The sequence below is a fragment of the Melospiza melodia genome, unplaced genomic scaffold, assembly GCF_035770615.1.
Source record: "Melospiza melodia melodia isolate bMelMel2 unplaced genomic scaffold, bMelMel2.pri scaffold_18, whole genome shotgun sequence".
Lineage (NCBI taxonomy): Eukaryota > Metazoa > Chordata > Aves > Passeriformes > Passerellidae > Melospiza > Melospiza melodia.
In genome coordinates, this window is record NW_026948525.1 from 12,674,211 (window position 1) to 12,745,819 (window position 71,609).

The following is a 71,609-nucleotide window of genomic DNA, read 5'->3' on the forward strand; positions in this document are numbered from 1 at the left end:
TACACTGGGCGCATCGCAGTAGATCGGCCGGCCCACAAATTGTTTAATTCGGAGTTTAAATTATCTCTAAAAAAGGTTCAAAGCAGGGAGCCACTAGATGCCATGACAGTTTTCACGGACGCGTCTGGAGCATCCCACAAGTCAGTAATGACTTGGAAGGATCCTCAGACTCAGCAGTGGGAGGCTGATGTTGCTATTGTGGAGGGTTCTCCACAGATTGCTGAGTTGGACGCAGTCGTCAGGGCATTTCAGAGATTCCCTGAACCCTTTAATCTGGTCACAGATTCTGCGTATGTTGCGGGTGTAAGTGTCTCGGGCTGAACAAGCAGTTCTTCAAGAGGTGTCCAACAAGAGATTGTTTGAATTACTTAATAAGCTCGTGGAATTGGTCTCCCAACACGAGCATCCCTTTTATGTTATGCATGTTAGGTCGCATACTGATCTGCCTGGGTTCATAGCGGAGGGCAACCGTTGAGCCGATTCCTTGGCCGCGGCTGCTGTGACGCAGGGCCCTCTCCCAGACATGTTCGGTCAGGCTAAGATCAGCCACCAACTGTTCCACCAGAATGCGCCTGGCCTGGTTCGGCAATTCAATCTTACGCAGGACCAGGCTAAGGCGATAGTGGCCACATGTCCCCAGTGGCAAAAAGACCAAATGCCTACTGTGACCTCGGGGGCTAACCCCCGAGATTTGGCAAGCTGCGAGGTGTGGCAGATGGACGTAACACATGTCCCATCTTTTGGTCGACTGTGTTACGTCCATGTCTCAGTGGACACTTTCTCCGGGGCTATCTATGCCTCTGCCCACACAGGAGAGAAGGCAGTGGATGTCCAGAAGCATCTGCTTCAGGCATTCGCTGTCTTGGGCATCCCTAGGGCCCTAAAAACAGACAATGGCCCTGCGTATACTTCCAAGGAGCTGCGGAGCTTCCTATAGCAATGGGGAATAGTGCACAAAACCGGCATCCCCTATTCCCCGACAGGCCAAGTCATGGTGGAAAGGGCCCACCAGAGCCTTAAGAAGATCCTATCCCGACAACAACCGGCGATGAAGGTGGAAACCCCCCACGTCCGACTGGCAAGAGCTTTATATACACTTAATTTTTTGAACTGCTCTTTTGACAGCCAGAATCCTCCGGTGGTCCGGCACTTCGGCAGTCACCAGCAGCTGCAGCCGAAAGCCAGGCCCCCGGTTCTTGTAAAAGATCCGGAGACCTGGCGGACGGAGGGCCCTTTTGACCTGGTGACCTGGGGGAGGGGATATGCTTGTGTGTCCACTCCCTCAGGCCCCAAGTGGGTACCATCCAAATGGGTCAGGCCCTTTGTCCCGAAGCAGAGGACAAAGCAGGAGGCGGTACCACAGGTCCGGCAGGCATATTGGCGTCGGCGGAGGAAGTCACGCAATCATCCTTTGTCTTTCTCTCCTGGTCTCCTCCCAGTGACTGAGGAGCCCTCCCCTCCTTCTTCACCTCCACCCCTGGATCTCTTATGTTATGTTGCCTCCTATTCACCCCCGGCTCCAGTTATGACCCCTCGCACGTTTTATCTAAATTGGCTATTTGGTGAGGAACCATTTTTGTGATTTTGTGATACTTTTACTTGTCTCTTTCGTTTTAGTTACATCTCCTCAATGGCCTTGGTGTCAACATCGCTGACTCCCAACCCTTGTCTACTGATGATGCTCATGGCGACCTGCGGACTCCTGTTGTCACCTTCGGAGCCGTGGGTCATCCCCCAGCCAAAGGTCAACGTCTGGCGTGCCTTGGCACAATCGCTAGGACAGAACAGTATATGCCTAGACACCGGCGCAGCAGAGGACCCGATGTCGTCTTGCCTTGTGGGGATCCCATTCTCTCCAGGCGAGTTCCCTGTTACGTTCCAACGTGCCTTTTCCCCAATCCTATCCCAGAGTCTCACCATTCTCCCCAATTTTGATTCATCCAATGCCTGGAGAGACGGAGTGGTCAGGCTGGATCCTGCACCCTCCGAGCCCACCGAATTACATCTCCTCGGGTCAGCCAACGCCTCCATTTGTTTTCAGTTTGATTACGGCATTACCCCCGTTGAGAAGGGTAGTGAGGTGGTCCGCCAGTCCAAGAAAGAGTACCAAGCCAGGCAGTGGTGCCAGGCCGTTCTCAAAATCCTCGGCCCCACCACTACTGGACGGACCCCTTACTCCCTTCCAAGAGGCGTGTTTTTAATTTGTGGTGACCGAGCGTGGGCAGGCATCCCCTCTGGCCTGGTCGGAGGGCCGTGCACTTTTGGCCGGCTGACGCTGTTTACTCCCAACATTACCCAAATTATTAATTGGAAGAGAACAAACATCACAGCTGAATTGGGCAGAGCCAAAAGAGATCTGAAGGATCTCACGGAAGACTGTGATGATGAAATTACGCATTGGTCACACTCAAAATCCGTTGCCTTTACCATTCTGTTGCCTTGGGTATCGGTAGCGAAGGCTCTAGGTGAATTGGGCCGCCTAGAGTGTTGGGTAGCTAAACAAGCGAATCTTACATCAGCTGCGCTTTACGACCTCCTCACAGACCAGGAAATAACAAGGAAGGCGACACTCCAAAATAGAGCAGCAATAGATTTTCTATTGCTGCTCCATCACCATCGTTGTGAGGAGTTTGAGGGCCTCTGCTGTCTGAACCTGTCCTCTCGAGCTTAGGACGCCAGACATTCCATCAGAAGACTTCAAGACCTTTTACACCAGGTTAAACAAGAAACATCCGACTGGCTGGGGGACGTCTTTAAGGGTTGGGGCCTCAGCGGGTGGGCCAGTTCTATTTTAGAGTCGGTTGCTAAAGTTGTGTTGAGCTTAATTGTCATTTCAGTTGTGATTGTGTTGATCCGCTGGCTGGTCCAAAAACTGATAGCCAAGGCCATCTCGCCAGCTGTGAACCATGTCACTATTCCATCGGAAGTGCCCTTCGAGCTGGAAGACCTCACCCCAGAGACCGAAGAGGACGCAGACGAGGAGAGGTCAACCGGGCAGCCACAGGAACATCTAGACACTGACGAACTCCAGCTCGAAGGAGGCGAGAAAAAGCTGAGCCAGCCACTGATTCCCAAACCGTGGATTTTTATGGACATTCCAGCTTCATTTTATTTTTATTTGTTAAGAAACGGGGAGATGTTGTGTTGTGTTTTTAAATTCCCCAGTTTTCTCCCTTATTTATGTATGCTCCCCCTTTGTTCTGTGTTAAATGGTTCCTCCCTACTCAGTTTTCCCGCCACTGTGCCCCCGACAGTTAAGTTACCATGGATACCCCTTCCCCCTCCACTGTCAATCTCTTATGTTATGTAATTTCCCCTCCCAGGCTTTGCCTTATAAGTAAGTCTTCTCTCCTCCCTGGGCCCAGTCAATCATCCCCCACTCCTCCCAAGCTTCGAGAAACTTCTTCTCTCTGGGGGTTGTGGTTGGCTGGTGTCCCGGGGCCCCTCCTCTGCTTTACGTTTATTGGCTATATCCTCATGCCAGTTATGTTGTGTGCCTCCCTACCTATTCATAGATTGGTTTGCCGGGTTTCCCTCCCTTCTCCACCCCCTCCCTTTAAAACCTTGTTGCTCCGCCTGTTCGTTGCCATTTGCCGGGGGTTCTACTATCTGTTGGTTGCCCTCTGCTGTGGGACCTTCCAATAAACCGACCTGTTACCCCTAGCAAGTGGTCGCCTCCTCATTCGTCCTCTCAAGTGCAAATAGTCCAATTCCGAGATCCAGCCCAGCCCGAGGCCAAGACGCCAAGGGGGGCTGGCCTCCGATGCGTAGGGGCGTCGGCCATTCTCACCCCTTCAGCTAGCCGGACTTAGGGCCGCGAACGCCCTAGCGCACACCAGGGCAGCGGGGCAGGGCCACGACAGCAGCACTGGCAACACCAAGTGCTGCTGCTGCTGGGCACAGCTGCTGTGCCAGCCCTGATCTGCCTCCAGCTCTGCACACAGACATTGCTGCTGCAGCTCCACAGAAGGCAGCAAAAGGGGAATCTCTACAAATAACTTTGCTGAGACATCCTTTATTCTGTCTAAAGCCTCTGAGAGAGCCCAGCTCCGCATCAACAAATCTGGGGCCAAAGTGAATGTGGAGCGAAAAAAAGTGGGAAATGGCAGAATCAATGACCTTGCTTTTGGACAGTCTTAAAAATAGAAAACAAGGAAAAAGAACCCTCAAAATAAAAGGAACAACATATATCAATGATTACTTTTATTACAGGTGATTTTACTGTTTCTGAAATTTTCTGGTCATAAGTGTCCGCACTGCAGCCTTGAGCTCCTTGTTCCTCAGGCTGTTGATGAGGGGTTCAGGGTTGGAGGCACCACCGAGTACAGAATTGACAGGGCCAGATCCAGGGATGGGGACGAGATGGAGGGGGGCTTCAGGTGGGCAAAAAAGCCAGTGCTGAGAAACAGGAAAACCATGGCCAGGTGAGGGAGGCAGGTGGAAAAGGCTTTGTGCCGTCCCTGCTCAGAGCGGATCCCCAGCACAGCCCTGAAGATCTGCACATAGGAGAAAACCATGAACACAAAACAGCCAAAACCTAAAGAGATGGAAGACATAAGAAGTCCAAGTTCCCCATGATAGGATTTGGAGCAGGAGAGCTTGAGAATCTGGGGCACCTCATAGAAGAACTGGCCCAGGGCATTGCCTTGGCACAGGGGCGGGGAAAATGTATTGGCTGTGTGCAGCAGAGCATTGAGAAAGCCACTGGCCCAGGCAGCTTCTGCCAAGTGGGCACAAGCTCTGCTGCCCAGGAGTGTCCCGTAGTGCAGGGGTTTGCAGATGGACATGTAGCGGTCGTAGCACATGATGGTCAGGAGAAAATTCTGCTGACATGAAAAATACATACAGAAATAGCTGTGCAGCACATCTTTTGTAGGAGATGGTGCTGGTGTCCCAGAGGGAATTGTGCATGGCTTTGGGGACAGAGCCAGATGTCTTCTTCTTCTCTTCCACCCATTCCTGCTGGGAAAGTAGCCCCTGCATGCCTTGTTCCTGTGCTGAAAGTTGACAGGTACAGTAAAAATTGAATTCACCCTTTTGGTATCAGCCCCAGGCTTTGTGTGGGCAGGCAGAGGCAGGCAGGAGGCAGAGCTGTCAGCAAAGGAAGGGCCCAGCCAGGTGGGGCACCCGGGGGATGCCGACAGCCTGCAGGGACAGAGGCGCAGGGCAGGGACACCGTGGGACAGCCTGGGCTGCACAGGGCACAGGGATGGGCAGCAGCTGCAAGACAGCCCTGCCAGAGCCAACTTGGGCAGCACTTTGGCCATGGCTGCTGGGCCTGGGCCTGAGGCAGGAGCAGGAGACAAGTGACCCTTGCAGGGCTGGGGCCTCATTGCCTCCTTGTCCCTGCTCAGCAGCCTGGCAGGGGCCGCCTCATGCTCCTGCCCTTGGCATTGCACAGCCCCACATGCCAGTGCCCATCCCGGGAAGAGCCCTGAGCAAGGAGGGAGAGACAGGATCTGCCTGGCCAGGGACTGGGGCTCAGGCCTTGGCCCTGTGCATTCCTCAAACACATCCAGCTTTGCTCAGCACCAGAGACACCTTTGCCTTGCTTGTCCCCAGCTGTCATCACTGCCTCCAGTGTTCTGCTCTAACTGGAACCTGGGGACACTTTCCCAGTGGTGCCCCTCAGTGGGAGCCATTAAAACTTCAAGAAAATTTGGAGTTTAATTTAAACTTTGTGTTACTGACTCTCAAAGACTGAGTCTGATGTAAACAGCAGCAAAGCCCTGAGAGGGACATAAAGTTTTCCTAGTCCACTTATGGAGAAAGATTTCAAAGAGCAGTAATAAAATATACATTCCTATTTTAAAGGGTGTCTTTGATTACATTTCTCTTTAGAGCAGAGGTGATTGCAGCATTCTGTGATTGATATTGATCCAGGGTCTCTCCTCAGCAGCTCTGGCCTGCTCACAGAAGCTGTGCCTGGAGCTCTGACCCAGTGTGGACAACCTTGCTCCACATTGCCCAGCCCCATCCTGTCTGTCCTCACTCCCCTGGGACCTGCTGTGCTTGCAGAGCTGGCTGCACTCAGCCTAAGAGGGGTTTTCACTTTTTTGGGTTTTTTTGCAGTAATCTGAATCTCCTGAGTTTCCCTCTGCAAACAGCACATTGCTCAGGTGTGTGCCACCAAAGGCACTGCAGAGCTGCCCTGGGCCAGCTGTGAGGGTGGATCATCAGCCCAAGCTGCACTGGGCCACTGCAAGGGGCTGTGGCCATGGGCACTGCACTGACCCCACTGCTGGGTTTGGCTGCCACGGCCACCGTGAGAAATGAAACTGTCCTTGGAAACACTGGGGAGGTCTGGGAACGCTGTGGGAGACACTGGGACCTACTGGGAGTGACACTGGGGAGGACTGGGACAACCTGAGGACCCTGGGGGCATTGCGGAGAAAACTGGAGACACTGGGGCATCATGTAGATCACATTGGGAGGAACTGGGAACGACTGGGAATGAACTCAGGTGTATTGGGACAGACAGGGCTGCACTGGGAGGGATTGGAGGAACACTGGGGTTGAACTGGATTCTACTTGGAATGAAATGGGCTTTAGTGGGGTTATAATGGTCTGTACTGGGAATGGACTGGACTGTCCCTGGAAGGACTATAGGAGGGTGATTTGGCTGCTCCCGCCTCCCCCACATCCCATTTGCCGAGGCTCCCACCCATCACTGTTCGCAGCCAATCATCACTAGGAATCTGGGCCTAGGGGCCGTGCCCAAAAAGGCACCATATTTTCTCTTTGCATACAACTCCCATCATGCCCCGCGGCCCCATTAAGCCCCATCGGAGCCGGGACTACAACGCCCGTCATGCCCCGCGCTCCACAGTACCCCAGGATCTGCCCCCATCTGTCCCATCAGTGTTCCCCAGACGCTCTAGGATCCCTCAGAGCCCCCTCACCGCCCATTCGGGAGCCCCCAAAAGCGCCCCGGACCCCCTGAGTGCTCCCAACCCCACAGATGCCCAGTACAGCCACTTGTGGAAATTCATTTCCTCTCATCCCCTGCGGCCCCAGAGCCCCTCAGAACACAGTCCCGCGCCTAAAACTCCTGCTGTGCCCTGTGCCCTAAAGATCCTGGTTAGAGCTCCCCGAGCTCCCCGCAAGGACTCCCGAATTTTTTAAGTTCCCGTGAGGGTTTCAAGTCGCGGCTCGGATGCAAAAGTGTCCCATAACAGCCGTCCCTGACCCCCAAACATCGTGATCAAGCCACTTCTGGGACTACAGCTCCCATTATGCTCCGTGGAGCAACTCTGGCGCTATTCCAGCCGGGACTTCATCTCCCGTCATCCCCATGCCCTACCGAGATCCATTGCAGCTGCGCCTAGAACTCCCGTGATGCTCCGCAGCCCTATTAAATCGTATGATACCTGCGCCTTCAACTCCCATCACCCCCCGCGCCCCAGAGAGCCCCGTGAGAGCCCCCCAAGGGCCCCCCTGGACCCCCAAGTGCTGCTCCGACCAAGAACTGTCCCTCGGAATCCCTGAGTGCCCCTCCAAGTGCCCACTCGGCTTCCCCAAGTGTCCTCCAGACCCTCAAGGTCTCTCTGAATTCCCTCCCCAGACCCAAAGCTGCCCCAAATGTGCCCCAGAAATGTCTCCAGGGACCCCTAAGTGCTGCCCCTTGACCCTGTGTGAGAAAAAGATGATGAAAAAGGTGTCAAAAAAGATGATAAAAAGACTAAAAATATAACTAATTAGCATAAAGAGGAAGAAATAAGTCGCCAATAAATATTAATTAATTAATGAAAGGAATTGTGTTTCTTAGCATGAGAGACAATTTTTTTTATTACTAAAAAATTTATAGATTTTTAAAGAAAAATACAAACCCAATGTAATAAAAATAATAAAAATATTATTATAAATTAGAATATTATGTTTATAACTTTGTTTATTAATTAAATTTTATTTACAAGGAAAAATACTTTGATTTTTTATGTGTTTTGAGATGTCAGTCCCCGGTAGGTCATGTCAGACATAGTGAGGTTGGGGGTGAGGAGCAGCTTGTCCAAACAGGCTCAGCCTGCAAGGGGCTCATTCTTCTCCCTGCCCAGACCTCCTAAGGAGACATACAGCATCAAGATCACCTGGGAAATGCTTCTGTCCCTTCTTCTCTGAAATGAAAACAAAAAAAAATATTCCGTTGACTGAAAAGAAAAATCATGATGTGCACTTTGGAATCTTCCTCCTGAAAAGAACTCCAAACTGACTCTAATCACTGGACAAGCCCTGGACACTCAAAGACAGTGGAAGGGAGACAAAGAGCTCCTGAGGGCTTTCTGTATTTTAATCAGCCCCACGCTGGATTTGGGGCTGGCTCCAGGAGCCTCAGGCACGCAGAGAAGGATGAAGAAGCTGCTCGAGGAGTCAGCAGTAAAACTCCAAGTGCCTTGGAGCATGGCTGGGCCCCAGGGAGGGCAGGGAGTGCCAAAGGCTGCCCAGGGCCTGGTGAGAGCAGATCCTTGAGGGCAGGATTGCAGGGAGCCACAGGCTCTGAGCAGGGAACTGCAATGCTGAGCAAGGCCCGGCAGAGCTGGGTTTTCTCTCCTGTCAAGAGTCTCTGGGTAGACACTGTTGGTTTCAGGTCCATGGTCCCTGTACTGCTCTTGGCCTGTTCTGGTTAGGGTGACAAAGGCAAAAAGCTCTGACCACGGTCCTGATGTTGTCTTATGTTTTCTGTTGTTAGAAGTGTTATTTTAATTCTTCATTTGGGTGGTGGCTTGTTGTTCTAGGGGTTTTTGTAAGGTCATTCTTTTCTTCCTGGTCTTATGGGATTTTCATATTTGGTTATTATGACATAATCCTCTTCTTTATGGTGTCGGGTGGTTCGCCATCTTAGATTAGAGTGGGAGTGATAGTAAAAGGTTTTAGAATCATAAAATTTCGGGAATTAGAAAGAAGCTAGACTCAGTGGGGCCCTGGAAAAATGTTTAAAATGGACTCTGAAAATGTTAGGCTTTGTGTTTGCCAGATCATGTGAAATTGCATTTATTTAAGCAGTATATGAAAAATGATATAATTGTGATGATTATTTAGTAATTAAATATAATTATTGTATAATCATAAGAGGAATCATGAGCAACTATGTTAGAAAATTAAGGGGCACCACGAGGAGCCCATGCTTGGCTGAAATCTATGTAGCCAATAGAACAATAGAAGTTTAATAATTAACATGAAAGTTATATAACGATAAAATATAAAAACGTATTCATCCTGAATGTATGGTTGGAGACAGATTTGAGTTTGTACCCCTGACACCCAGAGCTCTTCAATAAAAGCACCTGCATAGAATCATTCTTGTGATTATGTGCTTCTGAATGCTAACAGGAGCAGTGCGGGTAACACCTGACAGTGAGGGGATTTATATAATTATAAATCCCTTAACTGGCATTGGAACTAGACATAGCTATTAAACATTCAACAAACAATCTGTAACTAACATTGGAACTTTATATTAACTCCTTTAACAACGAACTTTATATCAATTTCTTTAACAATCGATTCTCTACCATTTTCCCCTCTAATTGTTCAATTGGGCTCAAGCCTGCATCAATTAGCAATTACTTCTTCTTGAAAGTACAATTTTTGATATTGGTTGTAAATTTGCTTGGCATCTTCATGTTCTTGGTCATTCATTATCATGGTTACTTTTGCTTCTTTCTTATTAAGCTCTTTTGGTATCATTACACTTGCTTGTACACCAGATGTTACAACTCGGATTATACAGGGGAGCATGCAAAGTAGGAGGATCAAACTAGCAATTTCACATAAGATGAAAAAGGCTATTTTATTCCACCAGTTTCCTTTTAATGACCAGAAATTGTCCCACCAGCTGGTGTCGAATGTAGGGGCCCACTCTTGTGTTCCAACATAAACTAACTTACAGATTTCCTTTGAGATATTTCTAATTACTTCAGTGCAGTCATCTATTTCTAAGCAGCACTCAGAGGAGTTAAATTTTCCACAAATAATAAATAATCTACTGCTAGTCTGATTTGATACACCACAGTACTAGTCAGGGATAGTTGGTTGTTTATGTGGTCTAAAGCCAGAGAGGTTCGGTTCGATACCATCTCGAGTGCTTCTTGTAATCTCAGAATCCGATTTAACCCCGTGTAAATTGGGCTCCGGTGTCTCCAGGACCCATCTTGAGCCCAGGTCACTGGTCCATAAGTGCAAATTATTTCCTGGTGGTCCATACTGTGTTTTTCCGTGTCTGGGTTCCTCCAGTTTCAATTAAGTTTCTTTTTGGGCAGCTAGATCTGTTCAAATCATCATATACTGGGACCCCTAAGTTCAATCCAGACTCTTTTGGGAGTAAGAAAAATGACGGTTTAATAATTCCCATAGTGCAAGTGCTGCTTCACTCCCCGGGTAATTCAGTGTAAGCCACATTCCCACATATCCAAACCAGGTTTTCTGGAGCTTTCCGAGAAGCATCACTGATAGCCATTGGAAATTCCCAGTACTTGGATATTTCTCTCACTCCCCAGAATGGGTTTATTCCTTTTCCAGTACACTCATGGAATTAATCTCCTTCTTGATAGATACACCCCATTTCTTTCTTCCCAATGGACCAGTATTTATTGGGCTTTCTAGGGATCTGTCTAGCTAATGGATGTTTTACTTTTAAATATCTTTTACAGGACATTTCTCCTACTGGGGTTTTATACATTTTCCCTTTCCTAGATATACATTACTCTTCTCCAATTATTTTAGACATTAATTCCCACCATTCTTTTCCTCTTTGTCCAACAGTTGGTACTTTTTGTCTCGTTTGTGTCCATTTTAACATATCTATTGGTCTTAAGCTGATCCCTTCCCAAGGCCAGACTTTGGCCATTTGTGTATTTCCACAGATTCAGCAATTACTTACATTCAACTCTTTACTGATCTTTTCCACTAAATCTATGAACCAGTTTTTCCCACTAGATGTTTCTAGGTCTTCTTTCTCATTTACTGATGTTGTTACTTCTTTCTCTTTTATTAAGTCCTCTGTGCCTTTTTGATTGGACTTATGTTCAAAGCAAAGCCAAGCATCTCCTATAGGACACTCCCCAAGCAGTCATTGCTGGTAAGTGGTTATATTTTGTGAAATCCAGTAAGTCTTCCTGTGCCCTTGGTAGGTTGCTAACAGAGAGAGGTTGACACAGTTTAAATTTGTATGTACTTGTATTAAAGATACGGTTTCTTCCCCTCTGTAAAGAGGGTAGTAACATTGAGCACATGGGCTCTTCTGATTTCCCAGCGTGTTGTTAACAAGTTAGATCAGTAAGAGCATTCCCAGGAGTCTGGTATGAGGCTTTCCCCTAAACTCTACAACTACTGAGCTGCACCCAGTGATTGGAGTGGCTGTTTTTAGGCAGACTGTAGACTCACCCAGCCTTGCCTCCTGCTTATGCTTTTCTCCTACAGAAGAGCTCATTGGTTTTAGTACAGAGTTTTTAATTCTCTCAGTGTCAACACATTTGACATTTCTTTACTAATTTATTTTTGCCCTGATGGATATTTTATAGGAGATTGCTTTGTACACTAAGATTGGAGTTAACTGGGGCATTTAAACTTTTCCACATGAAAACATGACCTAAAAACCTTGAACTCAATGGTCAGATGACTTTAAGAATTTTCGGTATCCAAAACGATAGAAAAAATACTCCAAACAAATAACGAGGTATTTACTCTTATGCCTAATCCTACAAAATTACAATATACGCGGAAATGAACAAAGGCTCCAACACAAACTAAAACCTGTACATTCATTATTAATCACTAACTAATAATAAATGCAACAGGAAAGTATCTACTTTTCAAACTCAAATTAAAATATAAATAACATTAACTACAATTTTTAACAGTTCTTAACAAGTTTTGATTATTTAAACAGTTCTTAACAAGTTTTTGACTATAGACAGTCTCCAATAGTCTTTAGGTCTCCTTTGGAGGGTTAGCTTTAGATCATCTGAGTGATTAGTCACAATCCATTCATCAGAAGACTTAGAAGGGGATGTGGTTGGTTTTGACTCTTCAGTGGGAGTTGGTGCAGGTCCTTTAATCTGGGTTATATGTGTCCACCCCTTCTCTTGGGCCATATGGCTGAATTGCTGGTGAGTAGGACCTGAAAAGGGCCTTCAAACTTAGGGGTTAAAGGTGAAGAGCTCCATGATTTAACTAACACCCAGTCCCCTGGATTGATGTTATGGCCCTTAGTGTCTAAGGGAGAGGTTTGAGGGAGATAACCCTTTCTCCTAAGATCTTCGAATGTACTTCCAATAGCCTTTAGATGTTTTAGGGTGGCTGTCTCTCCTTCTGGATAAATTCCCGTGCTATATGGGGTTGTCAAGAAGAGGATTCCAAACATCATTTCATACGGTGAGACTCTTATACCTGATCGAGGCCTTGTTCTAATTTGTAACAGTCCTAAGGGTAGACAGTTAAGCCAATTCATCTGGGTTTCTGTAACTAATTTAGTTAATAGGTTTTGGATGGTTTTATTCATTCTTTTTACTCCTCTGGAGCTCCAGGGATGCCAATGGGCTGTGCAACCTCCATTTCATTCCCAGGGCTTCAACAACTTGTTGTAAAACTTGGACAGTAAAATGTGGACCTCGGTCAGAATCGACATTATTTATCAACCCATATCGGGGAATGATGTTTTCAAGGATTGCTTTTGTGGCTGCTTGGGCTGTCTCTGTTTTGGTCAGGAACGCCTCTACCCAATGGGTGAGGTGATCCACGGTAACTAATAAGTGTCTGTATCCCTGAACAGGGGACATTTCTGTGATGTCTACCTGCATATTTTGGAATGGCCACAAGGCCAACTCACTTCCCCCAGATCAGATAGTACTCTTCTCATTACTTTCTGATTAATTGGTTGGCAAGTTAAACATCCCTTGGTAACTGCCTTTGCTATGGTACGTACTCCCATGCACATATGATCCCTTGGAAAGTGGTCACATAATCCTTGTATTCCCCAATGGGTCAACTCGTGTAAGTCCATCATCACCTTTCAGGCTAGAGCTTTATTTAAAATTTGCTGTCCATCAGGGGTCCGCCATTCTCCATTTTCTTTTTGCTGTGATCTCATTTTTTCTAACTCTCTTAATTCTTTCTTGTCAAAGATTGGTTATTCCTCTTTCCTTTCCCTACTAGATGTTCCCTCTATCTTAAGAATTTTAACTGGACTTTCTTGTTCCTAAGCTACTTCTTTCACTACTTGATCAGCTAATCGATTTCCCTTTATTTTCGGGGTGTCCCCTTTTTGATGTCCTTTTATGTGAACTTTGGCTATCTCAATTTGTTTCCTTAGGGACTCTAGTGCTAATTTTCTTAGCTCTTCATGTATTAAATTTTTGCCTTTAGAATTTAGGTACCCCTGTTCTTCCCATATTTTTCGAATGTATGGGCAATCCCAAATGTGTACCAGGAGTCGATATAGGTTGTTCCTTTATCTTTTTCTAGTAAATCTAATCCTCTCTTCAGGGCACAGATTTCACAGCACTGGGCAGACCAATTTGAGGGTAGCTTTCCTTTTTCCTCAGCTTGCAGATTCTGCCCATCTATGGTTGCATACCCTGAGACCTGTTTACTGGCTACCATTTGTGATGGTCCATCTGTAAATAAAATTCTCCCATGTGGGAGGGGCTTATCTTCTAAATCTTCTCGCACTTTAGTCTGCATTTCAATAATTTGTAAACAATCATGTTCCAGGTCTTTTAATGGCTCTCCCGTGAGGAACAGGGCTGGATTTAAACATTTTGAAGTGAATAATTGGAGGCCCTTGGTACTTATTAGGTTGACTTCATACTTTAGTATTTGGGCGTCGGTTACCCCCTGAGGAGCCTTGTGACTTAAAACATCTTTCACATTTTGTAGTGTATGAATCTTCCCCTTTCAGGTTAGTTTCTGTGTGTCTTCTATTGGGGTGGCTGTTGCCTCTATCACTTGCACACAGGCTGGCCACCCTCTGGCTACTGGATCTGGTAACTTGGAGAGAGATGCGACCGGCTTCCTGCATCCTCCCAAGTCCTGGGTGAGGACTCCACAAGCTATCCCCTCTTCCACGTTTACAAATAGGTCAAAAATCTTTTAAAGGTCTTGTAGGCTCAGTACAGGGACACAGGACAATTTAGTTTTCAGATTCCGAAGTTGTTCCTTGTCATTTGAGGTCCAGGTTACAGGCTCTGAGTCTATCAATTTGTCATATGGAAATTTAACGCTTTTAGTGATTTAATACTGATCAAGCCATAATCTGCAATACTCAAACAAACCTAATAATTTTCTAACATCTCTTTTGGTCTTTGGGACAGGGATGGACAGAATTCCCAAAATTCAGGAGGCCACGAAAGGCTTAGACAAAATGAAAATGATTCACTATTGTATCGAAGTCTGGCCTAAGTTAAACCTGCAGGGGGAGTGGCCATGGTATGTGACAAGAGATCCATGGATGTGTTCCCAATTAAACCAACACCTGAAAACCTGAGAAAGTCCCAATCTTGAGCAGTTAACATATGCTGCATGTTGGCAGAGGGATACCACCGGCAATATTATAAAAGTCTGTAAACTACAAAAACAGGAGGAAAAGAATGAGGGGAGAGAAGAGGTTAGTGTTAAGTGGTACCCCCTTGATTACTTACCTCCTTCTCCATTCCCTCCTATTTACCTGGCAATTCCCCAGGCTCCTCTCCCAGATCCCCCCCTTTTACCTCTGGCATCTCCATCCCCAGAATCAGCAGCTGCTCTGATCCCATTACCACCTCCAATTAACACTCCTATGGTCAATACTCCTACCCTAACCTCAACTCCCTTACCTGCTCCAAACACTACTGTCCCACCTCCCTCTAATCCAGTTATTTCTCCAGTCTCCCCCTCAGCCTCTTCAACTGTCTCTCCAGCCCCATCTCCAGTGTCCCTTCCTACAGGTTCAGTCTCTTTCCCCTTACCTACTGCTATACCATTACTCCCTCCTAACTGGGAGGTGAGCACCTCCATCTCTAACCCAGTTAGTATAAGTCAACTAGCCCCACTCCTCCTGTTTCTTCCCAGAAGGGTAACCTCACGGAGGGACCTTACTGTAATACAAGATCTAAAACATCTAAAGTGGAGAAGCTTTTTCCTCTTAGAGAAGTCCCCATGGGTGGGATATGTGGGGGACTTGTGTTTGCGAATGCCCCATTAACAGCCACTGAAATTTGAGGCTTTGAAAAGGAGTTAGGGAACTTAGTGGAGGATCCAGTAGGAATATCGAACCAAGTAAATCTATTTCTAGGCCTTAACATTTACACCTGGGGAGAGCTGAACTCTATTTTTAAAATTTTATTCAGCGCTGAAGAAGTGAGGATGATCAGGGACACAGGAATGCGGATGTGGGAGTGAGAAAATAATTCAGGAGATCCCAGTGACCAGAAATTACCCTTACAGGACCCCGAGTGGGACTCTAATGAAGAGGAAGATAGAATGAACATGGAAGAGTATAGGTCCCTGATGGTTAAAGGAATAAAGAAATCAGTTCCCTGAAGTAATAACACAAAACTAGCTTTTGATAACATGCAAGAAAAGGATGAAACCCCAGCTACTAGGCTTAAGAGATTAAAGAGGAACTTCCAATTATATTCCAATATAGATCCTGATAGCTCTTAAGGCCAAGTACTTCTAAAAGTGCAATTTGTTACAAAATCGTGGCTGGACATATGGAGAAAGTTAGAGAAAATGGATGACTGGCAGGAGAAGGGAATAAATGAACTGTTAAATGAAGCTTTAAGGATATATTTAAGGAGAGAAGAAAAGAAAACTAAAGCTAAAGCTAGAATCATGGTAGCTGTAGCCAGGGAAAGTCTAGGGGTAAAGAGATCAGCAGGGACAACCATCGAGAATCAGTGAAAATGGACAAAAGTCCTCCTTTGAAACACCCAAAGATAAACCTATACTACCTCCATGGGTGGATACAAGCAAGAGACCAGGGGCACCACTGAGTGACAGGAAATGTTATTACTGTGGAGAGATAGGACACATAAGAAGGGATTGCAATAAACTCTCTTTGGATGAGGCAATGGTAAAAGAACAAGAGGCTCTTGAGAGACTCCTGAGGGATGACAACAAGGGGTGTCAGGGGCTTTACATGCTAGGGGACCCAATGTACCATCAAGAAGAGCCTCTGGTAAACTTTGAAGTCGGTCCCCAAAGTGAGGAATTTGAATTTTTAGTTGATACCGGAGCAGATAGATCAAGTATAACGGAATTACCCACAGGAGTGACAACTGGGAGAAAGGTCTGTGAGGTGATGGGAGCAGAGGGAAAACCATTTAGAGCCTCCATAGCTGAAAACGTAGAAATTAAAGGAAACGGAAGGCAGCGTGTGGCTGACTTTATCTATTTACCTAATCTAGAAAGTAATTTACTATTAAGGGACTTACAAATCTCATTAGGAGTGGGGATTATCCCAAAGGATGGGAGAATGATGGTTCAGATCATGAAATTGACATCAGGAGATACAGAGCAGATAAACGCAGAGGTTTGGGCAGGAGAAGGAAAGAGGAGCTATCTAGACATCCCACCAATAAGAATTGAAATGCAAAAAGGAATTCCTCCCGTTCAAGTAAAGCAATACCCAATGTCTATTGAGGGAAAAAAGGGACTGACCCCTGGGATTGAGCAGCTATTAGAGGAAGGTATCCTGGAGCCGTGTATGTCTCCCCACAACACCCCTATTTTAGCAATCAAGAAGGCAGATGGAAAAATACCAATTGGTCCAAGACTTAAGGAAGAAAAATAAGAGAACTATAACCAGGCATCCAGTGGTCCCAAATCCCTACACCCTCTTAAGTCAGATCCAAAGGGAGCATGCCTGGTTTACTATTATAGATTTAAAAGATGCATTTTGGGCATGTCGTCTTGCTGAGGAATGTAGGGATTGTTTCGTGTTTGAGTGGGAACATCCAGAGAAGAGGAGGAAACAACAATTAAGGTGGAAGCGCCTACCCCAAGGATTTACTGAGTCCCCAGATCTCTTCAAGCAAGCCTTAGAAAGGCTTTTAGAACAATTCAACCTGAGACCAAAGTACAAATTCTACAATATGTAGATGACTTATTAATATCTGGAGAGGAACAGAGTAATGTCAGGGCAACGTATACGCCTTTTAAATTTCCTAAGAGCAAAGAGTTTAAAAGTATCTCAGAATAAATTGCAATTTGTGGAAGCGGAAGTTACTTATCTGGGACACATAATTGGGAAAGGATATAAGAAATTAAGTTCTGAAAGAATTTCAGGCATACTATCCATACAAGCACCAAAAACTAAGAGAGATGTCAGAAAACTATTAGGCTTATTTGGGTACTGTAAGTTATGGTTAGACCAATATACCCAAAATGTAAAATTTTTATATGACAAATTAGTAAATGCTGACCCAATAGAATGGAGAAATGAGGATGACAAAAAACTAAATAATTTGAAAGATAAACAATCCTCAGCACCTGTCCTAAGTTTGCCCAATCTGGAAAAAGAATTTGACCTATTTGTAAATACCAAAAAAGGAATTGCATATGGGGTGGTAGCCCAAGAGTGGGGAGGGTGCAAGAAACCAATTGCTTACATCTCCAAACTGCTACACCCGGTAGCTAGGAGGTGGCCCACCTGTATTCAAGCAGTTGCTGCAGCAACCACCTTAATTGAAGAGACTCAAAAACTCACCCTGCGATGTAGAATAAGAATCCATGCACCACATGACCTAAAAACAATTTTAAGGCCAAAGAGCCCAGAAGTGGCTTACTGACTCCAGAGTAATAAAGTATGAAATAATTTTAGTAGATGCTAATAACCTAGAGCTGGTAACCTCTAAAACTCTAAATCCAGTGCAGTTCCTCTCTGGAGAGCCATTATTAGAACTAGAGCATAACTGCTTGGAACTAGTGGACTTTCAGACAAAAGTTAGGGAAGATCTAGAAAAGATACCTCTACCTTATGGAATAAAATTATTTACTGATGGGTCTTCGAGAGTAGTGGAGGGAAAAAGGATGTCTGGATATGCAATAATTGAAACTACAGAAAAGGAAGACATGAGATTTACCGAGAAGGGCAAACTGCCTTCTAATTGGTCAGCTCAGTGTTGTGAAATCTATGCCTTAAAGAGGGGACTTGACTTATTGGAAGGGGGCCAAGGGACAATTTACACTGACTCACGGTATGCCTTTGGGATCATTCATACATTTGGAAACATTTGGGAGGAACGTGGGTATCTGAACTCCAAAGGAAAAAACTTAGTGCACACAGAACTGATAAGATTAATATTAGAATCTCTACCTAAACCTGCAGAGATCACAGTGGTGCATGTTAAGGGACATCAGAAAGGGAATACCATCGAGGAAAAAGGGAATCAGTTAGCTGACCAAGTGGCTAAGGAGGCAGCGTTAAACCCAGGGGAGCCAGTGAAATTACTCAGGTTAAACAAAGTGTTAGGCGAAGAAAGGAAAGGAAAACTAGTATTCAGTGAGAAAGAACTAAAAGCAATAAAAGAATTAAAAATGCATCAGGGGAACCAAGGGGAGTGGTTGACACCAGATGGGTGTAAATTTTTAAATAAAGCCCTAGCCCAGAAAATGTTAACAGAGATACAGGAATTAACCCATTGGGGGAGTCCAAGGGTTATGTGATCACTATTTAAGAGAAAACTTATGTATCGGAATACATGAGTTAGCAAAAGCAGTAACTGAGGGGTGCCTAATTTGCCAAAAACTAAATCAAAAAGTGATGAGGCAGACCATGCGAGGGGGAAAAGAATTAGCCCAAAGACTATTCCAAAACATTCAAATAGACTTTACTGAAATGCCCCCTGCACAGAGTTGCAAACACTTATTGGTAATAGTTGACCACCTTACTCATTGGGTAGAAGCCTTTCCAACAAGAAAAGAGACCGGAAAAGTGGAAATAGTAGCCAAGATTATCTTAGAATTCTAACATCAATCCCCGATACGGGTTGGTGAACAATATTGATTCAGATAGGGGACCACACTTTATCGCACAAGTATTAAATAAGATAATTGAGGCTTTAGGAATAAAACGGAGATTACATACCCCATGGCATCCCCAGAGCTCTGGGAGGGTAGAAAGAATGAATAAAACCCTCACAAATATATTACCAAAATTAATTGCAGAAATGTAGATGAACTGGCTCAAATGTCTACCCCTTGCCTTTTTAAGGATCAGGACAGGACCCTGATCAGATATAGGGGTTCCGCCCTATAAAATGATATTTGCACTCCCATTTTTAATGACTCCATATAGTAGTGGGGACTATTTTGAAGGGGAAACAGCTACCTGAAAGTAAATAGAAACCATTGGAAAGACCCTAGAGAGTCTGAGAAAAAGAGGATATCTTTCCCAAACTTCCCCCCTTGATACAGATGTGCACCAAATAAGTCCGGGAGATTGGGTACTAATGAAGTCATGGAGTAATACCCCATTATCTCCAAAATCTGAAGGATCCTTCCAGGTATTACTCATGACACACACTGCAGGAAGGACATGAGAAAGAGGCTGGACTCACACCACTCCAGACAAAGGACCGGTACCACCCCCACCAAACAGCAGACTGGATCCAACAGCACCAGCTACAGACGCTTCCACATGGGCTGCAATCCCGAACTCGGACAATCTCAAAGTTACCTTTAGAAAGAGACCAAAGGTTGCTTAGAAAGACTGATAAAAGTACAAGAGACTAATATATTAAAATTGTTATACTTTTTATTCAAGTCATTATTATTTATTGTTTTTGTTGTTGACTTAGGAATGTAGAATTTTTAGTTTGTGTTGGAGCCTTCATTTGTTTTGGAGTATATTATGATATTATTGGATTAGAGATTAGAGTGAACATTTTGTTAACTCTTTGGTGTAAAGATTTCATATATTATCATGAATATAGAGAATGGGTTCCTCCATCTCTTTTAAACTGTTCAAGGTTACAAGTTGAAGAGTTATAAGAATTAAATGTTAGTGTGATAGTTAAGTTCAAAAGGTTATATCACCAATAGAGTTCTAATAATCTATTTTTCTCCAAGGAAAACCCTGGGGGTTTCAAACCTACTCTCCTACAGAACATTCCTCGGGAGCTATTAAATTGATAGAAAGTGGGAGGAAAGAGAAGGGAGAAAGTTCCCCAATCCTAAGAGGCAAGGCCAGGTGAGATCATGGCAATGGTTCATACTGGACTCTTGGGAGGACTGGTGTTATTCCTGTTTATGGAAAGTATAGGGAGTAAGGAAAATCTATGTACTATCACTCCCTACACAATGGGGAGAACCTCGCATCCCTGATAAGGGTTCACACCAATGTAAATCCTTATTTTTTAACTACTCCCAGTTATTTACCTGTCAAGAGGACGGGAAAGTCTATTCGATTGCGAGAAGCACTGCCTCATTTAGGCAACGCTTACTTGGAGAATGCCCTATAGGAAAAACTTGGTTTTGTTTTGAGCATGAAAGTAATCAGGAAGGACTGAAAGATCTAATAAAGGAAAGACAATTAACAGTAACCACCAAAAAGGATGAAATAGAAATGCCCTTAGGGAAGAACCTATTCCTAGACCTAGTTGAAAGAATTAATAAGGAACTAAATCTAACCAACTGCTGGGTCTGTGGGAGTACTAAAATGACAGAAATTTGGCCATGGGAGGGAATTAGTTTAGGACCATTAGAAGTTCTAAAGTGGGAACAATCAGGACAGAAACCTCACATTTTAGGACAAAGAAGGAAATAACAATGGGACTTAAAATCTAAAGTAATTGGGGAAGAATGCATAATAAGGGCAGGGAAGAGATATAATACCCCAGTGGGAAAGGTGGCATGCAAGAGGTATCTAAAGATTGAATACTTAAATGCTAGATGGATTCCCCAAGAAACAAATCAATAATGGTCCACTGGGAAAAGGAAAAGGGGTGCATTTATCCTGAAGGCTATAGGCTGCACAAATGTGCAGAAAAAGGGGTAAACCCCTTTTGGGGAATAAGACAAATATGTAAATATTGAGAATACCCTTGGGAAGTCTGAGACATCTTTTGGAAAGCCCCCGATCATCTATTTTGGATTTGTGGCAACACAGCCTATACTACTCTTCCAGGAGACTGGATGGGAAGCTGCACTATAGGTGTCATCAAACCTGCTTTCTTTCTATTGCTAAAGGAATCAGGGTCAAGTTTAGGGGTTCCATTGTATGACAATTTGAGAAAGACTAACTGGAAAAAGAGGAATATAATTGACCTGGGGGGAAAACAAACCTGGAAGGGAACAATCTGGACAGCAGAAGAGATAATTAACACATATGGACCTGCAACTTGGGCCCAGGATGGATCCTGGGGATATCATACTCCAATTTACATGCTCAGTAGGATCATTCGACTCCAGGCAGTACTAGAAGCAGTGTCCAACAGAACATCACTTGTCCTTGACCATATTAATTACCAATTGGCCCAAACTAGAACTGTCATCTACCAAATTCGACTTGCAGTTGATTACTTAGTAGCCGATGAAAGAGGGATATGTGTAAAATTTAATTCATCAGAGTGCTGCCTGAAAATCGATAATAGAAGTGAGGTAATAAGAAACATCTCAACAGAAATAGGAAAAATAGCATATGTGGGAAATCAGGAGTGGACTCCCCTAATAGGCACCAGTTGGTGGGATGATTTTTGGTCTTTTAAAGGGAAATGGTGGAAGAAAGTAATCTTTATAGTAGTGGCGGCATTAATAAGTTTAATAGTCTTACCTTGCCTACTCCCATGTTTAAATAAGATTATATCATCTACAATTCAAGCTAGTACAGAGGTTTCAGAAACAACTGCTCAAGCCAAAATAATGATGATTGAAAGTCAAGAAGGAGAACATAAAACAGCTAAAAGAGTTTATGACTAGTATCAGAAATTACGGAAGTTTTATGTCCACGAAACAGAAATTACAAATTGATGCGGGCTTAAACTCGATCAAAAAGAAAGAGGGGATATATTGTGAGGAATGAAAATCCCGGAGATGACAGCTCTTTTTCAGAGTAGCAATTGGTAGTTGATGTTAATGAAGTTGATAAGGTCTTAATTTGAAATGTTGGTCTGTTGTTAAACATTGAATGTTAGAGTTCTAGGACTTGACTTTAGTTGCCGTTGTTAAATGTTGCTATATTACCCTCTATTTGTATCCCTCCTCGTCATGCTCTCTATTTGTACCCCATGTTAGTCTGCTGCTAAACATTGAACGTTAGAATTCTAAGACTTGCCTTTAGTTGCCGCTGTTAGATGTTACTATTTTACCCTGTATTTGTATCTCTCCCCGTCATACTCTGTATTTGTACCCCTTTCCCTCTCATCTGGGATTTGTATCCATTCCCGTGGGGAACCACTTCCCCGGCTCCCCTGCTCCCCGGAGGACTTGCACCGGGACTGAATTCAAATGAAAGGCTGTGGGAACTATATGAACCCTCTCAAAACAACAAACCAGCACATAAACTTTGACTTTAACCCACCAGAACCACACTAAGTCACCCACTCTAGACCAGAGCTGGATTCTGTCCTGTCACCATAACTTTGATAGTACCCAGCTTGAAAGATACCCCTGGACTAAGAGCCAACATCACCTTCCTAAGGACTCTCGTGAGGACGGAAGCCCCAGCTGTGCCGAAAGACAAAGCTGCACTCCTCCTCCTCAGCGTTGTCTAGTGGGAGCAGTGGCGGTGTGCACGACCCCTCGGGTTCCCCACCCAGAGCTGACTTTAATAAAGGCCTTTTAAAGGAGCTGCTATCCTGGCCTGTGGAGAGCATTATTAATAATTGGTTAGCTGAGAAAGGCCACACTGATATAATGCTACTGGTTAAACTGAAGGAGAAAAGTCAGCAGTCAGCAAGCTAAAAGGAAGAGTCAGCAGCGACTTTGCTGCAACATGAGGATAGGGAGTTGAGATTAGTCTTGAATACATCTTAAGAATATGTAGAAAGTATCAAAAGTAGAACCATAAGAATGTAGAAGTAGGCGTAGGTGCTGATATGTAAGCTGACTAATCTTGAGCTCAACTTTTGCAATATGTATGAAGCTCATTATTGACTGTATTTAACTTGCTGTACTGATCAATAAAATTGAGCCTGTGATGATCAAACTGATGTCCTGGTTCCCTTCCGTCGACAAATGGTGGAGAATGCGGGCATAACCGAATCTCTGCCCTTTTTCTCGGATTAAAAGAAAAAGGGATTACGCCACGGTCCGGAAGTTGGGTTTGGGTCCCAGCAGCCGGGACGGTGCCGGAATTTGAAGCACCCTTAAGGTTCACAACTGTGACTTAAGCCAATACGTGTCGCAGGAGCCTGGAGAGCTGCAACAGCGCGCGCTGATTAATAGGTATGGATAGGCAAGCGGCATATGATTTATTTACCGCCTATTTAGAGCGGCGTGAGATAAAAGGGATAGATTTAAAAAAGGAGTTACCAGGGTTATTAGCTTATGGCCATGCTAAGGGTATCTTTTCTAATCCTCATACAGTTCATGAGTTATCAGAGTGGAGAAAGTTTGGGGAAATATTGTGAGATACAGTACTAGACGATGATAAGTCAGCAAAGAAATTCGGGAAGTTATGGCGGGTGGTGTATAACACGTTACTTCAGCAGGTCTCTGAGAGAAAGGCAGCAGAAAGGGCAACAGAAGCTCATAAGAGGAATATAGGGTATGGTCGTGAAGATGATCCCCTGGCACCCTCTGTAACTAAAGTACTTATGCTTAAGAGTCCCCAGCAAAGTGGTGTGGAGGATTTCTCTATAGGCGCAGTGGAACCGTCTGCACCTTTCCTGTCAGAGGGGGAGGGCGAGTCGGATGGTGGGGGTAAGAGCAAGGCAGCCTTGCCTCCGCCACCAGCTTCAGGCGAGTCGGATGGTGGGGGTAGGAGCAAGCCAGCTTCGCCTCCGCCACCAGCTTCAGGCGAGTCGGATGGTGGGGGTGGGAGCAAGCCAGTTTCGCCTCCGCCGCCAGCCTTGCCTCCGCCGCTACCCCTCAATGAGCCGGCTCCGGTTACAGCTTCGGTGGGGGGGTCACTTCCCCCGCCCGAGCCGGCTCCAGCGGGGGGGCTGGTTCCCCCCCGCAGGCAGGCTCCGCTTGAGCCGGCTCCGGTTTCACTGTCAGCTCCAGCGGGGGAGGGGGGGCTCCTGCTTCCCCCGCACGAGCCAGCCCCTGCTTCACTGCCCCCCCCGCGCGAAACCTCGGTGTCTGCACCGAAGCGCCAGCAGCATAGCACCCTTAAAGGACCAGATCCCATCCCAGGGGCACACCGTGATCCATGGGGGGAGATGGCTAAACAGAGGAGGGAAGCTTGGGCTGCTTTGGCGAAAGAAGTAATGCAAATGGGGGATGGTGAGGCGGTGGAAATAGCTTCTAGTCTTGCATGTCCGGTCACATACACACCACAGTATGATGCACAAGAGAACCCTACGCATAATATAGCAGAATATACTCCCTTAGATTGGAAGCTGTTAACTCAGCTACGTTCTACGGTTAGTCAGTTTGGAGTAAAAAGTGAACCTGTTAAGCAAATGTTAGATTATCTTTTTAATACTCAGGTTTTATGTCCTAATGATTTAAGAAGAATAGTTCGGTTGATATTTACTCATCATCAGCAGTTATTGTTTAATGCACATGACCCATTACATGGAGTAACAGTAAAGGAGCTGATGAGCTTAGAGGCATTTTTACGTACAGAAGTACAGATGATATCGGGAGAAGATAAACTTACAGAGTCTATGTGGTTAGTGCGTGCTGCAATAGACATAGTTAAAGAGCCAGGAGAGTTACCGGCTTATATGAGTATTAAGCAAGGAAGAGAAGAATCATTTAGAAATTTTATCGATAGAACAGCTACTGCTATAGATCGGGCTGGTGTTGCAGAGCACTATTGAAGCAGGTGTGCTTTGCAAAATAGCAATCCAGCAACCCAGAGAGTGTTAGCTACTTTAGGGGCAAATTAGACTATTGAAGAAGCATTAGAGTGAATGGCATTAATGCCAACAGCTTCACAGGCATTTATAGCAGAAGCCTTAAAAGAATTAGGATTAGAGTTGCAAAAGCATAGTCTACTCAAAATCAAGTGTTAGCTGCTCTTGCTCCTCTCCAAAGAGGCTCACTAACAGTCACGAAAAGAAGCTCGAGACCATTCATCAAGTGTTACCGATGCGGCAATGAGAGACAGACACAAGTTACTGCCGTGACATCGGAGACACCAGCAGCTGCCGTGACATCGCTGCTACCTCCTGTCTGCAACCCGCAACAACCAGGAGCCTCGGCTTGGACTTATCAGCAGCAGTAGACGTCACACTAATGACGAACCAGCCTGAGAGGATACCCACTAGAATAAAGGGTCCTCTTATACTAAATAGACAAACATGTAGAGCATTATTGCTGGGACGTTCCTCTATAACTATGTTAAGATTATTTGTTTTGCCTGGTGTTATCGATGCAGACTTTACAAGGGAAATACAAATTATAGCTTACACCCTTTATCCTCCGATTAAAATTACAAAAGGACAACGCATTGCACAATTGGTACCACTGTCACCAATGACATCAGGAATACAATCATTTACTGGACAAGCACGGGATGAAAAAGGTTTTAGCTCTACCGGTGTTACACTTTTAACTGTAGATTTACAAAATAGACCAAAACAAAAAGTTGAAATTACCTATGGGCATCAAAGCATAACCCTTTATAGATTATTGAATACAGGAGCAGATACTAGCATCATTTCTCCAGAAGCCTGGCCACAACATTAGCCTCTATTTCCTTCATCAAACATGCTCACAAGAATAAGAGGATTTACATTAGCAAGCAAGTCGCCGTCTTTGTCTGTGTGCATTGAGAATCAACAAATATCTGCTGTGTTTTCAATTGTTCAACTGCCTCCTACAGTTTCCTGCTTAATTGGAAGGGACATTTTAACACAATTGAGAGTGATGTTAACTAATCAGCACCCTTTAAAGTAATTGCCATTGCTTAGACTTTCCCCATTCCACTCACCTAGAAAACAGATACACCGGTGATAGTTAAGCAATGGCCATTAAAAGGAGAGAGTCTTATGCATGCCCATGAATTGGTACAAGAACAATATACAAAAAGGCACCTAAGACTGTCCACAAGCCCTTAGAATACACCTATTTTTGTAATCAAAAAGAAATCAGGGAAATATCGTTTGATACATGATTTGAGAGCTGTAAATGACCAAATAGAACCAATGGGAGCCTTACAGCCTGGTCTTCCAAATCCAGCTATGATTCCAGAACACTGGCCACTTTTAATTATTGACCTAAAAGATTATTTTTTCACTATTAGCCTGCATCCTGATGACATGAAGAGATTTGCTTTTACTTTACCAGCAATAAATCGTGGGGAACCAGATAAAAGATTTGAATAGACATCTCTTCCGCAGAGCATGCGCAACTCTCCCACTTTATGTCAGCTTTATGTTGATGCAGCATTACAGCCACTACGTCGTAAATAGCCAGCAACTATAATATATCATTACATAGACGATATTTTGTTTGCACAGCAACAGCCATTCTCCTCTTTACAGATTAACACCATTATAAATACTCTTGCTGCATATTCACTTGTTATTGCTGCAGAGAAAATTCAGACTACAAAGCCCTAGAAATATTTGAGATAGACTTTGACGAATCAAATAGTGATACCACAAAAATTAGAATTACAATTAAACATTAAAACTCTACATGATGCACAGAAGTTGCTGAGAGACTTACAGTAGCTGAAGCCTATTGTAAGAATACCAAATCACTTATTAGAAGCCCTACGGCCTTTGTTAAAACGTGTGGACCCTACTATTCCTGTACACCTGACAAAAGAGCATCATCTTGCCTTGCAGCAAATTAGTAACTGTGTACAGCAAGTGTATGTGTCTCGTCGACAACTCGACCACCCCATTGACCTTACTATTTGAAATAGCCCTTGCCACTTGCTTAGTGCTCTCTCTCAGTTGCAAAAGAAAACGGGGGAGATACGGGTGTTGGAATGGTTATCACCACCACTACAGCATAAGAAAACAATATCTTCAAAAATTGAACAATTGGCTGCATTAATCAAAAAGGGGCGTCTCAGAATTCTTGAAGTGGATAGTAGAGAACCTGCTACTATTAGATTACCTATGGAAAAAGAAACCTTGGACTAGTACTTGATAAATTCAAAGAATTTACAAGAAGCATTATTGATGTCACCTGCTAAAGTAGAGACTAGTAAATTAGTGCCTAGAGTTTTGCAATGGATGACAGAATGGAACTGGATTACTCGACCTTTGAGAGAAGAAAACCCCATAGAAGGAGCTATTACAGTTTTTACAGATGCAGGAAAGAAATCAAGGCGTGCTGCTGTTACCTGGCAAGAAAAAGGACAATGGAAGCATCAACTCCTCACAGCAGACCCTGCAGATAGCTTACAAACTTTGGAATTGTTAGCAGTAGTATGGGCGGTGTCCAACTTACAGGAGCCTTTAAATGTGGTCACAGACTCTATGTATGTTGCAGGAGTAGTCAAACGAATAGAGGAAGCAGCAATTAAGGAAGTGAACAATAAACGATTGTATGAGTTACTGATACAGTTAAGGAAGGCTTTACGAGAAAGAAAGGCAGCATATTCTGTGATTATAAGAACCCAAGTTCAGGATTATGAGAAAAACCTGCAAAGGTATTGGGGTCGGGGGTATCTTTGTGTTTCCTCACCTACAGGGCCTTTGTGGGTGCCTGCTAAGTGGACTAAACCTGTTTTTGATGCAGCCTCTGGTGGATCGCCTTACAGAGGAGGACAGGGAGCGACTGGGGAAGAAACTGCTTCTAGTCCTACAACCACTACTGTTTCAATTGAAGGGGTACTCGGAAGCGGTAGACAGAGCACTGACACGTCACTACCGGACAGCCCAGGAGTTGATTGGTTTTATTGACTCATTATCAACTTTTCATTTAACAGATCCAGCGAAACTACATTGCCTTGACTGTCAAAATCCACATTGTGCTGCCTGGATAGCTCTACGTTGTGGGGGTTGTAAAAGAACTTTTTGGATAGAACAATCATTATTACGAGTTTTGTGGTGTCATACTTGTGAACACGAGCACACGTGGGGTAAAAGCTGGCAAGATGAATTAAGGAGACAAACGGGGCAAAACGCATATATAGCTTTAAATCTTTATGAGTCTCCTGAACAGAAGGTTCTTGCTTATTATCGATGGGGAATACAATGTATTGTAAATAGAATTAAGGTTCAAAGTAAATCACGTATAGTTTCTATAAGGTGTAGGAAATTAGTGCCTTTAACACAGCATTCAGTTGTAGGACCCTTCCAAGAGGATCCTGATAGAGCATTAAATTGCTGCATTGATAAGTTGCAAAAATTAAGTTTGAAAGTGGCAGGACCAGTGAAATTAAGAGCAGTAAGATTGAAGACAGATAAGAAAAAGAAGGCAAAAAAGAGAACGGTCTCATTTGAATAAGAGTATCAGTGATTGCTAATTAATTTTCTATGATTAGAACAATTTTACTGTTGTGAGACCCTCGGGAGGATATAGTTGTTGAGGAGGATAACGAACAAGAACTACGATTACGAAATAAGATACACCTTGTGTTAAAGAAAGACCTTGAGCTGTTAGCCTCATATGGTAAAAAGGCCGAAGAGGCTTTGCGATCACCACCATTGAATTGGTTGCTTTGAGTTGAAGATACACAATTTTATACTGGTCCTTACTTACATTCGCTTCCTTGTTATGTTTGCAAAAAGGATAAAGATAAATGCTATGCATGGGTAGCTTTGCATTGTGCAGATTGTAATCAGGTTTATTGGTATTCACAGAAGTCATTGGGATATTTATGGTGTACATCTTGTTTTGGAAAGTGGATTCGAAATCATATCTGGGTTAGAGCTCTTGAACAAAGTACTGGCCTGCCAAGACGGACAAGATTACAGCTCTTTGAGAGTGCAGAACAAGTGGTTATAGCATATCTTAAGTGGAAGTTACAAGAAAACCTTAGAATATTTGAAATTACTAAAGCCTCACGCATCATAGCAGCTCGCTGCAAAGCTGATTTGCCTTCAAACTTACCTCGTGCTATACTTGTGAGCAAAGATGCTGATTTAGAATTAGATCAGTATATTCAAGAATTGACTCAGCCTTACAATAGACAATCTAGCAAACCAGAGAAAAGACAGCGAAGAAAGAAAAGACAACGTAAGCAAAAGGAAGAAAAGGAGAAGCAAAGTAAGCAGAAAGAAAAATGAGATTTGTTTTTGTAATACTGCTCAATGCTGTAGCAAGTGAAGCAGTAGGAGTAACACACTTTAGTCAACCAAGAGAAAATTTATAGGTAACACTTGCTAATCAAACTAACCAATCATCACTTTGTCTTAGTCTTAGAAGAGTCACTAACCCATTTCGAACATGCCTGGTGGGACTTCCGGTGTGGTCTCCGGGAGAATTTTGCAGTTTGATAAACAATCAAACCTTATGTATGTCTAACATGTCAAACATCACATTGCTGGTGCAACAAGGGTATACTGCAGGTCAGAGTGATGGCTATCATCAATGCTTACTAATCCAATCACTTAACACCTCTTTGCATTCTCCTCCTGAAGAATTGGATCTTTTTGGAAGTACAAATGCCAGCATATCTAACACTACAGCTGGTGGATGGTTTAGCTTCAAACTTTCAGGTGCTCAGAATTTAAACCAACCTAAAGAAACATGAGCCACCCTAGATTCATCCCTGAATGTGAGTGAATTCTCTCCACAGCATTACAGTCAATGTAACGGCACAAATATCACAGCACCAATGAAATTACCCACAAGAATATTTTTGATTTGTGGAGACAGGGCGTAGAATGGTATACCAGCTAAACCACAGGGTAGACCCTGTTTTTTGAGAAAATTGTCATTGTTTCATCCTAATGTGTCCTTGCTAATGCAGCTGAGTCAAAATTCAAACAGGAGAAAATGTAGCATACATGACTTAGACTGCAACAAGATAAGAGATCCACGGTTTTGGAGCACATTCAAACAGGTAGTGGTTTCAACTATCTTACCAAGAAGATCTGCCAATAAAGCCATGAATTTAGCAAAACAACTAGGATGCTGAGCAAAGAATGAGCTGAACAAGACATCACAAATTCTAGACATGCTAACTGCAGATGTGCAAAGTGTTAACCATGCTGTTTTGCAAAATAGAGCTGCTGTAGATTTTTTGCTCTTAGCACAAGGGCATGGATGTGAAGAGTTCGAAAGAATGTATTGCATGAATCTGTCTGATCATTCAGTGTCCATTCACACTAAGATAAAAGAATTACAACAGAGACTTCACAAACTTAAGGAAGAAGACGGTTTAAGAATTGACGAATAGCTTAAAGGCCTGAGACTCAGACCGTAGCTGAAGAACCTTGTGATCTATGCTATAAGATTGCTAGGTGTAATTTTACTGTTTTTGCTTATTTTGCCTTGTATCTTTAACTGTATCCAAAACATGGTCAGCCGTACAATAGCAAAAACATAGCAAACTAATCTCCTTGCACAAGAAGAAAACGGGGGAAATGTGGAGAGCATTATTAATAATTGGTTAGCTGAGAAAGGCCACACTGATATAATGCCACTGGTTAAACTGAAGGAGAAAAGTCAGCAGTCAGCAAGCTAAAAGGAAGAGTCAGCAGCGACCTTGCTGCAACATGAGGATAGGGAGTTGAGATTAGTCCTGAATACATCCTAAGAATATGTAGAAAGTATCAAAAGTAGAACCATAAGAATGTAGAAGTAGGCGTAGGTGCTGATATGTAAGCTGACCAATCCTGAGCTCAACTTTTGCAATATGTATGAAGCTCATTATTGACTGTATTTAACCCGCCGTACTGATCAATAAAATTGAGCCTGTGATGATCAAAATGATGTCCTAGTTCCCTTCCGTCGACACTGGCCCTATTTATCACAGCTGGCAGGGGCTGCAGGTTGATGCCATTTGTCCTTGCTGCCCCTCACATCCCCCTGGCCCACCAAGAGCCCCAAGGCAGCCGTGAGGGACAGGCCCTGCTGGCCCAGGCTGGGCTCAGGGCTTGGCCTTTCTGCTTCCTGCAGCCAAGCCAGGCCTTGCTCAGCATTGCAGTTCCCTGCTCAGAGCCTTGGGCTCCCTGCAATCCTGGCCTCAAGGATCTGCTCTCACCAGGCCCTGGGCAGCCTTTGGCACTCCCTGCCCTCCCTGGGGCCCAGCCATGCTCCAAGGCACTTGGAGTTTTGCTGCTGACTCCTTGAGCAGCTTCTCCATCCTTCTCTGTGTGCCTGAGGCTCCTGGAGCCAGCCCGAAATCCAGCGTGGGGCTGATTAAAATACAGAAATCCCTCAGGAGCTCTTTGTCTCCCTTCCATTGTCTTTGGGTCTCCAGGGCTTGTGCAGTGATTGGAGTCAGTTTGGAGCTGTCTTCAGGAGGGAGATTCCAAAATGCACCTCCTGATTGGTTTTTAATCAAGGGTGCATTTTATTATTTTTCAGTTCATTGAAGAGGTGACAGAAGCGTTCCCCAAGTGATCTTGATGCTGACTGGTTCCTTAGGAGGTCTGGGCATGGATAAGAATGAGCCCCTTGCAGGCTAAGCCTGTTTGGAAAACCTGGCCCGCACCCCCAACCTCACTGAGATCCCAAAACATCCAAAAATGTTCATAGAATTTATTAATTTTTATTCTGTAATGCATTTTTAAATGCAAATATTTTATTATTTATATATTTATTATATTTATTTATATTTATAACTACACTATTGGTTTTTATTACCTAGTCTTTATATTTATATAGAAAAAATCAATGCATTTTTAGTAGCCGAGAAAATGAATGCTCAATGTTTCTAAGTAAGACAATTCCCTTTATTAATAGTGCATATTATATGGCTCTATGCAGATATTTACCACATGTATTTTGATTTCTTGATTAGTAGTGCTGTATTAACATTTTAGTACTAAATGTAGTCTTGTCATTAAAAGGTAGCTTTTGTAGTTAAAATAGGAACTATGTTAGTGGGATTTTTAAGAACGGAATGAGGCACTCACAGCAGAGCGCAGCCCCAGGACACCTAAATATTTCAGGGAAAAAGAATTTTTTGCCCTCTTATCAGAAGAAACAAACTTCTTCCTGCCTCAAAGGCTCTGTTCAGATTAGAAGGAAGAATTTGATGATGACCAGACAGAATCCTGTATTTGACTGGAATTTATGCATCATGTATGAAGTCTATGACTATACAACGGGCTATTGGTTTCAGGGTTAATCCTTTGATAACAGGCGTCCTTTACTGGGCTCGTGCTTCCCAGAAAAAGGTACCTGGATGTCCGTAACTCTTTCTCTTTATTGTCTCATATTATCCTAATTCAAAATGTCCAAATTATTATTACTCAAATTGTATTACTATTTTTATAACCATTATATCAGTATTAAACTTTTGAAATTTTAAAAACAAGTTATTGGGGTTTTTCACACCTTCATTAATTAATTAAGTTCTAGCACTGATTTATTTATTCCTCTTTCTGGTAATTAGATACATTTGCACTCTTATTGTCATCTTTTTAAAATTCTTTTTACAATATTTACAAAAAAATACAGGACCGGGGGAGAGGGAGGGTGAGGGCACCTTGGAGTCCATGGAGACATTTCAGGAACACATTTGGGGCAGTTTTGGGTCTGGGGAGGGAATTCAGAGAGAACTTGAGGGTCTAGAGGACACTTGGGAGAGCCGGGTGTGCACTTGGAGGGGTACTCAGGGATTCTGAGGGACAGTTCGGGGTCCGGGGCAGCACTTGGGGGTCCAGGAGGGCCCTTGGAGGTCAGGGAGGGGATTTTGGGGTCTTTCGGGATCCAGGCGGGCCCTTGGGGGCCTCGAATGGAGCTCTCTGGGCGCGGGGGTTGATGGGAGTTGTAGGCGCGGGTATCATGGTTTAAGGGGGCCGCAGAGCATGACGGGAGTTCTAGGCGCAGCTGCAATGGCTCTCGGTGGGGCGTGGGGCACGACAGGAGATGAAGTCCCGTCTGGAATAGTGCCAGACGTTCGCCGCAGAGCATGATGGGAGCTGTAGTCCCGAAAGTGGCTTGAACACGATATTTGGAGGTCAGAGAAGGCTCTTGGGGGACACTTTTGTGTCCGAGCCGCGACTTGAGGCCCTCGAGGGGAAAGTAAACGTCTTCGGAGCCCTTGGGAGGAGGTCTGGGATCTCTAACCGGGCCCTTTAGGGCACGGATCAAAGCAGGAGTTTTAGGCGCGGGACTGTGTTCTGAGGGGCTCTGGGGCCGCAGGGGATGAGAGGAGATGAATTCCCAGAAGTCGATGTACCGGGCATCTGTGGGGTTGGGAGCACTCAGGGGATCCGGGGACGCTTTTGGTGGGGGTCCCAAATGGGCGCTGAGGGGGCACTGAGGGATCCTGGAGGGTCTGGGGGACACTTATGGGACATATGGGGGCGGATGCAGCAGGTTCTTTGGGGCGCAGTGCATTAAGGGAGTTGTAGTCCCAGGTTCAATGGGGCTGTATCTGGCCGCGGGGCATGATGGGAGATATAGGCAAAAAGAAATATGGTGCCCATCTAGACACTGCCCCCAGACCTGGATCCCAGGTGCTGATTAGCTGCAACTGCTGATGGGCGGGAGCCTCGGCAAAAGGGATGCATTGTAGGTGGGAACAGCCAAATCACCCTCCTCCAGTCCCTTCCACTACAGCCCAGTTCATTCCCAGTACAGACAAGTATAACCCCAGTAAAGTCCATTTCATTACAAGTAGAACCCAGTTCAACCCCAGTGCCCCTCCAGTTCCTCCCAGTGCAGCCCAATCTATCCCAACACACCCGAGTTCATTCCCAGTTGTTCCCAGTTCCTCCCAATGTCATCCACAGGATGCCCCAGTGTCCCCCAGTCTTCCATGCAATATCCCCAGTTTTTCCCAGTATCCCCCAGTGTCACTCCCAGTATGTCCCAGTGTTTCCCACAGCGTTCCAGTGTTCCCCAGTAGGTCCCAGGCCTCCCCAGTGTTTCCAAGGACAGTTTAATTTCTCTCGGTGGCCATGGCAGCCAAACCCAGCAGTGGGGTCAGTGCAGTGCCCATGGCCACAGCCCCTTGCAGGGGCCCAGTGCAGCTTGGGCTGATGATCCACCCTCACAGCTGGCCCAGGGCAGCTCTGCAGTGCCTTTGGTGGCACCTTGGGCTGGCACACACTGGAGCAGTGTGTCTGTTTGCAGTGGGGAAAATCAGGACGTTAAGATTTTTTCAAAAAGCCCCCAAAAGTAAAATACCCTCTTAGGCTGAGTGCAGCCAACTCTCCAAGAACAGCAGGGCCCAGGGGAGTGAGGACAGACAGGATGGGGCTGGGCAATGTGGCGCAAGGTTGTCCACATTGGGTCAGAGCTCCAGGCACAGCTTCTGTGAGCAGGCCAGAGCTGCTGAGGAGAGACCCTGGGTCAATGTCAATCCCAGAATGCTGCAATCACCTCTGATGTAAAAAGAAATAAAATAAAATACTTTATTTAAAATAGGAATGTGTATTTCTTATAAGGTCCTTCAAATCTTTCTCCATAATTGGACTAGGAAAATTTTAATGACCCTCTCAGGGCTTTGATGTTGTTTACATCAGACTCGGTCCCTGAGAGTGTCTTCAAAAAACTTCTCAAGAATTCAAACTTAAATTTAGACTCCAAAGTTCCTTGAAGTTTTTATGGGTTCCACTGAGGGACACGATTGAGAAAGTGTCCCCAGGTTCCAGTTAGAGCAGAACACTGGAGGCAGTGATGGCAGCTCGGGACAAACAAGGCAAAGGTGTCTGTGGTGCTGAGCAAAGCTGGATGTGTTTCAGGAATGCCAAGGGCCAAGGCCTGAGCCCCAGCCCCTGGCCAGGCAGATCCTGTCCCTCCCTCCTTGCTCAGGGCTCTTGCCGGGATGGGCACTGGCATGTGGGCATGTGCAATGCCAAGGGCAGGAGCATGGGGCTGCCCCTGCCAGGCTGCTGAGCAGGGACAAGGAGGCAATGAGACCCCAGCCCTGCAAGGGTCACTTGTCTCCTGCTCCTGCCTCAGGCCCAGGCCCAGCAGCCATGGCCAAAGTGCTGCCCAAGTTGGCTCTGGCAGGGCTGTCTTGCAGCTGCTGCCCATCCCTGTGCCCTGTGCAGCCCAGGCTGTCCCACAGTGTCCCTGTCCTGCGCCTCTGTCCCTGCAGGCTGTCGGCATCCCCCGGGTGCCCCACCTGGCTGGGCCCTTCCTTTGCTGACAGCTCTGCCTCCTGCCTGCCTCTGCCTTCCCACACAGAGCCTGGGGCTGATACCAAAAGGGTTCATTCCATTTTTACCCTGCCTGTGAATTTCAGCACAGGAACAAGGCATGCAGGGGCTGCTTTCCCAGCAAGGATGGTTTGAAGGGAAGAAGAAGAAACCTGGCTCAAGGGTGCAGGGATAGAGAAAAAAAGGAGTGAATCTGGGAACTTGGGGTGGGTTTTATGGAAGTGGGTAAATTGTAATTCACATTTAGGGACTTTATATAGGTAACACACTGGTAGAATTCCATGTCCACATAGGGTTAGGAGTTATCCCATGTTGGACCTTAGGACTGAATAAATGATTCTCTCTGAAATAGCAAATTAGTATTCGGGGGCCTTTTTCTGATATTTCCGAGATTTGGTGGCAGTGGGGCCTCACAGACCCAAGGAGTCAGGTGTGACACTGCAAACTCATGTAACTAAGGGTCCTTTGTGACACAGCAGAACCCCATGGAACCAAAATCCATTTTGGTACATTGGGGCCACATTGAACCAATGGTCCATTGTGATACTGTGGATCCAAGAAGACCATTGTGATCCTGAGAAACCTCTTGGAACCAAGGGGCCATTGTGACTCAACAGGGCCTGGTGGAACCATGGGTCCATTGTGACACTGCAGAACCTCACGGAACCAAGGTGACTGTGTTCTACTGCAGAACATCATGGAACAAAGGGTCCACGGTGACACTGCAGAACCAAGGAGACTGCTACTGGCAGTGTGAGAGCTCATGAACCACAAGTCCATTGCGACACAGCAAGACCTGATAGAACCAAGGGTCCATTGTTAAACTGTGTGGCCTCATGGAACCATGAGCCATTGTGACACAGCGTGGCCACATGGTGCAAAGGGGCCACTGTGACACTGCCATTCCAAGGAGACCATTGGGACTGAGGAACCTCATGGAACCAAGGGTCCATTGTTCCACTGTGGGGTCCTGTGGAACCAAGGGGAGCACAGTGACATTGTGGGGCCTCATGTTACAATGGAGACTGTTCTAACACTTTGGGACCCACTGAAACCAAGGGGCCATTAGAGCATGGCAGGGCCTGGTGGAATCAAGGTGACTGCAGTGAACACTGTGGGTGTCCATGGGATGAAGGGTCCATTCTGACACTCTGGGACCAAGGATGCCATTGTGACGATCTGGGGCATCATGGAACCAAAGGCTCATTGTGACACAGCAGGGCCTCATGGAACCATGGAGGTCATTTTTACACTTGGAGGCCTTGTGGAACGAAAAGGGCCATTGTGGCACTTCAGAGCCTTGTGGAGCCAAGGGGACCACAGTGACACTGTGGGGCTCTGTGAAACCAATGGTCTGTTGTGAGACTGCAAGGCCTTATGGGATCATTGAGACCATTGTGACACTGCAAGGCCTCATGCAAGCAAGGAACCATTGTGACACTGTGAGGTCTTGGCAGGCCAAGGGGCAGTTGTCACACTGTGTGGCACCATGGAACCAAGGAGTCAATTGTGACACTGCAGGGCCCCATGGAACTAAGGATTCATGGAACAGTGCAGGACCCCATGGAACCAAAGGTCCGCTGGGACATTGCGGGGCTTCGTGGAATCCTGGAGGCCATGATGGCACTTGGAGGCCTTGTTGGATCAAGGGGCTTTGCAGGACCTCATGGAACCAAGGAGATCCTTCTGACACTGTTAGTCCCCATGGAACCAAGGGTCCATTGTGACACTGCAGCACCAAGGAGACCCCTGTGACACTGCAAGGCTCATGGAAGCAAGGGACCATTGTGACACTCTGGAGCCCCATGGAAACAGGAGGCCAGTGTGACACATCTGGGCCTCATGGAACCAAGGATCCAATATGACACCATCACTATGACACTGCAGGGCCCCATGGATCCCAGGGAACAGGTCTGTTTGGCTTGGCCTGACTGGTCCAACTGCCCTTGGCATGTTGGGGGTCTCTTCTCATGTACCCCTGAAACCCTGGGGCTCTGGGCTTTCCTTCAATTGGAAAAGAACTGCCCTTCTCATTCAAGCATCCATGGCCAAAACAGAATTCCCCCTTGAACCTTACCAATATCCAGGGATTGCTCCCTGACAAAAGCTGCCATTACCAACAAGTCCAGCTGCCCTTGTCTTCCTGAGAGCTGGGTCTCACCTGCCTTCAAACACTGGGGCTCAGTGCTTTCCTTCCTATGGAAAAGAACTATCCCTGCTTCCCAGGCACCCATGACCAAAATTGATATTTCACCTCCAGATTTCCTATATGGAATGGTTTCTCCCAGAGAAAAGCTGCCAGGACAGACAGCTCTGGCTGACCTTGGCCTCTTGTGGTTTTCCCTATTCTGCCCTGAAACACTGGGGCTGTACCCCTTCCTTCCTATGAAATATATCTTTCGTCTCCAGGTGCTCATGCCTGAAATTGGGATTTCACCTCCAAAAGTCCCATATCCAAAGATTTCTCCTGTAGAAAAGCTGCCATTACAGCCTTGACCTCCTGAGGGCCAGCTCTCACCTGCCTTCCAAACGCAGAGGCTCCGTGCTTTCCTTTTTGTGGAAAAGAACTGGCCTTGTCCTCCAGGCACAAATGGCATAAATTGGGATTCCACACTCAAGATTTCCAATACCCAAGGGTTGCTCCTGGACAAAGCTGCCAGGACAGACAGACAGGCCTGGTCCTTGGCCTCTGGTGACTGAAGTTCATGAGGCCCTGAAACACTGGGGCTCTGTGGTTTTCTTCCTGTGGGGACCACGGTGACAACTCTGGGGCCCATTGAACCATGGAGACCATGGTTATATTGTGGAGCCTTCTGAAATGCAGGGGCCATTGTCACACTGTGGGGCCTCATGGCACCAAGGCCATCACTGTGGCTCTGTTGGGCTGCATGGTCCCAAGGGCCCAGTGTGAGTCAGCAGGGCTTTTGGAAGAGGCCATTGCTGCATTTCAGGGCCTCGTGGAACCAAAGGGCTGTTGTGATCCTGCAGGGCACCGTGGATCCATGGAGAGCATTGTGGCATTGCAAGGCCCCATGGAATCATGGAGACCATTGTGACACTGTGGGGCCCCATGGAACCAAAGGGCCACTGTGACCCTGCAGGGCCTCATGGAAGCATGGGGCCATTGTGACACTGCAGAAGCAAGGAGAACATTGTAGCACTGCAGGGCCTTGTGGAACCAAGGAGAGATGAAAGAGGTGTGGCTGGTTTGGCCTTCCAGGGGCCACTGGACGGGTCCAGCTGATCTTGAAACACTGGGGGCTGATTCTCATCAGTTCTTGAAGAACTGGGGCTCGGTGCTTTCCTTCCTATGGAAAAGAGCCATCTCTCTTTCCAGGTGCCCAAGGCCAAAACTGATACTCCCTCTGAAAAATTCCCTATCTGCAAGGGTTCTCCCAGACAAAAGCTGCCAGGACAGAGAGCTCTGGCTGACCTTGGCCTCTGCTGGTCACCTCTCATCTCAAGGAAGCCCTGAGGAAAGTATTTGAACAGGTTTGACTACTGGAACATCAATGAGTCTGTCCTCCTCTGAAAAACTCAGATGATCTTCTGATCATATGTGTCTTTATTACTTACTGTGTATTATGCATGAAATATTATTTTCATGTAAATAACAATATTCTTCTCACTCTACCAGTGTTATCTGACACAAATCACCTCCTCTACATATGCATCCATTTCACCTTTACAAGCAAACAGAAGAATGAATGCAGCAGGAATGATTTGTCTCTGCTCCCAGCTGTCCCATCTCCTCAGGAGCTGGAGGTGCAGCCCCAGCACTTGGCAGGGCTCAAGGGCTCCCAAGCTCAGCTCCCACCCAGAGAACTTGCAGACCCTGGGCTGCTCTTCTTGGCCCCTGTACGCTCAGCCAGGCTGAGATGGACACTGATGGTTTCTGGGCCATCTCTCTGAGCCCAGCCCAGCTCTCTTCAAGCTCTGCCAGCTGCCCTGAGCTCTGGGCAGCACCAAGGGCCTCTCCCCAGCACAGCCCAGCCAGCTCTGGCCCCACAGCTCTGCTCAGGCCAGGCTGCTCTGGGCACTGCCCCATGGCCTCAGCCCCTGGCAAGGGCACAGCAGCAGCTGCAGCTGCCACAGGACTCAGCCCCAGCCATGGGGGAAGGTGCTTGGCCAAGGCCAAAGGAGGCTCCCTGGCTGCCCTGCTCCCCTTGGGCTGAGGTGCTGAGAGCTCTGCAGCCCCTGCTGCCATCCCATCTGCCCAGGGCAGCACAAGAGCCCCAGCCTTGGGGTCCCCAAGAGCTGCTCCTGCTCCAGGCCCAGGGCCCATCGCAGAGTTGGGGCAGCCACAAAGCTGTGCCCATTTCTGTTCATTGCTGCTCTGATGGGGATGGATCCTCAGAATCTTGGAGGTTGTTGATGAATTTTACTTTTCCAGAGACCTCTTCATTCTTGAGATCTTCAGTTGAGAAATTCAGTGACAAAGGCTCATAAACATTCGTTCAAAACACCCAAACAAGACAAGCCCATGGGAATAATTCAAGTCTTTGATTCTTCTGTGGTTAAGCGGGCAGATTTCAGAAGTGTATTTAAACTGAATCTACTACACTGAAAACAATGCAGAGAGAATTGTATTGTCTTGTTAGGTTTTTTTTCCTGTTTATAGATTGCTATCAGCAATCCGCAGTTGATATTGATTCCCAGCACCTCCTCATGCAATCTGAACAGATATGAAAATCAAGACTCTTCATGGCTGACAATCAATCACACTTTGTCCCTACCCCCTCCCCACCATTTCCCTTATCGAAACCCTGGTGCTCAGAGCAGCTGAGGAATGGAGTCACATCCAGGGATGTCCCCAGGGCTCAGGATTGGGGCCAGATGTCATGGTTTGACCCGGAAAAAGGATTTCTGGGATGCTGTAGATAGGGCCAATGAGTGCTCAGATTTGAATATTGCCATCTGGCCCAACCACTGGGCATTGGACCCACCTCTGAGAACACAGGGTAAAAGCAGGGCTCTCCCCCTGGCAGGCTCTCTTTGGATTTCCGGTGGGAAGGAGTTGGGTCTCTCCCCCGCCCCAGTTGCTGGCTGGGTGGGGGGAGGGGAAAAGCCAGGTGGCCCGGCCTGGGAGAGGTAGGCCTGGCCCCCCCCCAAGGGTGGAAGGAAGAAGTAAAGAAATGCTGGGAAGCAATGTGCAGCCTGTTCCCCCACCTTGGAGAAAGACAGACAGAGAGAGAATGCAGCCTGTGTTTGTGGCCGTTATCTTGAAATTTAGTAAACATGTGCTGGCAGCAGGCAGCCCGGTTGAGGAGATGGGGGGGAGTGCAGCCAGGAGTCCAGCTGCTTGGAGGAGTTTTTAACCCTTCTTGGACAATGAAAACTTTACAGAACATTAACCCTTCCTAGATGAGTGATGAAGGTCTGGACCAGAGAGAGAGAGAGTGAGAGATGTTGGAAGAATGGAGAAGATGGAGTGGCATTTTATGCTGGACTCTTTTGTGTAGTCATGGACAGAGCCATGTTTCCGTGTGATAGAGAGACTAAGTCCAGGGGGAGAAATGTCCCAGAGCCAAAGAAGATTCAGTGTGGGTACCCTTCGGCCCCAGGGGGTATATAAAAATGGGGGGGACAGATGTCCCAAAGGTGTTATACTGTGCTTTTCTGGAACTGGACAAAGCATCCTTAAAAAGACAACCCTGGAAGCAGCCCTGATTCTTGTTCGGTGGTGAGAGCATCGGAACAAGGTCGGAAAAGGCCACCACGACACATGGAAGGACTCCCTCTCCCCTTGAGGAACTGAAAGTTGAGCATTCTAAAGGGTGGTGCTGGACCCAGAACTGGTGATTTTAGAAGATGCTTTGTATTGGGAATTTAGGGGGGAGGAGAAGGAAAGTGTTTTTGTGAGGTTTTCATTTTCCTTGTGTTTTCTTTTTTCTTTTGTGTGTAGTTTAGTAATTGTTTTTATAGTTTAGTTAATAAACTTTTCTTTTTTTTCAAGTAAGAGCCTGCTTTATTTATTCCTGGTCAAAATCTCACAGCAGACACCAGAGAAAGTGTATTTTCATGGGGACATTTGGCCTTGTGCCAGGGTCAAACTTTGACACCAGGTCAGTTCAATCTCTTTATTGCTGATCTGGACGAGGCCATCGAGGGCACCCTCAGTCAGTTCCCAGGTGAGCCCAAGCTGGGTGGCAGTGTGGCTGTGCTGGAAGGCAGGAAGCTCTGCAGAGGGATCTGGCCAGGCTGGAGCCGTGGGCCCAGGACAATGGGATGAGGTTCACCAAGGCCAAGGGCCATGTGCTGCCCTGGGCTCACAACCACCCCAAATCCCTGGCTGTGCCCTGCCCCTGATACACACAGCCTGTCCTGTTTCCTTCATCCCTGCGTTGCCAGGGACTCTCTGGGACAAGGGAGCTCTGCTCTGGCTATGGAGGGAGGTGCAGGTGCCACCACTGGAGTGGGAACCAGAACTTACCAGGTTTGTGTCCTTTGGGGGTCAGGAACTGGTGGGACTCAGAGGCACAGGAAGTTTCTCTTCATGGCCAAGAGACTGTGGTTGAACAGGATACAATTGAATAACAACCATGCTCTTCCCTGAGCCATGTGCATTGTCCCAGTAGTGTCTGTCATGCCCACCATCCACAAGTGATTTTCATACTAAAATTAATTTTAGAAAAATATGGTTCTGTGATAGATATAAATAGAGTTGTTTTATCAGGATGCTCATCCTGAAGTGGGATAAAACAGCATGAACAATTCCTGATTTGCAAAGCTGTCAATGGTGGATGAAGAAGGGGCTCAGGCTGCTTTTGGTGCTGAGGAAATGCTGAAACCAGCCTGACTCATTTCATTTCCTCATGCCCTGGCTGATCTCTCCTCTTTCCCCTTCCACCCATTGGCTTTTGTCTCCCCTCAGGCCCCCCTGTGAAGAGCCTGGCTCTGTGTTCTCCATCCCCTCCTCGCTGGCACTGCCAGGCTGGCATGAGGAGCCCCTCAGCCTTCCCTGCTCTGGGCTGGACAAGCCCAGCTCCCTCAGCCTCTGCTCACAGCCCAAGGGCTCCAGCCCCACCTTGGAGGCCCTTCCCAGACCCTGCTCCAGCTGCCAGACATCTTTCCTGCCCTGGGCAACCGAAACCAGGCCAAGTGACCTGGATAATCCCAGTCCTTGATGTCCTGGTCACGCAGCCTAGGCCCTTGTCCCCATGTGAGGTTCTGGGGGTTGATCTTGTGGAACATCCTTGGGGGAGGCTGCTGCTCCATGTGGGTCAGGGGGATACCAGGGACAGAGACCCTTCTGTGCATGAACAGCTTTGGACTTCTGGGGGGAAACTGTGAGAGGGGGCTGGGGCAGAGTGACCAACCCAGTGACTTCACACAGCCTCCCTGTGATGTCACAGAGCCCCCCTGTGATGTCACAGCCTGCTCTGTGATGTCATAGTTTATCTCTGATATCGCTATGTTGGTCTTTGATGCCACAACACACTCTGTGAAGTCATACAGCCCCCTGTGATGTCACACAGCCACCCTCCGTGATGTCACAGCCTGCTCTGTGATGTCACAACCATGTCACATAGCTCATCTCTGATGTCACAGCAAACTCTGTGTTGTCATAGTCTGCTCTGTGATGTTGTCCTCTGCCCTGTGATGTCACACCTCACTCTGTGATGTCACAGAGACAGCCTATGATGCCATAGTTGCTCAGTGACCTCACATAACCCACTCTGTGATTTCATAACCCACTCTGTGACGTCATGTCACCAGATGATAAATTGTCTACACCACGTGAGCACACACAGTGCTGGTTCTCCAAAACCCCAGGCTATGGAAACCACACAATGCCCATTGTGTGAGAACGGGAACTGAAATTCACCAGCCTCAGTGTCCTGCCAGCTCAGCCCGGCCCACTGGAACATTGGGGTCCACGACCACCAGGGACCACCAGAGAGATCCCCCAGGACAGGAGAATGCATGGGTAAAGGGGAGGGGAAATATGTTAATGATTTTGGGGAAACGATTATCATATGTATGTTTTGTCCAGGACAAACAATGAATATGTATGCAAAATACAGAATATAAACAGAAACCTTCCAGCACTCATCATGCACAGCTTTGGGAGAAGCTATCCCCCCATGCATCTGGCCAAATAAAGAATGCTGCTTCTTAAGGCTACATTGGGGTTATGGAGTTTTAATATTTTGCTGAATTTTTAGTAACAGTCCCACTCCCAAGGAAAGCTCAGTCTCCTGCTGGTCATAAACAGAGAAGGGCTGGTGAGAGATTTGGTGGTTGAAGGCTGCCTAAGGTAAAGTCACCTTTAAATAAAAGAGTTTCCAATATTCTATGAAAGAAAGAGGGGCTGCAACAAAACTTCATCACTGGAATTATGGAGGGTAGGCGTTGGCTTATTCAGGGTGCAGATTTGGAGAGTACCAAATCAGATACTGACTTTTCAAGGGAAACAGTCTTAAAAACAAAGGTGTCCAGGAATGATGGACACACTTCAAGAAAAAAAACTTGAGGGAGAAGGAGCAGCATCTGTGCTAAAGTTGAGCCAGCTAATTTTTGTCCTGGCTGGGCATGGAGATTTTGTGGGAACTGAGGGGAAAAAAAGAGCATGTCACCATTGGAAAGAAGATCAGGCATCTCAGGAAGTGCTAAAGGATGTTATTAGGTCATGCAGAAAGAAAAGTGGTAAAAGGTCAATTAAAACATAACCCAGCCACTTGTGTGAAAAATACTAAAAAATGTTTCAAAAAGGAACCTAATAGCAAAAGGAGGGATAAGTAGAACATCTACTCTTTATTGGAGGCAGTGGGGAATACAATAGGTAAGATAAGGAAAAGCTGAGCTGCTTAACACCTTCTTTGCCCCAATTTTCAAGAATAAGACAGGTTGTCCTCAGGACAAGTGTTCTCCTGAGCTGGTGGATGGGCACAGGGAGCAGAACAGCCCCCCCCTGTAATCCAGGAGGAAGAAGCTGGGGACCTGCTGAGCCACTCAGATGCTCACAGGTGTCTCTGGGAGCAGATGGGACCCATCCTAGAGGGATGAGGGAGCTGGTGGATTGAGCTCCCCAAGCTGCTCTCCATCATTTACCATCAGTGCTGGCTCAGCAGGGAGGTCCCAGAGGACTGGAGGTGCCAATGTGAGCCCATCCCCAAGAAGGGCTGGAAGGAGGAGCTAGGCAACTCCAGGCCTGTCAGCCTGACCTGGGTGCCAGGCAAGGTTATGGAACAGATCACCTTGAGTGCCATCACAGGGCACCCACAGGATGGCCGAGGGATCAGAGCCAGCCAGCATGGATTTCAATATCTGCACTGATGATCTGCATGAGGGGAGTGAGTCCAGCATCAGCAAATTTGCAGATGACACCAAGCTGGCTGTGAGTGTGGATCTGCTGGAGGGTAGGAGGGCTCTGCAGAGGGACCTAGACAGGCATCATACTGGGAGTGACTGGGATCACACTGGGATTATAGTGGGTGTCAATAGACCCTGACTGGGGTTCCTGAGAGCTACCAGGCCCATGCTGGGAGCTGACTGCGCACACACTAGGAGGAACTGGGAAAAACTGGGAATGACAGGATGCATGCTGGTGACAATTGGGATGTCCTGGCAGTGACTGGGATGAAACTGGGGGCAGCTGAACCATGCTGAGGTAACTGGGAGTGGCTGGCAATGACTACGAGAATGTTCGGGGCAACTGGGATATACTGGGAGTGCCTAAGACCATGCAGGTGGTGACTGGGACAACACTGAGGGCAACTGGGGGCAAGTGTGTTTGACTGTGGCCCTGCTGGGAGAGACTGGGATCATACTGGGAGATACTGGGACTATACTAGGGGCAACTGGGAGAACTGGGAATACACTGGATGAAAGTGGGAGCAACTAGGAGCAACTGGGATCATGTTGGGAATAAATTGCATCATAATTGGGAATGACTGTGAGTGCCTGGGCTCATACTGGGAACGGGGAGGGATCCTGCCAGGAGTGAGAGGAAGTGACCAGGAAAATCCTGGGAGTGACAAGAAAACTGGAAGCACACAGGCGCAGCAACTGGACTCATGCTGGGAGCAGGGCTCCAGGACAGGATAGAGGCAGGGGCCAAACCCAATAAGGTGAGGTTTAACAAGTCCAAGTGCTGGGTCCGCCACTTTGGCCGCAACAACCCCTGCAGCACTACAGGCTGGGGACAGAGTGGCTGGAGAGCAGCCAGGCAGAAAGGGACCTGCAGGGACTGATGGACAGCAGGCTGGACATGAGCCAGCAGTGTGTCCAGGTGGCCAAGAAGGCCACAGGCTCTTGGCCTGGATCAGGAATGGTGTGGCCAGCAGGAGCAGGGCAGGGATTCTTCCCCTGTGCTCAGCACTGCTTGGGCAGCACATCGAGTGCTGTGTCCAGTTCTGTGCCCACCAATTTAGGAAGGACATGGAGGGGCTGGAGTGTGTCCAGAGAAGGGCAACAAGGCTGGGGAGGAATCAGGAACACAAGTCCTGTGAGGAGTGGCTGAGGGAGCTGGGGTTGTTTATCCTGGACAAAGGGAGGCTGAAAGGACACAAGGCGGTGTCTGGGCAGAGGTTGGACTTGATGATCTCCAAGGACTTTTCCAGCCTTGCTGATTCTGGGATTCTCTGAAAGAACCCTTGGAGCAGTTGCAGGAGGAGCCCTGGGCCTCCTCTTCAGGAGCTCCAGCAGCCCAGGTGCCTCAGCTTTTCCTGGCAGCCCCAAAGCCCATCCTGTCAGTCCTGCAGAGCCCCTGCAGCTCCTCCTCACTGCCCAGAACAGGGAGCCCCAGAGCCAGACACAGCAGCCCAGATGTGCCCCCCTGGCCTGGGGTGCCTCTGGCAAGGGAGCAGCACCAGGCACTGCAGGAACCTGCAGACAATTCCTGCAGCACTTGTAGGATGATCCTGCTCCCCAAGGGACGTTCCCATGGTGCCAAGTCAGGAACTGCAATGGGGAGTGGGGCCAGAGAGGAAAGGGCAAACAGGGATGGGCTCCTTGGAGGGGAGGGAACAGGGGTGGGCAATGGGAAGAAATTTGTATAAGGGAAGAGTAAAGAAAGCAAAGGGGAAGCAAAGGAAATGCTCAGGGCAGTTTGGGGGTGGCTGCCAGGCAGCCCTGGCTCTGAGCAACAGCGTCTGCAGTGGCACAGGAAACTCCCCGCTGATGGGAACAAACTTTCTGGCTGACTGCAGAGGGCAGGACAAAGCTGAGTGGTTTCCCTGGTGTCCCCCAGCCCTTGCTGGCCCCAGGGGCTGATGGCATTTGTGCCCCCTCAGGTTCATGTCCCCACAGCAACAGCATGGGGGTGCTCCCCCTGCTGTGTGCAATGCAAACAGGGGCTGCTGAGCCAGTGCTGCCGTGTCTGTGCCTGCAAGGATAGGGCACCTGTGTGAGCTGGGGGAGAGGCCAGGGCTGCAGAGGGGGGATGTTGTTGGCAGCTCCATGAGGACGCTCTGGGACGCTGCCCTGGGCTGTGCAGCACACTGGGGATGGATCAGCCCCTGCTCTGCTGCTCCTTCCCCTCTGCCCCAGGGCCCTTGCAGAGCCCCAGCCATGCTGTTTGCCCCCAGCCTGCCCACGGCCAGCCTGGGGCTGCTCACAGGGGTTTTCTGTGCTGAGCATTGGCCTGGCTGTGTTCTTGAGAGAGCCTGGGCAAGGAGCCTGGAGCCCCCAGGGCCTGGCCTGAGGCGTCAGTGCTGCCCCAGCAGTGCCCATGGCCTTTCCCTGCTGCAGCCCTGGCACTGCCACCCCCAGGGCTGTGCCCGGCCCCGAGAGCACTCAGGCCCTGCAGCAACACCAGGGCCACCAGGGCAGCGGGGCAGGGCCACGGCAGCAGCACTGGCAACACCAAGTGCTGCTGCTGCTGGGCACAGCTGCTGTGCCAGCCCTGATCTGCCCCCAGCTCTGCACACAGACATTGCTGCTGCAGCTCCAGAGAAGAGAACAGAAGGGCATCTCTGCAGAAAACTCAGCTGGGAGACCATTTAGTTCCTTCAAAGCCACCAAGAGACCAGCTCCTCATTGATGCAGTCTGGGGCCATGGTTAAAGTGGAGGGAAACAAAAGGAGAAATGGCACAAGGAATGACAGTCCTTTGTGGACAATAGAAAAAAAAAAAGAAAACAAAAAAACAAAGGAAAAAACACCCACAACCAAACCAACAACAAGTATCAAAGGTGATTTTAATTATAAGTCTTTTTATTTAAGAAATTGGAAATTGGCCAGCAGTTAATGTTTCTGAAAAGCATCCAGTCATCAGTCTCCACACTGCAGCCTTGAGCTCCTGGTTCCTCAGGCTGTAGATGATGGGATTAAGGGCTGGAGACACCACCGAGTACAGAACTGACACTGACAGATCCAGGGATGGGGAAGAGATGGAGGGGGGCTTCAGGTGGGCAAATGCTGCAGTGCTGAGAAACAGGGAGACCACAGCCAGGTGAGGGAGGCAGGTGGAAAAGGCTTTGTGCCATCCCTGCTCCGAGGGGATCCTCAGCACGGCCCTGAAGATCTGCACATAGGAGAAAACAATGAACACAAAACAGCCAAATGCTAAACAGACACTGACAGTAAGAAGCCCAAGTTCCCTGTGGCAGGATTTGGAGCAGGAGAGTTTGAGGATCTGGGGAACTTCACAGAAGAACTGGCCCAGGGCATTGCCATGGCACAGGGGCAATGAAAATGTATTGGCTGTGTGCAGCAGTGAAAAGAGAAAACCACTGGCCCAGGCAGCTGCTGCCATGTGGGCACAAGCTCTGCTGCCCAGGAGGGTCCCGTAGTGCAGGGGTTTGCAGATGGACACGTAGCGGTCGTAGCACATGATGGTCAGGAGGAAATACTCTGCTGAGAGGAAAAACAAAAAGAAAAACACCTGTGAAGCACATCCTGCATAAGAGATGTCCCTGGTGTCCCAGAGGGAATTGTGCATGGCTTTGGGGACAGTGATGCAGATGCAGCCCAGGTCGCTGAGGGCCAGGTTGAGCAGGAAGAAGAACATGGGCGTGTGCAGGTGGTGGCCGCAGGCTACGGTGCTGATGATGAGGCCGTTGCCCAGGAGGGCTGCCAGGGAGATGCCCAGCAAGAGGCAGAAGTGCAGGAGCTGCAGCTGCCGCGTGTCTGCCAATGGCAGCAGGAGGAAGTGCCTGATGGAGCTGCTGTTGGACATTCCTTCACTCTGGGCATGGTGCGCTGTTGAAAAAGACATTGACAAGCTTGGACAGATTTCCTTTTTGATTTCAGGCTTGTGCTCCTTCTGAGTTGCTGCTTTATTTTCAGCATTGCACTCAGCCTGAATACTGGGGAGACCTGAGGGAAAACAGGGCTCCCTGTGCCACAGGGCAGTCAGACCTGCTGGAACCACACAGGTGCCCTTTGTTCATTTAACCTCTCTCTATTTCACCCTGATCACGCTTTAATATTTTTTGAAAAATGAAGTAGACTTTTTGAATTCTTCAGTTGAAATTTTTTTTTCCAAACCTTTCTCTCTTTCCCTATGCACATGAACAGGAAAGGATACCAAGGGCTGGTCTGGCTCTCTGGTGCCTGGAGTTGTGCCTACTGGGAACTGTTTCTCTCTATCCAAGCCTTGTCCCTGCCTGTGCTGCCAGGGCCCAGCCCAGCCCTGGGGTCCCAGCTCTGCCCTGCAGACACCTCCCAGCACAGGGCACTGCCCAGGGGCATCTCCCTGGCAGCAGGGCCTTAAGGGCAGGCCAGACAAACAGAGATGCTGCAAGCCAAGGTGCTGCTGCTGCTGTCTGTAGGGAGAGGAGGCTGAGGAAGCACTTTCTGAGGGAGATCTGAGGAACATCTGCTGATGCCCAGGGTGACAGTGCAGGAGTCTCAGTGACACAGCCAAAGCTGACAGCCCCTTTCCCTTCCCTTTAGGAGAAAGCTGAGAGCAGCCCTGGCCATGCAGCACCACCTCCACAGCAGGATGAATCTGCCCTGATGGGGGTGGCTCCTTCCACCTCCAGTTTCTCCCCTGCAGCGTCCATGGGGAGCTGCCAGGCAGGCTGAGAGCTCCTCCTGGCAGGTGGCACATGCCCTGGGCTGGCCAAGAGCCCTGAGGGCTGCATGAGCTGCTGTGCAGGACAGCCCTGAGCAGCCCTGGCTGCAGCCCCAGCTTCAGCCCCTGCAGCCGTCCCTGGCAGCAGGAGCCTTCCTGCCCTGTCCCTCTGACGGTGCCCAGGGCAGCCCCGCTCTGCAGCACATCCTCCTCCTCCTGCTCCTGTGCCACAGAGAGACTTGGAGAGTCCTCTTGATACATCCCCCAGGCTGTGGGGTGTGCTGGCTTCAGGAGATCCCTCCAGGAGCACAGGGGACATTGCCCTGCACCCACAGACTCACCATGCACAGGGCTGTGAAGATGTTTCCCCAAGTGAAGTCTCAGCTCAATGTCTTCCCAGTCCTGATTGCCTTCAGCCTGTCTCTGCCTGGCTGCTGTCCCCTCAGCGCCCGCAGGCAGAGCCCTCAGCCCTGCTGGGCTGGGAGAGGAGCTGGTCCTGGGAAGAGCTGTTCCTTTAAAGCTCAGCAGCACAGACACAGCACAAGGACTTAAATGAGACTCTTGGGGATTTGGTGCTATTTACATCAAACTGAGTCCCTGAGAGAGTTCAAAAAACTTCTCAACAACTCAAAATTAAATTGAAACTCCAAAGTTTTCCAAGTTTTAATGGGTACCACTGAGAGACACAAATGAGAAATTTTCCCCTGGTTCCAGTTAGAGCAGAACACTGGAGGCAGTGATGACAGCTGGGGACAAACAAGGCAAAGGTGTCTGTGGTGCTGAGCAAAGCTGGATGTGTTTGAGGAATGCACAGGGCCAAGGCCTGAGCCCCAGTCCCTGGCCAGGCAGATCCTGTCCCTCCCTCCTTGCTCAGGGCTCTTCCCAGGATGGGCACTGGCATGTGGGGATGTGCAATGCCAAGGGCAGGAGCATGGGGCGGCCCCTGCCAGGCTGCTGAGCAGGGACAAGGAGGCCATGAGGCCCCAGGCCTGCAAGGGTCACTTGTCCCATCGTGGCCTCAGGCCCAGGCCCAGCAGCCATGGCCAAAGTGCTGCCCAAGTTGGCTCTGGCAGGGCTGTCTTGCAGCTGCTGCCCATCCCTGTGCCCTGTGCAGCCCAGGCTGTCCCACGGTGTCCCTGTCCTGTGCCTCTGTCCCTGCAGGCTGTCGGCATTCCCCGGCTGCCCCACCTGGCTGGGCCCTTCCTTTGCTGACAGCTCTGCCTCCTGCCTGCCCCTGCCTGCCCACACAGAGCCTGGGGCTGACCCAGGCTCCTTCTGGGAGATGTGTTGTGCCACAGCCCTGCCCTGGGAGGGAAATTAATCTCTCCTTGTTTCCGTTCTGGATCTTCACAGCTGCACTTGGTGACATTATTTCTATCTCAGGTTCATTTCCACTATGAAGAAGAGGTCCAATATATTTGAATCCACCTTTGTCATCCTCACAGGCTATTCTTGTTCTGCCCTCAGTCTCCACCGAACCCAGGACTTCCAGTTCCCATACAGTGATCATGTTCTTGGGGCCTCCAAATCCCATCCTGGGAGATCTCTGGGCCTTCTCAAAGGTGCTCAGCCCTGGAGATGTGATTTAAGTCCAGGAATGGCTGAGTACATTTTTGCCCAAGATTATATTGGGGAATATAATACAGAATAATACACTGTATCTTTTAAGTGACTGAGGGCAGATTTAGATTTTCTGTAAGGATGAAATATTTTTTGATGATGGTGGCAGGACACTGGCATAGGGTGCCCTCAGAATTGAAACCCCATCACTGGATGTGTTTAAGGTCAGGGACTTTGTACAACCTGAACGAGTGAAGGTGTTCCTGGGTAATGGGAGTTTTACCAGAGACTCTTTTCGGTCTCTTCTAACTCAAACCATTTTACATTTCTTTGGTTCTTATATCCCAACTGCTTCTCCACAGGGCTGCAAATACCTATGCACACCCTGCCAGCATTTTAATGTGGCCTAATTCCCAACACTTCCATAAAAAGGAAAGAAATGCCATATTAGGGACATGAATTGCCATGTTTATGGAGGAATCATTAAAAGCCCCAAAAGTAAAGAAACTGAAAGGAAGGACCAAAATCTCAGTGTGAAAGATTCACCAAGTGGGACAATGGCAGAGACTCTGATGGTGACCTCCCAGCTGACGATGGGGATTTCTGCCTTGGGGTCTGAGTATCAGGATGGAAGGTCGCTCCCAGGAGGAGTCCCTGTGCATTTTCCTCCCCCATGGCTCTGCCCTTCCTGATCCAGCAGCTGTGGGGCAGCAGAGCGGGGACAGTGCAGGGACAGGCCTGGTTCTGACAGGGCTGTTGTGGTTTAGGAATGGTGCTCCCAATTTACTACACCTACTACCAAGACCACGTGTCACCCCAGATTTATATTCCCACCTGTCGGATCCCATTTTTCTCTTTGTTACTGTTTTATGGTTGATTTATGTTTGCTGGTTGTCGGTTTCTCTTCCCGGCTGTTTTATGTCCGGAGATAGCTCAGGGATGCCACTTGCTCGGTTTCTCGGTTGTTTCAAAGACCTGGAAAGGCCCAGGGTGGCCTTGGACAGCCCGGCGCTTCAAAGGACGAGGAGAGACTTCTGATCTTGTTTCGGTCTCAGTGTTTATTAATTGTTTATCTAAAAGATTTTCTTTCAGCCCGACAGAGGTCTGCACAGCAGTCAGCCATGGGCACACTCCCGCAGCCCCTGGGGCGGTCACTTATCTTTATATCCAAAGTTACGTGTACAATATTTATGATTTTTCTCCAATACTTTCTACTCTTATTAGCCGGTGTACTTTTAGTAAAGACCAATCCCAAAGTGCCACCATCACCACAGAAGATGGAGGCCAAGAAGAAGAAGAAGAAGGACAGGGCACACCCCAATTCCTCCATCTTACTTCTTTAGACCCCCCTGTACAGAAATCCTAAACCCTGTGTTCTACACCTTAATTAACTTATCCCTTCACCATTCACCCAGTGAAATCCTCCCAGTCCTCATACAGGTGTCATCTCCTGTGTAGGATCAAAGTCCTGTCACCAGACACTTCTGGCAACATTCCAGGACTCCCGAGCCCCCCAAGGGTGGTCTTGGTCGCTCTGCACCCTCATCCTGAGGTGCTGAGATCCCACATCTCCCCCTTCTGTTTGCACTAGGAAAACTTCTTTCGCTATCCGATTCATAGCGTGTTTTAAACATGCAAATATGCATGGGATAACAAGTATGAGGATTAGTAGAATTATTAAAACATAGAACTCTACCCCTAAAATTCCTCTCCAAATGGGAGAGATGTCAAAGAATTCTACCCTTAAAATTCCTCTCCAAATGGGAGAGATGTCAAAGAATTCTACCATACATTCTGCTTTTGCTGACTAATAGGTATATTACCCCCATTGCTTACTGCAATGAATGAAAGAACGATGCAGATAAGCATCATAAAACTCATGGCTTCGCTTCTATGTGAAATCATTGTTCGCTTTTCATTCAGGACCTTAACAGAGAATTCCCCCAAAGTCCTTAGTTTCTTTTTATTTCTCTTCCGAGTTGTCTTGTGCAGTCTGAGTCTCGACTCCTGTCTGAGTACTCGTCTTTTTGTTTCTTGGATCTTGTTTCTCGGATCCGCGTTTTCATGTTCTCGCACTCGAAATGGTTTCACGTGTCGTGCCGACACCCACGTCAGACCTCGCTCTGTGGAGATACAAGAGAAAGCCTTGCCCCCCACTAGGTGGCGCTGTCACCGGCCTCCCCAGGTCGGACGACAGCATGGGCTCGACTGCCCCTCGTCCTGTCAACTGCCGTGTTCGTGATCTCGTTTGAGACCGTGTCTGTCTGGCTTTTAATTCAGCTGGAAATGGAGCTTGAACACCAGAACGTCTCCCTTGAAGGGAAGGGACTGGAACTCCGAGGGTTTTCATCCAGAGGTACCAAGGCTGAAGAGGGTGTGGAGCCCCTGGGACATAGGATCCCGAGCACGGCCCCTCCTCGCCCGAGACGTCACGGGCCCGCCCCCGCCCGCGCTCTACTCTCTGCGCATGCGTGCTCTCCGAGCCTCTCCCCGTCTCTCCTGGGCTGACGTCACTCTCCCCCCCTTGTTCCACCTCCCAGGTCTCCTCCCTCGGTCTGCCCCTGACTCTGTCTCTGTGTCCATTCCTCCCGCCGGTGTGTACGGTCTGCCCCCCGCCGGCACCCGGGCCCGCCCCGCCCCGCAATTCGAGCCGAATTTGTCCGCGGGTTTTTGCGAGTTCTGCCCGCCGCGCGCGTCTCCGCTATTCTGCCGGCCGGAGCGGCCGCCACCCCCCGGCGCCGTGCTGACAAAAGCCGCACCGGGACATGTGTCTCCCGGTATCTCTTCTCCCGCGCTCCCCGCCGGCTCCGCCGCTACCGCGCGCCGTGCCCCCGCGAGGAAGCGCCCCCCCCCGATCCCTTCTCTGTCCCCCTTCACCCCCCCCTCCGATCCTGACTCCCCTGTACTCTCCGGAGTTTCAGGACGCTTTAGGAGCTTCCTGGGGTTTCTGGGTTTTGGGACCGGGGCTTTAATATTTTTTCCTGCTCTCTTTTCTCGAGAGCCCTTTCCCCCTGGCTTCTTAAGGCCAGAAATAATTTTTTTTTTCCCGGAGCTTTGCTCCCCCACCCTTCTGCTGAGGATGCAGAGCAACTTTTCGTTGCTCTCCCAGTCTTTTCGACTGAACCGGTATGCTTTTCTTTTTTTTTTCTTTTTCCGGGAGCCTTGCTCCCCCACCCTTCTGTTGAGGATGCTCTCCCAGTCTTTTCGACTGAACCGGTATGCTTTTCCAGCAATACCCTTGCCGACGAGAGCAGCTTTAACGCTGTCTCGTCTTTTTTGTCGTTAAGAAATATCAGTACCTATTGATTTCCTGCCAAAACCCCACTTCCAATAGCAGGCATGTTTCGGCAAGTGGGTAATTAAGCCTTGCCCACAACAATAGCTGTTTTAATACTTTCTTTGGGATCTCTTCTGTGTGTGCTTGAGCCACGCCTTGTAAGGTGGACAAAATTTCCCGTTGTTCTTGGGAGAGTGTGTGCAATTATGTTCTTATATTTTGACCTTCTCACCGAATCTGTCGTCAGAGCTGTCCGAAGCCTCCCGTCTCTGTCCAGCAGGTCACAGGAGAAGGATCCGGAGGCGCCTTCCGGTTCCGATCCGGGCTGCTCTGCTACGAACTGTCTTCGGTAGAAGCTGAGAGATGTAATTCTCAGTGACTGCTGTTTTTTGCAGACGCTTCTGGCTGTTTTTCTTTCTCTTCTTCTTTTTCTTTTTTCTTCAGGCTTCTCTCCTCAGGAGCTATCAGTGCTCTCCTGGGAATTCGTCCTAGATTGGAGCTGCCCTCTTTGCTTTTCAGTTCTTGAGCTTCAGCTCTTCAGGGCTGATCCCCCCCCCGAAAGGGTTGGTGGGGAGTAGCCCACGCAGTGAACGCCACTGTCGGAGTTTCATTTTTCTCTTTCTCTTCTGTTTTATGGTTGATTTATGTTTGCTGGTTGTCGGTTTCTCTTCCCGGCTGTTTTATGTCCGGAGATAGCTCAGGGATGCCACTTGCTCGGTTTCTCGGTTGTTTCAAAGACCTGGAAAGGCCCAGGGTGGCCTTGGACAGCCCGGCGCTTCAAAGGACGAGGAGAGACTTCTGATCTTGTTTCGGTCTCAGTGTTTATTAATTGTTTATCTAAAAGATTTTCTTTCAGCCCGACAGAGGTCTGCACAGCAGTCAGCCATGGGCACACTCCCGCAGCCCCTGGGGCGGTCACTTATCTTTATATCCAAAGTTACGTGTACAATATTTATGATTTTTCTCCAATACTTTCTACTCTTATTAGCCGGTGTACTTTTAGTAAAGACCAATCCCAAAGTGCCACCATCACCACAGAAGATGGAGGCCAAGAAGAAGAAGAAGAAGGACAGGACACACCCCAATTCCTCCATCTTACTTCTTTAGACCCCCCTGTACAGAAATCCTAAACCCTGTGTTCTACACCTTAATTAACTTATCCCTTCACCATTCACCCAGTGAAATCCTCCCAGTCCTCATACAGGTGTCATCTCCTGTGTAGGATCAAAGTCCTGTCACCAGACACTTCTGGCAACATTCCAGGACTCCCGAGCCCCCCAAGGGTGGTCTTGGTCGCTCTGCACCCTCATCCTGAGGTGCTGAGATCCCACACCCACCATTGCCCCCCCACACCACAGGGGCTTTGCCTGGCCTGGCCCTGATTGATCTCAGCCCATATTTCACAGTCAGGGATAACCTGGAGATGGTGTCCAGGGTTCACCCTTGTGTGGCCAGTCCAGACCCCCCTGAGGCACTTTAATCCTGGCTGCCCCATCCTCCTGTCTGTTGTTGTGATGCTCTTCAGTGCCCAACTCTTGGGCACGTGAGCATCCACAGGAGGGAGTTTCACAGCCAACTTCTCCCCCAGACAGAGATGTCTTGACCCAGTCCAGCAGCTCAGCTGGGTTTCCCTCTGTGCTCCCAACTGTCCTTTTTCCATGGTTCCAGCCACCCCAGAGAGCATCTCCCACCATCCCTGAGTCAGTGCAGAGGTGCAACGTTGACCATTTCTCTCGCTCAGAGCTCCAGGGATGGTCCCAGTGCTGCAGTGACTGCAGGAAAGGGGACCCCACAATGGGACATTTCTTGGTCAGATACAGACAGGAAGAGTGACAAACTGTCTGTGACTCGGGTTTTGGCCTCGCAGCCCCCGCCGTGGTTTGCAGGGAGCTGCAGTGTGGCTCGGCCCTGGCTGTACCCAGCAGTGCTGGCCTGGGAGAAGATGTTGGTGCCAGCTGGCCCAGGGAGCTGCAGCGTGTGGGGAACGAGTTCCTCCTGGCCTCCTGCCCCAGGGTGGCACTGCAGGGCCTCATGGAGCCAAGGGGCCATTGTAGCTCTTCAGGGCCCCATGGAATTAAGGGGACTCTTTGGACATTGTGGGGCCTTGTGGGACTGAGGCCATCGTGACACTTTAGAACCAAGGGGCCACTGTGAAACTACAGGGCCTTGTGGAACTGACACTGAAATCACCCAAAAAGAAACTTTCTAACACAGTTTGAGTATCAAAAAGAATTCATTTTTATTGCAGCACTGATCACTTGGAGGATCCTTCCTCCATTCAAGTGCCCCAAACATCATGCGAACAGAGGTTTTATGACACACACAAGTTCCATATTTATGAGCTATAGAGGTTTTATGACACACACAAGTTCCATATTTATAAGCTATTCCTCTGTGATGCTCTACATCGGCCTGTAGGCCACACAGTATAAATAATTCCAACTTCATAAGTTATTTATTATATAATTACCTTGCTTATGTAATTCGACCAGTAAGAGCAGGCCCAGGCCATTGGAGACTCAGGCTGCTATTGGCTGGTTAGCTGAGTAGTAACTGGCTCAGCCAATGAGGATTACCTTCATGGGCCTTCTCATCTATATAAGGAAGTTAGATCTCAATAAAGCTGCCTGTTGCTGCATGAACACATACAGTCTAGTCAACTGTCTCCACGGGCAGGAGTTACTCCACTCTCAGGCATGCAGAGTGCTGCCAAAACGTGGCACCACTGAGCACTAGGACGGCCTTGCTGGTGCCAGGAAAGCTCAGCAGCACCTTTTTCTCCCAGCAGCATAACACTGGCACAGGCACTGAGCAGCCACGGGCAGCTGACTACTGCTGGGAGACAAAAACCCCAAAACTGGGGGGTTTACCGGGCAGAAAAAACATGGAGGCACTTTTCTGATGATGCCTACTCTCATCAAGGCTTCATCCAGCAAGAGGAATAGATAAGCTAAACTTATTTCTGGATAAACCACGTCATTTCCACCCTGAGGACCTAAGGCTAGCACAGGAGCCAGCAGAGGCCTTTTAGACAGCAAAACATTTTTGCCCATTTTCCCAGGCTGGCTCACGGTCACACTTCACCCATGTGGCTCCAGAGCTCTTGCTGTGTCCCGTGGGCAGGTTATCCCTTCACATCTGCTCTCGCAGGCTCCAGTGCCCTCCCGGAGCACCTCCCCGGCTGTCCCAGCACAGCTCAGCACAGCTCAGCTCGGGGTTCCACACGCGACGGGGCCGGGGCACCTCAGAGCTGCTCCTTCGGGCGGGTCACCGCCATCGGTCATCGGCTGAAGGCCTAAAGAGAGGACAGCAGAAACATCACAAATAAGCCATTAGTTCCATCTGTATTCACAAAGCTCAACAGCAGCGGCCTGGCTTGTGGCAGAGGACAAAAGCCAGCACACCAAGCGAAAGGCTGAGGAATTAATGCTGAACTGCACAGCCGAGCAACATCCCCAGTCTCCCAGCCGAACAGCTAAATAGGAGGCAGTGAGTATTTCAGGTGGCGCCTTCCTGCCCCGGAGCCCCGGTCTCCAGCCCCGCTGCTGCCGCCACCCGTCCCTGTAACCCCCCCCCCCTCACCTCATGGCGGCGGTGGCCCCTCATGGCGAGGGAGCTCGGCCCGCCAGAGCTGCTCCTTGCCCTCACGGCGGCGAGCTGAACGAGCCCAGCCCACCAGAGCTGCTCCTTGCCCTCACGGCGGCGAGCTGAACGAGCCCAGCCCACCAGAGCTGCTCCTTGCCCTCATGGCGGCGAGCTGAAGGAGCCCAGCCCGACAGAGATGCTCCTTGCCCTCACGGCGGCGAGCTGAAGGAGCCCAGCCCGCCAGAGCCACTCCCTGCCCTCATGGCGAGGGAGCCCGGCCCACCAGAGCCGCTCTTGGCCCTCATGGCGGCGAGCTGAAGAAGCCCAGCCCCCCAGAACCGCTTCATCTCCACACGGCGGCGGGGACAGAAAAGGAGCAGGCCTGGCCACGCTGCCGAGGTGATTCCACAGACACCGCCCCGCTCGCTTCGGCCGCTCCCCCCGGGGCGGGGAAAAACCTCGGTAATCAGGCACCGGGAGGGACTTTAAGATCATCTCGTCCCACTCCCTGCCATGGGCAGGTACACCTTCCACTGTCCCAGGTTGCTCCAGTCCCTGTCCGACCAGGCCTTGGACACTTCCAGCATCCCTGACAGAGCCGGAGCAGGAACACGATCTGTGGAGCTGGGAGAACTGAACTCAAGCACCGGCTCATGGGAAGCAGAGGGCTGGTGAGCTGCCTCTGCTTGCCCCTGATGTGTCCCACTTCGGGCACAGGAGGTAGAAGTGTCAGCTCAGAAACAAAAATCCAGCCCTGAAATAAGCAGAGAAAAAGCTGTGGCACTGCCAAGTGCCTTGCTGGGAGAAACACAATTCCACACCTTCCCTGACCTCCACTGGATGCTGTAATATCAGCCCAGTGCTCTGTGTATCCATGTCTGGGCACAGCAGTGTAACTGTAACTCCCTCGCTGGGGATCCATTCAAAGGAAGTTTTTCTCTGTGCTTTGTGCTCCATTGAGACACTTGAAGGCCTTTCCAGAAAGCCTGGCATCCCTCCCCCATGCTCCTCATGTGCTTATGCTCTCAGAGCTCAGCAGTGAACTCAGCTGGAGCTGCGCCTTGCCTCAGGCAATCATCCACTCCAGCTCTGTCTTCTTCAAATGTTTCATGGTCTATTTTCAGCCCAAGCAGGCAGCTATTCTTCCTGGATGTGGGGTGCTCCTCTCCAGCTCAGCCTGATCCTGCCTTGTCCTGGGAAGCTCTGAGCTTGTTGTGCCCAGGACACTGCTGTGTGCAGGGACAGAGGCTGGTGCTGAGCAGAAGGAGCTCGGTGCTTCCCCTGTCACTGATGAACCTGGTGAGGAACAGGTTTCCCAGCTATGCCCAGTGCACACAGCAAAACCTGTCTGGGGAGAGACAGGTAAGAGCAGACACAGAACACTTCATGCTCTTGTTCCTGGGGGTCTCCCTGCCCATGGCCAAGGGCACGTGCCCACACAGGCATGGATGATGACTCTGCCAAGACCCTAAGCCACAGCTTCAGTTTAGAACTGTTTAATTCATTAGCCCAGCATGGGGCCCAAATGAATATGCTTTGTCTCCTTAATAAAACATTTTCAGCAGGATTGGGGAGATACTTCAAAAGCTTCCTGAATGCCAAATACCAGAACTCAGCAACTCTCAGTGCCAGGACCAGTCTCTCACTTCCCAGTATGGATTCCCTCTGTGTGCACAGCTTTTTCTCTGCTTGCTGGCCTTGGAGGGGGGCTCAAACAAAGGCCTGCACATCATTTGTGAACTTTGGGTGAAAAGCATCAAACCAGATGAAACACAGCAGAGCCGCTCTGCCGTGGGGGTGAAGCCCTTTTCTGTCACAGGAATGAGCACTCTGCATTAGCTGCAGCCAGTCCCTGTTGTTCATCTTGGCTTGCTGACCACTAAACAGAGCCTCCTTTTCTCCTGCAAGTGTCCTGGCAAGGCCTGAAAGGACTGAGAAGCTTTGTTCCAAGCCAGATTAGAGATATGAGTTAGTACAAAACAAAAGCCCAGCAAGCCTCCTGGAGAGTTCCTCTAGTCTAGACACAGCCTCCCCTGAGCTCCCTGCATCCCAGCACAGCCCTGCAGCTTGTGTTCAAAGCAACTCAACTGGCTCCAGAAGCCTGGGTAACCTCTGTTGAGTGAATGTTCAGTTGCAGCATAAAGGAGGAATCACATCTGAGTGATTTTGCTCCCATAAATTAGCAGGATGGGTTAAACCAGGACATGAGCACTGTCTGCTGGCACAGTGCATCCACTCAAGAGATCTGCACTGGCATGGAGCTGTAGTGCCTCAAAAGACGTGTGCTCCAAGCCTGGGGTGGGACATCCCCCATGTAGCTGATATCTGCAGCTCCTGTGGCAGCAAGAGAGATCCTTTACTGTCACCTCAGCCCTGAACACACCCGTGCCCAGGGCTCACTGCCTGCCCCCCGTCACTGCTCAGCTCTGGCACTGCAGGGCTGCTACTGTGATCCTTCTGTACCAATCAGATTTTGGCTCAACACCATTTGGCCACACTGTCAGTCACTGGAGAAAAAGACAGAGTAGTACTGTGGGAAGAGGAAGAAAATTCAGTAAACCTATGGAAGAAAAGATCTGTGGATGTACATCATCATTTACCATGGTGGTCACCTCCAGCCCCACAGCCAAGCACGTTCAGGCTTTGGTGAGAAGAACTTTTATCCCCCTGGTGTCTGTCATGGCTGGGGCCCGTGATGATGACACCTCATGGGTGTTGGTGCTTGCACAGCCCTGTGAGTGACACCAGCCTTGCTTGGCTCCCACACAGCAGAAGGCAGGGCAGCCATGGCCTCGATGGTGCCTTTTCCTCTTTGAGGTGCTGCACCCAGGTCAGGGATACCCCACACATGAGCACAGACTGGGAGAAGAGCTCATTGACCAGCAAAGAAGGACTTGGAGGATATAATGGATGAAAAGCTGGACATGAGCCAACAGTGGCAGCCCAGAAACTCCCCTGTGCTGGGCTGCACCCACAGAGGAGTGGGCAGCAGGTGAGGGGAGGATGTCCCCCTCTATTCTGCCCTTGTGAGATACCCCTGCAGAGCTGCTCCAGCATCAGGAGGACCTGGAGCTGTTGGAGCAAGTCCAGAGAGGCCATGGAGATGCTCCCAGGATTGGAGCCCCTCTGCCATGGAGCCAGGCTGGGAGAGCTGGGGGTGCTCACCTGAACAAAAGAAGGCTCCAGGGAGAGCTCAGAGCCCCTTCCAGGGCCTAAAGGGGCTCCATGAGAGCTGGAGAGGGACTGGGGACAAGGGATGGAGGGACAGGACACAGGGAATGGCTCCCACTGCCAGAGGGCAGGGATGGATGGGATATTGGGAATCAGGAATTGTTCCCTGTGAGGGTGGGCAGGCCCTGCCAGGGTGCCCAGAGCAGCTGAGGCTGCCCCTGGATCCCTGGCAGTGCCCATGGCCAGGCTGGACAGTGGGGCTGGGAGCAGCCTGGGACAGTGGGAAGTGTCCCTGCCATGGCAGGGGGAGGAATAAAATTATTTTTATGGTCTCTTCTGACCCAACCCATTCTGTAATTCCATCATCTCCTCTGCCTCCACAGAGGGGCCATTTCCACTTCCCCACTGCCATCACAAGATGGCATTCCAGACCTAAAAGCTGACCTGGCTCAGCTGATACTTGGAGATCTTTTCCAGGCCCTGGGGTGTCCAACCCCAGAAGAAGCTGTGGATTTAACCCTGCCTGCTGAGCTCTTCTGCCAGGTCTCAGCCCTGACACTGCCTTTTAATCACATCCTTTAACGCCAGGGCTGTGCCTTAATCAGCTGCACTGAAACACTGCTGCCGTTACTGTGTAACCTCTGAGCCATCTAATTGCACTGAGTTAAGCCAGTTACAGCTTTGACAGTGGATGTCATGCAGAGCACTTTAATCTTGACCTGCAATACCTCGGGCTCTTGCAGGGCCTCCTCTGCCTCCGAGGACACGCTGCTAATCAGACCGAGCCAGGATGTAGTTTAAGACGGACAAAGGGAGCCAAGGGCAAATCATGAGCAAAACGAATCTGACTCATTTTGTTACAAAGCAGTGTTGAAGGTGTTGAAGGTAGAGCTGCCTTTTCTTTGCCTCAGAATGATTTGGGAGAGTAGTGAGAATAATTTGTTTCAATAATTTATAACTTCAAAATAATAACAAAAAAAAAGAGAGAGAAAAATCATTCTTCTTAGATATGTTTTTTAAAAAGAAAGCTTATTTTGAGTTAGGTGCATAAAGCACTGAGCACTGGTGCAGTGTGTTGTCCACAGTGTCTGCTCCCACGTGTGAGTGGGTGCTCCAGGCTTCACCCACCAGTTGCTCCCTGCAGGAAGAACCCATGATCCAACCATCTCTTTCCCTGGCCAAGGGCCTGCAGCCTCCCACCGGGGCTTGGTGCCATGTCCTGGGTGCCAGCTCTGCCAGCACAGCTCCCTGGGGGTGGCAGTGGGGCAGGATCTGCTGCTCAGCTGCCTCGGAGGCTGGGGCTGGCTGTGTCGCTCTGGGCAGCTCAGGAAAGGCTGCTCCAGCTGTTCCTTGCAGGGAGCTGGAGCAGCAACCTCACTTGATCGGGGGAAAGAGCAGTCAGGAAAGGTTGCATAACCCCGATCAGGCTGCCAGAGGGGCGGTGCAGCAGCAGCAAGGGCAGTGCCACTCTGGATGTGGCTGGGCAGGAGCGTGCCCTGCCTGTGGGACCCTGCCTGTGGGACCCTGCAGCCCCTCTGTCCATTCACTCTTGCCTGGGTCTCCTGGCCCTGTCAGAGCTTGCTGGTTTTGTTGTTCAAAATGCCCTTGGGCAGCTCGAGGAGCCCGTGCAGTTCCCTCTGTTCTGGGCTGAAACTGCTGCACAGCAATTCCTTTTTCCATTTCATCTCTGGCAGAGCCCTTGAGCTTTGCTCCCTTCCTCTTCCACCCTCCTCTCCTCCTTCTGAGCTTCTCCTTGGCCAGAGGACAGATCACAAACCACAAGCTCTGCTATTCATCTACCAGATCCCAAGCCACTGTCTCAGTGTGATAAAGGTGATCTGCTAATCGTGTGGAGAGGATCCCCCAGGATGCAAACCCCTGCTGGCATCTGTGGCAATTCCATGGCATCAGCCACAGGGTCAAACGTACAAGGGGGGGTTGCAGCTGCCTTGCCCGAGTGTGGGCACCACAATCAACCTGCCTCAGGAATTGAGACCTGCACAAGGCCGACCAAACACACCTGCGTCCTTCCAGTGCCCCACCAGGTCTCCTGGCAGCAAGGAATTTGCTTTAGTTCTGTGAGTTTTATAAAGCCTGACTCAAACCCCAGGGATTTCAGGCAGTGCTGACACGCAGAGTGGGGTGGTGTGAGCACAGCCCTGGGGTCAGGTGCTGGGGCAGATGGGTGGGCACGTCAACATCAACCCAATGTTTTAGAGCAGAGCTAACTAGGAACAGCTTATTCCATTAAGAAAAAAAGAAAACCAATAATCATTCTTAATTAGGACAGAAACCTCCAGATAGGCTTTTTTAAAGAAAATGCCTAAAAATACCATTTTTGCTTTGATTTGAAAACTATTTTTTGCTCTTCAGACTGTAAGATAAAACAATTTGAATTGATGATGCATTTCACAGCAAAAATACATCCCTTTTCATCTTGAAAATGCTGAAATGAGTTGTTACAAAATTTTCAATGTTTACCCCCTTTCTTAAAAAACAAAATTTTTAATTTAGATGAAATGTCTTTTTTTTTTTTCCTAATGGAAAGTCTTGATTACATTTTTACCCAACAGTTCTAATTAGAATTAAAAATTACAGCTGATTCTTGGTGGGGTGATAAACAGCTGGACTGCACAGCCCTCTCCACTCTGGGACTTCCAAACAAGCCCCAGCCCTGGCAGTTTAGCCTTCTGCAACATTTTAGACTTGTCTAGTCACTGGAATTTATTTTTCTTTCTTTTTTCCCACCCTTTCTCCTCTGAGGGTTAGATTTTACCAGTGCAGCATCTCTAACAGTCAGGGAACTTCACAGTGAGTTGAGATCGCATTGATTTCTCGAGGAAGAAGCCGCATACTAATTTTTCCTGTTTTCCTCCCTTGAGGAACACAGGTAACAGCTCCAGGAAGGCAGCTGGGTTTGTAGATATTATGTTTACCCACTGGCTGACAGGGAATTCTGAGGTCTGTGGGACCATCATGGGACACAAGGAGACTTTGGCTGGTCTGGTGCAAGGCTGGATTTGCTGAGAAAGAATGTGGGATTAAAGCAGAACAGGTTAAACCTGAAAGAAGCGTCAGGTGAAGATCAGGGGACGGATCAGTCCATGCTATGCTGCCAGAGCTTCCCCCTGCCTCCAGGATGATCCTCACAATCCAGCTCTGTAGGGTGAGGAAAGGAACACTGGAGCAGCGAATGAAGAGGAAATGACTGTGGTGGAGGGGAAGGGAAGATGTCAGAGTCTGCTCTTAAACCCCCAAACCCTCTATTCCAGGCACCCAGGCAAGTTTGTCCAGCCTTTGCAGGCAACCTCCAGAGAGCCAAGAGGCACTGGGACATCCTCTTTCAGGGGACTGGTGTCCCCAGTGCCACTGTGACTCCTGGACTGCCATGTCCAGTGCTTTTCATGCCTGCTCATCCCTGGGCTGGCTCCAGGCTGTTAATGGCTGATCTCTCCCTGGAAACAAGCCCACGGCCTTTGCCTGTCCCACCTCGCCCCTCCCAGTCCCCTGCCAAACAGTTATGACCTTCTTGGACAAACCTGAGATAGTATTAAACGAGAGGGACGTTTTCATACACATATGTCCCTGTGATTAATGGATTAAGAGATTCTGTGCAAATTAAAGCCTTTCTTCATGCTTTGCACATCCAGCTCTTCAGCTGTTGTTCTTTCCCTTCTAGTCCTTTACAGAAGTCCCTGTGGGCCTTGCTTGCCCCATTCCTTTTGCTGCAGTTTTCTCCCCACAGTGACCCAGGGATTTCCCCCAAATCCTTGTGCCCACTGAGTCCTGGGCAGACCCTGCTGCTCCTGAATCAGCACTGTGGAGAGGAGGATGCTGTGAGCACAGCTTGTTTATACACAGAATCAGCCCAAGAGAGGGGCTGTAAATGCCTCTTTATTTCCATATTTATCATTGCAGCTCAGATGGATGAGGAACCCACTGGAAAGTTTAGATGAAACAGAGAAGAAATGAAAAACTGTTGGCAAGTGGCGGCTCAGCTGAGACTGGCAGCCTCAAGGGCTTCCAGAAGGAAAAAGGCTTTCAATTCCTGCACTGCTGCTCCATAACAACCCAATTCCTCTTCCAGGCCAGGAGGAGTGGGGCAGCTGAGGAACCCTGCCCTCCTATGATCCCACCCCAGGGAGATAGACCTGAGACCCCAAAGCAGCACGTTTGGTCTTGCTGATGTTTGGCAGGGCTGATTTCTTCCCAGAGCAGCAGCAGAGTGTGGGTGTGGAGGCTCCGTGAGGATCTCCAGGTGATGGGCACTGTGGTCACCCATGCCATGGTGGAAAGTGGCCACAAAGGCTTTGCTGGACACCTTTGGAACATCCAGTGCTGGGTGCTGGTGATGGATGATGATTTAAAGCCCATTTGTGCAGGGAATAATGGCTCATAACCATCCCCTCTCCTTTAGTGGTGTGACACTGCTGAGATGGGTGGTCTCATTTCCACCTTAGGGGAGGTGTTTTATTAATTGTCCCTGGCCTTGCTCCTGAGCCCGTGTGTGCTGTGATGTGGACGTGCTTCAAATGCAGTGACAAGGAGGTGGCAGCCAGGATGTGGCTCCTGGGGGAGGCAGCCAGAGAGGCAGGGATGGTGCTGCCCACAGCTGTCCAGTGATCTGAAACCTTCAGCCCTGGGAGGGAGTGACTGCTCCAGACTAAGGGAGTCTGACTTTGCTGGGGGATAACCAGGACTGTGTGTCTGTGACCGGGCTCTGTTCCATGGGGAGGAGGCAGGGGATTGAACTGTCCCCTTGCTGCCTGCATGGCCCTCTCTGCTGGCCAATTTTTCACCTAAATCCTGGCTTGAGCACCCATAAAGGCCCCTGCCCAGATCATCTGGCATGATGGCTTCTAGAAAAGCATCCCTAGGGTCGCTGTCCCTGCCTAGTCACAGCTGAGCTGGTGGCACTGAAAACTTGAGTTTCCATTCACATCCCTCCTGTACCTGCAGGTCCCTGTGCCCTCACTCTGGGCTTTATTCTCCTCCCTGCTTTCCCCTCATTTGTGCCCGGCTCCGGAGGAGAGCACTGGGAATTGATCACTGTGTTGGCTTCGCTGATTTAATCCAAATTTAACCAGGCGAGGGAGCGAGCAGGGAGCGAGCAAGGGCAGCCCGGGGGCCCGGCATGGTGTGAAGAACCCGTCGGTGCCGAGCGGTGCCGTTAATAACGGGGGTGAAAGGCGGCAGCCCCCCGGCATCGCCCCTCTCACCCTGGCACAGCTCCCACGGGGACAGAGCTGTCCTGGGGACACGGCACAGGGACCGTCAGGGGCTGTCACCCAGCGGGTGCTGAGCCCTCAGTGCCAGGACAAAGCTGTCCTGGGGACATGGCACAGGGACCGTCAGGGGCTGTAACCCGGCAGGCCTGACCCCGAGCTGTGCCAGGGCTGCATGGGCAGCAGCTCACCTGCGAACCCCGAGCTGCATCCCCGCCGGCAGAGCCCTTCTAGAGCAGGGATGGCCCCGGGCTCATTGCATCCCACTTATGGCTCCAGAGCCCCCGAGGGACTGATGGCAAAAGCCTTTGGATGAGTCTCTTATTTTGGCAGTGAATGAAATAGGATTTGTGCTGCTGGTGATAAGAGACTGCAAGATGGACTCATCTGATCCTCACAGCAATTCAGAGAGGCTGATGCTGACATGGCAGAACAGGTCCTACAATAGTGTTCATGTCCCAGCACACAAAATGGGTGAGAAAAAGCATTTTTAAAAGTGACTGGGGAAACTCTGCAGTTATGATGCTATCCTATCTCAAGCCCAGGGTTCCGCTCCGGCCTCTTTGGAGTCACAAGTACTTAAAAAATGCTCTGCTCTGAACTCAGGCTGGGTCATGACTCATGTCTTGGGCTGTAAAAATGCATTTCATTGTGACAGCAGGAAAGTGGCTGTGGGCAGCGCTCTGGCAGCGGTGAGGCTGGCTAGGGCAGGCTGTTCAGCAATTACACCCACTGGAGCCCAAATTCCATCTCATATTTTGCTACAGCACACAAAAAAGGTTCAGGGGAAGGAAAGGCTGAAGGGGAAAAGTGTTTCACTTAAAAATCCTGGTAGGACTCTATGCAGTGGCTTGTCTGGCCACAAATCCATCTGTTTTGGTGCAAGTGCAAAGCCTGGACCTGCCACCTGGAAATGTGACCTCAAGAGTCTCCTGTAGCCTGTGGAGTTGCTTTGTACCCAGAAGAGACACCTCTCATGCTCATCCTGGCATCCTTCCAGAGAGAAAAGGGCAACTGAACCCTCTGGATGTCTGTGCCTTGCTGTGGGCCTTGTCTCTGGGTCTTCCCCCAACCAAAACTACTTGCAGGTACTTTTAGTATGAACCCATCACCAAAAACTAAGTTACCTGTCAAGGGCAGCACTGTGAGGCTTCACAGCATTGGCACCTTGGGACTTAATTTTGCTTGTGGACTTAAATGTCCAGTTATGTATCTGGGAGTGTTTAGCTGTTGTGACCAAATTTGGGACACATTGCCACAACTGAGTCACTGGAGAAGCCAAACAGCCTTGAGAGGAGAGGAGCCTGGTGGCTCCAGATGAGCATATGGCAGTCCTGGGAGCAAAATCACACACCTTTGCCAGAGGAACATCTGGATTCCTTAAAGGAAGGGGTTTAGCCAGGAAGCATCAACTCCATGAAGAAAATCTGGATTCCTTAAAGGAAGGGGTTTAACCAGGAGGGATCAATTCCACAAAGAAAACTTGGATTGCTTAAAGGAAGGGGTTTTACCAGGAGGGATCAATTCCAGGAAGAAGATCTGGATTTCTTAAAGGAAGGGGTTTTCCCAGGAGGGATCAATTCCATGAAAAGCAGCTGCCCTGTTCCACTGCTGTCCAGGACAGAGCAATGCTGTGGGACTGGGACAGGGGCTCAGTGCCTGTTAAAGCCCTGGGCACTAAGGAAGCCCAGGAGCAGCTGCAGGCAGAGGCAGCTGAGGGATTCCTGCTGCCTCCCACCAACGCTGCCTGCGATTCATCAATTACCTATCTGCTCAGTCCTTTTCTCCATCCTTTTACAATCTAAATAGCACATTTTATAGTTGCTGCTAAGTGATGTGATCAACATCAATTACCTACTAAAAGAGAATCAAATCTTGATTTAAAATTAAGTGCTGCATTTTCCCATGTTCTTTATATGTAGCCAACAGAATAATTGCAGTGACATAAAAACTAATTACACAACTCCACAATTAGGCCTCCCTCCTAGTGCTGTGACTGCCTTTAAGTACACTGATGAAAAATTACTCCCAGTCCCAAATTACTCTCTCACACCCATCTTCTCTAATACCTTTTGAAAAAGCCCTTCATCCCATCAGACCAGAGAGAGGAACTCCAGATGCAGAAGGTAATACATGCAGAGTGTATTTTCTTATCTCTTAGATGTGGGAGCAGTTTCAGATGTGGGATTTGGTTGGGATTGCCCAGGGATGCAGCAGTGCTCCTCTCTGGATGGACTGAGCATCTCAGTGAGGCTTCCCAAAGTGCCTGGTGTGCAGCAGCCTGAGACAAGCAGGGGGAAAATCCCCTTCTCAGTGCCCCAGCTGACATTTGGCTCCTGGGCTGCAAGCAGAGAGACCAGTCCTGCCTGGCTGCCAGCCTTGGCTTGGTGTGTGGAGCCCAAAAGGAGAAGGAAGAGGATGATGTACAGCAGTACTTCCCCCATCCAAAAGCCAGGAGTTACACCCAGGCAGCAATCACATAGCTGCCTGAGAAACTATAAACCTCAACAAAAATCATAAACATCTATAAAGCTCTGGTGCACTCCTGACAGGCTTTGAGGGATTTGATTCCAGATTATGTTTTTGAGATGTTTACAACCAACCTGGAAAGATTGAAAATATTCAATTACTGGCAAGGAGAGCTGAGATTTGCTTACAGTCAATCTCCTGCCTCCAGGATCTCTGTGGGCGCCAGCAGTGAAACACAGCATGGGTGAGCAGAGCCGTGGGGACAGTGGCCCAGGGACAGGTCCCCGGATGTCACTGAGCATCTTTCACTAGATGATTAAGCATTGCAGGTTTAATTTTGGGGCTGGCACGTTGGTTTTGGCTGCTGTGCAGTGGATCCCATGGCCTGTTCCTCAGCCACAGCCCAGCCCTCACCAGGGAGGGCTGCACAGCTTGTGGCTGATTTTCCATCATCTCTGCAATGCCATCACTCAGTTGCAGTTGGGAGAGGGGTGGGAAATGCTTTGGCATGATTTTAATCAGCAGAGGGCTTTGAGTGAATGAGGTGAGGGGACCAGTGAGCTCCCTGTGCCTTCTCTGACTTTCTCACCTCATTTCAGCATCAACCAGGGGTGCCAAGACTGAGAATTTACACCCTTGTGTTTACCTGAAACCTCACTACTTTCCTCAAAACCTGTGAAAAATAAAGGGGGTGCTGAAGTAGCCTGTGGCAGGGATGATGTGATGTGTAAAGCCAATATATCAATAATTGCAAGATCATTGCAATTATTCTCTCCTGATCCCAGGCATCCATCCCAGATATTCCCACCTTGTCACCAGCCCAGAGCACTGGGCGCCACCTCCAGCCCTTCCTTGGACATGTGCAGGGCAGGAGACTCCAACACCTCCCTGGGCAGCCCCTGCCAAGGCCGGACCACCCTTTCCACGGAGAAATTCCTCCATTAGTCCAACCTAACACGATGCACAGAGGCGCACCAAAGCAGGCGTTCACTCCTGAGGGACAGATCCTCCAGGATGGGGTTGCTGCCCGGGACACGCCTCTCCCACAGCCAGGGAGGCTCCCGCAGCCCAGGGCAGCGGACACGGCTCAGCCCGGCTAACCCAGCCCGGGACACGGCTCAGATCGGCCCGGGACACGGCTCATGCTCAGCCCGGGACACGGCTCAGGCTCAGCCCAGGACATGGCTCAGATCGGCCCGGGACACGGCTCATGCTCAGCCCGGGACACGGCTCAGGCTCAGCCCGGGACACGGCTCAGGCTCAGGCTCAGCCCGGGACATGGCTCAGATCGGCCCGGGACACGGCTCAGATCAGCCCGGGACACGGCTCAGGCTCAGGCTCAGCCCGGGACATGGCTCAGATCGGCCCGGGACACGGCTCAGGCTCAGGCTCAGCCCGGGACATGGCTCAGATCGGCCCGGGACACGGCTCAGGCTCAGGCTCAGGCCGGCGAATCCAGTCCGGGACACGGCGGAGCCGAGACAGCGCCGCCCCCGCCGCCTCACAGGGCACAGGCGGGGCCAGGATCAGGGGGCGGGACCAAGGGCGGTGCTGACAGACAGGTACGGGTCAGGGGGTGTGGCCAAGAGTGGGGCCGTGCTGAGTGAGTAGGGCGGGGCCAGGGGCGGGGCCAATGGCAGGAGCTCGTGCAAGGACGGCGCTGATTGGCTAGAGCGGGGCCGGGGCGGGGCGCCTGGGGCCGGGCGGCGCGTGCGCAGTGCGGAGCGGTGAGTCGGGGGTGGGGGGGGGTAGCAGGGGGCGGTGGTGCTGGCGGCCCGTGAGGGCCGGGGCGCAGCTCCGGGTCGGGGATCTGCGATCCGGGACGGAGCCCTGGTCCCGGTCCGGGGGTACCCACTGCTGCCTCCCTGCTTTGCCCTCGCGCGAGCGGACCCGGCGGTAAGGCCTTGCCGGGTGGAGGCTGCCCGCCGGCCCGGTTCCCCTCATTGGCTGTGGCCGGGCCGTTGGGGACGTTGCGTGTGCGGCCCCGGAGGCTCGGCAGCCCCGGCAGGACGGGCAGCCTGTGCGGCTGGAGTGCTGCAGCAAACGCGTGCCCTGTGAGGGGCACTTAGGCACACAGTCGGAGCAGGGCAGGGGTCCCTTACACTCAGGGCTTTTAAACAAAAATCTTACACGTGAGTTTCCCCCAACGGGCACAGTTTGGATCCTGCCTGGAGCACGAGTCTGCGTGACCTCTGGCCTGCTGTGTGCCCAGGCTGCTGTGGAATAAAAACGTGCTGGAAAAATTGAAGTAGCTCTGGGATATTAAAATAGATGTTTCTTCAGGGTGTGCGCTCTGTAACACGAGGTATGAATTTTAAAACTGGTTTAATTGTTTTGGTACAAGCCCGCATATGGTTTTCTGGCAGGGGAACTGGTGAAACGATGCATTCCACAAGGCCAGGAAGGAGAACGCTGAGCAAATGGGATTTTGTATATCAACACTGTTTGCAATGTTGCCTTAAAATGTTTAAGTTCAGTGGTTGACTAACTTGCATTAGGAGTGAGCTTTGACAGAGCTCTGATGCTGCCCACCTTCAGGAGGGTCTGGGTTTACACCAAGCTCTATAGACACAATTTCTTAAGTTAGTTATTCTGCAGTGTGTCTTTGCTAGAACTTACCCTGTCTGAGTGCAGCGCAGAGGCAGAGCTGCCTGCGCTGGTGCTGCTCAGTGTGCCTGCCAAAGGAGGGTGATCAGCAGAGGCATTTCTGTGGTGGAGCTGTCTGTGGAAGAGGCTGGTCTGTGCACAGCCTGGCAGGAGCCTTTTAAGTGCAGATAAGTGTCCAGAGGATGTTAGAAGATGGTGACATGCCCTGTCATTTACCCAACCTGCTGCTGCAGTGCTCCTGCACCCTGTGATCATTTGAATTCATTTGTTCTCTGGGAGTAGCACTGTTAAGGGATGCACTTCTAAGTTTCTGTCTTTTCTTTCCCCCAATCCTGCCTTAAAATGACCCAGCCTGATCCACTTAGTTTTTCAGCAGCCTCTAGGGTATTTCTGTGGTGGAAGTATCCAAAATGCTGTCCCAGAAACTTCAGTGTAGGAGTCCAGCTACCAGAGGTGGGAGAGCAGTGTTGCGAG

At 49.1% G+C, this 71,609-nt stretch overlaps 1 protein-coding gene and 1 non-coding gene across 2 annotated transcripts; both read right to left on the reverse strand.

The window, feature by feature from the left end:
- Positions 1-4,054: 4,054 nt before the first annotated feature.
- LOC134433378 (olfactory receptor 14J1-like) lies at positions 4,055-48,020 on the reverse strand (the record flags this gene model as incomplete). The annotated part of the gene is made up of 2 exons (XM_063182234.1): positions 4,055-4,063; positions 47,559-48,020. Coding segments are annotated over 2 exons (471 nt in total), but the record flags the coding sequence as incomplete, so codon positions are not given.
- An 8,694-nt stretch (positions 48,021-56,714) lies between these two features.
- Positions 56,715-56,918, reverse strand: LOC134433506 (small nucleolar RNA SNORA74). Its single transcript, XR_010031577.1, has one exon. It is a non-coding gene; the product is annotated as a small nucleolar RNA SNORA74 (small nucleolar RNA).
- Positions 56,919-71,609: the final 14,691 nt, after the last annotated feature.